General features: G+C 46.2%; 3 protein-coding genes across 5 annotated transcripts in view; 1 reads left to right on the forward strand and 2 right to left on the reverse strand.

Moving 5' to 3' along the window:
* Nucleotides 1-17,110: 17,110 nt before the first annotated feature.
* LOC120689058 lies at nt 17,111-35,274 on the reverse strand. Its single transcript, XM_039971404.1, has 5 exons — nt 35,137-35,274; nt 34,231-34,328; nt 24,817-26,603; nt 24,666-24,784; nt 17,111-17,233 (listed from the first exon to the last, which is right to left on the reverse strand). The coding sequence occupies exons 1-5, from the start codon at nt 35,272-35,274 to the stop codon at nt 17,111-17,113; spliced, it is 2,265 nt and encodes a 754-aa protein (XP_039827338.1).
* Nucleotides 35,275-52,451: 17,177 nt separating this feature from the next.
* Nucleotides 52,452-57,895, reverse strand: LOC120690529 (disease resistance protein RGA2-like). The gene is made up of 2 exons (XM_039973210.1): nt 57,445-57,895; nt 52,452-57,048 (listed from the first exon to the last, which is right to left on the reverse strand). Exons 1-2 carry the CDS (start codon nt 57,713-57,715, stop codon nt 52,730-52,732), a joined length of 4,590 nt encoding a protein of 1,529 aa, XP_039829144.1. The 5' UTR covers nt 57,716-57,895; the 3' UTR covers nt 52,452-52,729.
* Nucleotides 57,896-67,601: 9,706 nt separating this feature from the next.
* The window catches only part of LOC120692363 (zinc finger BED domain-containing protein RICESLEEPER 2-like), a 4,756-nt gene continuing 268 nt past the window's right edge, over nt 67,602-72,089 (forward strand). Inside the window, exons 1-5 of one of the 3 annotated variants that reach the window (XM_039975636.1) lie at nt 67,602-67,771; nt 68,766-68,836; nt 68,927-70,933; nt 71,146-71,202; nt 71,861-72,089. The exon at nt 71,861-72,089 is cut by the window's right edge and continues 268 nt beyond it. In XM_039975636.1, coding sequence (XP_039831570.1) covers nt 67,644-67,771; nt 68,766-68,836; nt 68,927-70,932 — 2,205 coding nt within the window. In that variant the 5' untranslated portion in view covers nt 67,602-67,643 and the 3' untranslated portion in view covers nt 70,933; nt 71,146-71,202; nt 71,861-72,089. Of the gene's footprint in view, nt 67,772-68,765; nt 68,837-68,926; nt 70,934-71,145; nt 71,203-71,825 lie in introns of those variants that run through there. The other 2 variants (XM_039975635.1, XM_039975637.1) reach the window with 2 other exon arrangements.

Genomic DNA, 72,089 nt, shown 5'->3' on the forward strand with positions numbered 1-72,089 from the left:
ACGCTTTACTTATTGCGTTTTGGGAACCTTCCGGGCCCTCGAGGGCTCGGATGCGCACGAACACTGAGGTACGCCCGGCTTTACCCTCGGCAAAGCCGAGCCTCCCTCGGGGGCTACTACGGGCGGAACCCCCGAACGTCCCCAAAAAATCGCCAATGTTTTTCGAAATATTTCCGTCTCGATCCTAAGCTTCTCGTATCCTTGGAAAAATGGGCGCGAGGCGTAAGCAGCTACGGTACGGGGCCGGCCGAGTCGTGGGGCCGCCTACGCCTTCGGGATACGGCACCCCCCTCACCACCCTACGCCTACGTTGCTTATGAATGCGAAACCCCTCGCAGACGTTCGTCCAAGTCGCATACAAGAACACGGTAATCAAGTAAAGAAACACAGGCTCGAACACACGAGGCCTCGACGGGCCACACATTCAAATTACGAAATAAAATCTCTTATATTTATAGGATGCGATTACAAAGCGCGACTATGATATAAACACTAATCCATTTACATGGGCTTCGAGGCCCAGTTTTCCTACAGGCTACCATCCCCCCCTTGCGGGCCCTCAGGGGCGTCGAACTCGGCGATGGGAGGGATGTCCGCGTCGAGCTTCTCGGCGAGGACGGTGGCGAACTCCTCCGCGGCTGCGTCGGCTTCATCCATGATGCCGATGCGGCGTCCGCGTCAGCATCATCAGGAACGACGTACCCCGACGACACCCTCTGGAGAACCATGAGGTAATGCATCGAGGCTACGGCGAGAGCCCGCAGGACACCAAGGCGAAAGGTGCTCTTGGCGTGCTCGGCAACCCGTCCGCCTAGCGCGCGCAGGCGGCTGATCACCGAGCTACCCCAGACGGCACCCTCCCCCTCGAGTTCTCGACACACGCTCACGGCGGTCTGCTCCAGCTCAGCAAACTCCATCTGTGCCGCCGTGAGCACGGTGTGGACCGCTTCCTTCGTCATGGTCTCGTCCGCCACCTTCTGCCTCAGCTCTGAGGAAAGGAAATCAACATGAGCTACGAAAAGAAACAAATCAACGAAAAATCGAAGGTACTCACCCGTGATGTTCTTCTGCGCTTCCTCCCTCTGGGTCCGGGCGGCCTCTTCGAGCGAGGACAGGGAGGCTTCCTTCTCTCTAAGGGCGGCCCCCATGTTCTGAAGGGCCACCTCCTTCCCCTCAAGAGACTCGCCCTTTTCCCGGAGGGTTCCAGTGAGCGCAACCACGGCCACCTCTTTATGGAGGAGCTCGGCCTTCTCCTGCTCAAGCGTTGTGCTGAGACGCTGCAGCTCAGCGCTCTGCACCTCCGCCTCGCGAGCTCTCTCCTCGAGCGCCGTCCGAAGGCACTGTAGCTCGGCAGCTTGCGCCTCGGTCTCCCGGGCCTTCTGCTTTGCTGCCACCCTCTGCACGTCCCGCTCACCAGCAACCCGCGCCAGCTCCTCCTCCAGCGCCTGCTGACGCGCCACCAGATCGGCCATTTTTGTGTTGGCGTCGATATTTTTGAGCACCAGCTCGGCATTGTGTTGCCCGAGTTGGCTCATCTGGGAGTACAGCCGATTCATCTCGGCGCTCTTTTCGCGCGAGATTTCCCTCAGCTGCTGCAAAGGGGGAGGATGTGGGTGAAGACGCGTAAAAAACTAAAACCGAATCTGAGCAATTCTCGGGGGGGGGGGGCAGTACTTACCTGGCTGACCTGGTAATCCGCATTTTGGTGGAGTCGGAAGGCGCGGTCGAGGGCTTGCAAAATCTCCCGACCCACGCCCATCTGTTTGTTCTAGGCCTCCTCCTCCTCCTGCTCCTTGCGAAGGAACTCCGAGGGGACCCCGGACGGGACAATCGCCCCGAGGTGGCTCCCCTCGGACGTCCCCGCCTCGAGCATGCCCGCGCCGGCCGACGCGAACTCGGCGATGTGCGCGGCGGCGCTTGCCGCAGCAGTGGGCTCGATGTCCATCGAGTCCCCATACTCCTCGCTGCTGTCCGGCAGCTCCACCACCGCCGTCGCACCCTCCTGCGCCGTTGGAACGGGCACTACCGCAGCAGTACCCTCGTCCCGGGCCTCGGTGGGCTTCGAGATGGGGGCTCCTTCCACCTCCGGCGCCCCTTGCACTGCCGCCTTCTCCGCAACGCCCTCGCCCTCGGCCCTTGGGGGCTCGAAGAAGAGGGTATCCTCCTCTGCTTGGCCGGCAGGGCGCTCCTGCGCGCCCCCGCCAGTTTCTCCTTCCATAGCCGATCGGGCGGCGCTAGCCACGTCGCCCTGACCGGCCTCAGCTTCAATAGCCGCCTGGGCGGCGTCACCGGCCCCGCCCCGGCCGGTCTCCTCGGCGTCATCGGCCTGAGCGGCCGCTTCGGCACGGCCCTGGCCGGCGTCGCCCTCCTGTGCCCGAGCCTGCTGTGCTGCCCGGGCCCCTCGAGCCAGGGCGTCCCGTAGCCTTGCGGCCGCCGCCTCGAGATCCATGGCAGGCTGGGGCTGCGGCGCCGGGTGCGGCGTGCAGCGTGCCCCGGTCTTGAGAGCCTTAGCCGGGGCAAGCTGCCCCACATCTTTGGGAACGGCCCCGGGACTGGAAATCAAGAGACACGAGTTGAGGACAACGGGATCGAGAAACCCACCAAACACATAGCAAAAATGAAATTCAGAATACTTACCCAGATCGAGCACTCATGCTCCGCTTCCTCGTAGCACTTCTTTGGGCCTGGGGCATTGTGCCGTCCCTCGAAGACTGCCCCGAGGGTGGCCCCCTCATGTCGGCCCGGTGGCTCGAGGCTGCCAGCACGGACGACTCCTCTCCCGCCGCAGCCTCGTCGCCATGGATCAGCACTTGGGGCGCGGGCGTCTCCTCGCCGGCCGCCGGCGGGGATGACTCCCGCTCTACGCCCTCGAGGGAGGGATTCGCCGATGACCCCGCCACGACCCTCGGCTCTTCTGGCGCCACGGGCGCTCCCTCTTCTTCGTCCCACAGATAGAATGGTGGGGGGCTCGCGCCCGCACCTTCCCCGTCGCTCCTCAGAGCGTGGTCCTCGGCATCCGAGGCCTCCTCCTTGTCCTCCTCCGAGGACTCAGGTGTGGCGGGCTGCGGCTTCCCCTCCGCGCGAGCGAGCTTGCACGCCTTGTCGTGCCTCGCTTTCCTTTTCCTTTTCCTCTCGACTTTCGCCTCTGCCGCGTCCTTCCGCCTCTTCATCTTCTCCGCGTGGAGGCGATTGATTAGGCGCTGTTCCGGGACCGGGGGCCTCAAGGAGCTGCACCTCAACCCCTGTAAAACACGCCCGAGATGGAGTCAGGAAAAGGGGACCATACGACGCACGACGAGTTCGAAACCAAAACTTACCAGAGAAATGTACCCCGGCTCGGGGCGCATCTTGATCCTCCAGAGATCCTCGGGATTTTGAGGGAACTCCGCCACCGTGTACTTTGCCCTCCGGGCGGCGTTGGCATGGGAGAGAAGCTTGCTTGACGTCCTCGAGCCTTTAACCCGGCTCCCGGGGGTGAGCTGGTAAATCGGCAGGGCCCTCTCCACGAGAGGGATCACCCTCTGCCGGAGAAAGTTCATGATGATGGCCGCCGCTGTCAACCCCTTCCTCGCCAAACGCGTCAGCGCGTCGGTGAGGCCCTCGAGCTTGGCTTGTTGCGCCGGGGGCGACACCTCCCAGTCCCACTTCGCCGGACGCTCCCGAAGAACTTTGTTAGTAAACGCCGGGAGCGCGCCACTGAAGTTTCGAAGGTAGAACCACCCTCGACTCCACCCGGCATTGTTCGTCGTCATCTTGCTTGAGATGTAAAAATTCTTCCGGGTCGGGCGGACATGGAGCGTCAGGCCACCGGCGCGCACGAACCGCCTCGGCTGGTTCCGCGCGTTCTCGACGAAGAGCTCGCCGCGGAACAGGTGGATCTAGAGATCCCAGTGGACGTCGATGCCGAGGTACCCCTCGCAGACAGCGACGAAGACCGCCGCCTGCGAGATGGAGTTGGGGCCCCTCCGTAGTACTCGCACAGGGCCCTCATGAATTTGCTGACGGGGACGCCGAAGCCTCGTTCGTGGAGGCGCACGAAGCTCACGACGTAGCCCTGCGGGGGCTTCGGCTCGGTCTCGTCCGGGTGCGGGGAAATCCATGCCGGCGCCCCCGCGTCGGAGTTCCGCGGCAGCAGCTGGTCGGCGACCAGCTGCTCTAGAACCGCGACGGTGGCGGAGGACTTCCCCCACGGCAAGGGCTCCTGGATGTCTGACATCTCTGCGAGTCGAGCGGGGATGCAGGGATGGAGGCTCCGAAATGGCTAAGTCTCTCTCTCTCTCTCTCTCTCTCCTTCTTCCACCTCCTTCTCGCTCTTGGCTACGGGCTCAGGATGCAACAGAGGCAGAGAAGGCGAAGCAGGATGGAGGCAAATGGCCAGGTAAACCCAAAACATCCCCTTTCTCTCGGTCTTTATTTACCACCGGGGGCGCACCCGCAGCCACGGCCCAAATCTACCGCATTCAATGAGGTAGATTTTGCTATCGCTGACGGGTGGGCCCCACGACCGTGGAGTTTCCCACGCGCGCACGCGGCAATAAATACGGCACGGTAACCGGCGGGCGCGACGCGACTGTTGTGTTATCCCATCCGTCAGCCGCCGCCCACGCCGCTTCGTCTGCCCGAGGCTGACGCCTGAAAAGGCGCGCCCACACAGCACCGCACGAATCGGGCCACGTCACCCACCAGCAGCGGAAGACCCGCGCGCATGACTCGCGACTCTGCGTCGTTTCAAACCAAGACGGAATATTCCTTCAGGGGTCCCTTTACCCTCAAAGGAATCACATTCCGAGGCCTTACTGATCAGGGGTTCAAAGCCTGGCCCTTCAGGGGGTTCGACAGGCGCCTCAGATCGCCAGAGTCAGGAACCCATCGAGGGAGAGCATCGAGCCCTCGAACCCTACCGAATGGGTTCGAGCACCGGCTAGCGAACCCTCGCGAGCGCTTTATGAGACGTGTCCATGGACCACGAGCCGACCCCTATCGAACGGGGCACGGACGTCCGCTTGAACAATCCGCTAATAGCTCACTGAAGCAGCCATAGCTCGCGGCCCGGGCATGGGTAGCATGGTGCAGCTTCTCCCCTCCTCCCTGCGGAAGGGCGACGAGGGTCGTAATCGAAGTCGAGGGTTCCCCTGAACGCCTTCATACGGGCCTGGGCTCGGGGGGCTCCTCGCACACCACGGTTCAAACCGCACCCTCGAATAAGACGACAACCATCAATTGTGAAGCTTCACGTGTCTAACCAAACCCTCCGTTATTAATGAGCGCTCTCCTGATGGTTATGCGAAATGCCGGGCCGTTGAACCAGCACTAAAAATGCCGAGGGCGGCTGAAAGAGTGCCGATGCCGGCTGAAAAAGGTGCTGGGCAGCCGCCCCAGCGAAGCTACCCAGTGGGACAACGTTTATAGCCCTTGGACGAGCACAAACTCTCCTCCAAGGCCTCGGGGGCTACACCCGCGGGTGCGCTGACGCGCCCCCACGAAGGAGACTTCACACATATTCGAGGGTCGTAACTCTCTGTTCTCCCCTATACCCTCGATCAGCCTCCCCATAGAGGGGAAAGGGGACTTTATTGCTCAACTACAAATAAAGATTACAAACGGTTACCGGCGCAAAGCCATCAAAAGATACAAACACGTTGCCACCTACGTGGCAATTTTCCCTGTCTTGGGGAGAAGCTAGCAGCGAAGAAAGGCACCGAGCCCCTAGCTGACACAACAGCGAGGCTGCTAGGGATGCGAGGAGCAGTCCCCAGACCACACGGGTCCCGCGAGATGCTTTCCTCGCAAGCCTTCTTCTAGCGTCTTCTCCACCGAAGACCACGCGGGGGGTCGAGCTGGCGGACAGCGCCCTCCGCACCGTCTCCCCGAGAGCAACCTTGTCGCCGGGGGGGACGATGCGAAAAACGGCCGCCGGACCTGGCGCCAGCGCCACGGTCAGACGTCTTCGCCCCCCTTCAGGCTAGGGGACATCACAGGAGCAGGACCCCACGGGCCCAATGCTCTTCTGCTGATCCCACCTGACCTGAGGGATGGAGCGCACGCCCACTCCGGTCTTCCCCTACTGCTCGCAAGCATTCTTCTAGCGCCAAAAAGCCTAAAAAAGCCAGGCCACCCCATCTGGGGGCCGGCCACCAAAAAACAGAAAACATTCCAAGAGTTGGGCAATGCTGGAAGAAAGAGCTGGGGGTTTGGAGAGGAAAGGGAAACTCACGACCTCTATTTATAGCTGTGCCGGGCGCCAAGCTTCAAGCTTGTCGGAAAGCGGAGGCTTGTGTCGCCCGTGACGACACGGCACTCCACGGGCAAAAGATACCCTCGGTTACCACGCCGAAACACGACCGAACGAAATAAAGCAAACCTGAGCCCCTGGACGCTAAGCAACACAGCATCGGCTCAGGCCAGCCGCCCTCGAACGGCGCGCCACAAAGCAACCAGGGAAGCCAGGGTCAAGGCCCTGAAGCGCGGGACAGCGCGACAAAAGCACCAGCTGCCGAGCAGCAGGCGCCATCGTCGCCCTGGCCCCCCTCAGCGCGCGGACACGTCTTGTCCTTTAAACAAACAAACAAAAGGGTACGCGCCTCGAAGTACCCTCCTCGCAGGTGCACTACTCCGACCGACGAGTTGTCACACCCGCCGGGCCCGCACTCAGACGCGCCAGCAGGCGCACGACTTTGACTAAACACGTCAAGGGAGAAATCGCCGAATTACCCTTTGGCCGAATCCCATGACTCGACCAAAGCCTCGGGGGATACTGTCGGGTACCACAATTAGGGACACCCTAATTGGGGTACTAAGACCGCTTTTAAAAAAACACAAACACCTGATAAGACGGCTAAAGCCCACGAAGGCCCACGGCCTGTTTCTCATTCAGAGGAAAGGAAAGGACTCAAAGAAGCCCAGCATGCGGCCCATTCACATCCCCCTCGAACCCGCGGAACGATCTCCGCCTCGCTCGAGGGTCCCTCTCAGGCCCGCTGGGCGATCTCCGCCTCGCTCGAGGGTAACGGATCTACCCTCGAGCAGATGACCGATCTCCGCCTCGCTCGAGGGTAATGGATCTACCCTCGAGCAGGTGACTCATCTCCGCCTCGCTCGAGGCCACCCCTCGGCGCAAGGGACAAACAGCCCCGCCACCCAGCCGCTCGCCGTACGAAGGCATTGAAAGCCAGCCACTCCACCACGGCTCAAAGGACGGGCGGTGTCAGGCCGCCACTCCCACAGTAGATGTGACCGGGGTCCCATCCGCTGACTGTGGTCACCGTTCCGCCATCCCGGACGCTGTAGCAGCGCCTTGGGACCTGCGATGCGGGACAAGCTCAGTACTGCTCCCGCCGACCATCCGGACCCGTCTCCCACTGGGGAAAGGGTCCGGCGACGTCACGTGCCCGACCAGGAGGGGCGCTCAGATCACACGGACGGAGTCCCGGACCTCCCCCCTTTAGGAGTCCGGGTCCTCCACGTATCCCCCGGACCTTCTGGCGTGCACACCCGCACTCCGACCAGGGGGTCCGGGGCCGTCGCTCGCTACCACTACCACGGGCACCCGCAGGGACCTAATCCATAGGGCCCACCAAATGCCACCGCGCCAAGTACCATGCACCGACAATAACTACGCCGCCTGCGGAGGCTGGCAGGACGACCGCCGCAATCTCCACAGGACCAAGGACGATATCTAGGATGACTGCGACGCGCGCCACCTTCCCACAGTGTACTTCCTACAGTGTCCGACCACTGTACCACCGCGATTCAAGGGAAAACGACGACTTCCATGCTCCCACTCGTGTACATCGCACCTCCTTATAACTATAAAAGGAGGAGGTGGGCTTCCTTTAGCGGGGGCTGGCTGGTCTCTCTGGTCTCGCTGCTCTCCCTCACTCTCTGGTTTCTTTCTTCCAAGGGGACGTTCAGGGATTACTGAGCACTCACCCCAACCGACTAGACTTCTAGCAGAGACTTGGGAGCTTTCCTCCCTCTCTCACCTCGCTTGTAACCCCTACTGCAAGCACTCCGGGTGCAAGATAATACAGTGCCCTCGCACACCCCCTTTGCTGGACGTACGGCTCCGCGGCCGGAACCAGGATAAACTGTTCATTACTGTGTTGCCTCTTGCATCATCATCTGGGACGAGGAAACACGCAGCATTTACTAGTTGGGATCCGGACCCCCGGGTCGGGACACCGACACTATACACCGGTTAAACCGACGATGTTTGAAATGAGACGTCGGTGCAATTGACCAGTGAGTTGGTTTTTCCAGGGATTTCTGAAGTTGTTCTCACCGGTTAAACCGACGATGGTTTTGAGTTAACGTCGGTGCAGTTGTCCTGAGGCTTTGTTTTTCAGTTGATCAGTGGACAACTACACTCACCGGTTAAACCGATGATACGTCGGTTAATCCGCCCAAGTTGTAACGGCTAGTTTTCAGAATGGGCAGTTTACATTCATCGGTTAAACCGACGCTGACTATTGGAGGTACATCGGATTAACCGGCACTACGCAGTTTTCTGGTAGTTTTTCTCCAACGGCTCTATTCGTGTGAGCTGCCTATATATACCCCTCCAATGGGTCATTTTGCACACTCTTAACACCAGGCTACATTCATACACTCATACATTGTTGAGAGCCACCTTGAGCTTCATCTTTCATATACTTGTTCATTCAATCAATCAAGAAGCAAGACTAAGGACTTGAGTAGAGAGAAGCTTGTGTGCATCCGTTCTTGGTGATCGGTTCTTGCTCAAGTGAAGGCCCTAGCTTGTTACTCTTGGTGATTGGCAGCACCTAGGCGATCTTGGTGATTGAAGGTGTTTCTTCCGGAGCTTGCCAACGATTGTGGGAGCCCGAAGAAGTTTGTGCGTGGCTTGAGCTCCACCACGCCAGGATGGTGAACGGAGACTCTTAGTGAGCGCCCTCATCTCGGTGACTTGGGAGGTGACAAGACTCTTAGTGAGTGTCACAACGTGGATTAGGGGTGTGTGCCAACACATCGACACCACGGGAAAAAAATCCGGTTGTCTCTTGCCCACTCTTTACTTTCAAGCACTTACTTTCATGTAATTATTCATGTGCTTGACCTTAGAGATCATAGCTTAGCTCTACCTTGCTTAGTTTGGTATCTAGTTGTATCTTTGTAAGCTTGTGTAGTTTGCTTAGCTAGCCGGTTGGTGAATTGAGCCTTACTAGTTTTGCATAGGTTAAGGTTGCTTTACCTTGTTTTAGAATTTTGAAAAAGGCTCAATTCACCCCCCTCTTGGTCCATCGATCCTTACAATCATGAGAAACATTCTCTTAGAGTGTTAACTCCACGTGAGACTACAAAAGATAAGCTAGCAAACATGTTAGTCTCAAAATCACAAGTCATAGAGTGAACTCCCTCTAAATGTGTGCATTTAGTGTTTGAATCACCAAGCAAATGTATGCACATAGATTTTGACACAATTGGGAAGTTTACCCTATAGGTTGTGTTCATGGTACACATATGAAGAACATACCTTATAAAGTCCATGTACCATGAAGGGTAACCTTGTGTAGCTTTCTACACATTTGTCAAACCATATAGGTTGCTCATGGGTTAGAATCATGACACAAGCAACCCACCATATATAACACTAGGAGATGCAATGCAACTATCCTAGCAAAAAGCAATGGAGCTATATGATGCTTGAATTGAAATTGAGCTACCAATACCTTATGGGGGACTTGGGCAACAAATGTCCAAGTTGTGAGCTTAGCTTCCTTGGTTTGAACCTTCACTTCAACTTGTGAGCTAAGCCTCCAAATCCCCCGAAGCCATTTTTGGGCTTCAAGTCTCCTTTGGAACCCACACCATTTGAGGCCCCTTCATATTGATGATGACATCCTTGGGCACCCAAATGGGGCAGTTCCAACTCTTTTCTTGCTTCCCAACCTTGTGAGCAACCACCTTGCCATTTGTTTTCTTCTTGATCACATAGGAGGTGCTATTGCTTTTGTTCCTCCGGTTGGGCTTGGTGTAGATGAGAGAACTCTTGATTGTAAGTTTCTTCTTGTTCTTCTCATCCGAAAGCTTCTTCCTTCATTGAGGACACTTGTTGGACTTATGGCCTTCTTTGTGGCACTTAGAGCAAGTCACGGTGGACCCCTTCTCAAGCTTCTTCACTATGTTCTCACGATTAGCTTGAGAAAGTTGGACATTGCTCTCCATGCCTTTGCCCTTCAATCTATACAAGTCCTTCATGAGCCTTTCCACTTCTTGCTTGAGCTCATCATTCTCCTTGGCAATGAGATCATCCCATGATTCTACAACAACATTCTCATTGCATCTTTCATTGCAAGGGTTAGAGCAAGAATCATCAATTAAATCAATGCAAGAAGTTGAAGCATCTACCCTAGAGATAGGAATTGCACAAGGGATAGTTTGCTTCATTTTCAAAGAGTCATTAGTACCATTAATGCTCTCAAATTTTAATTTGAGCTCTTCATGCTCCTTGCTAAGCAAATTGAATTTGCACATCAAATCTTCAAAGTATGTAGCAAGAGAAGCATTTAGATCTTTGAGAGCACTAAGGTTTTTAATTTCTTTTGATTGTTTCTTAATGACTTTTTGGTGCTCATGAACAAGGTCAAGAAGTTCATCAATTGAAGGAGAATCGGAGTCATCATCACTTACATCACTATTCATACCTTTGGCCATAAGGCAAGTGTTCGATGATGATCCGAAGTTGGTGCGGGTGGTGAATCTCTTGCTTGATTCATCGCTTGAGCTAGCACTTGACTCTTCACCACCACTAACCCATTCACCAAATATGGCAAATGATTCATGCTTGGGCTTCTTCTCCTTCTTTTACTTGTTTTTCTTGAACTTCTTTTCAACCTTCATAAGTTGATGGTGAGGCACATCTTTGAGGAAGACCATATACCCCATTGAGTTGATTTCCTTTAAGCACTTGTTCATCTTCTTTAATTGCTTGTAGAGGTTGGGGTGCATTGGCTCTTGATCATCACTTGAGGAGCTTCTTACATCCTCTTCTTCCTCATCACTCGAGCTACCTTTGATGGCCATCTTCTTCAACTTTTTGACTTGCTTGCATGCAAGTGCGCTTTGTGTTGGTGAAGAAAGTGGCACTCTTGTCTTGATATCATGACGTAGCTCATGGGCAATCACCTTGTTTAGGACTTTGTTTGGTGTCATTGTGTTGAGATCTTTCTCATAAAGAATTGTTGTCACCAAATCATAGTCCGGCCTTCTAAGTGAGTGAAGGATCTTGCGAATGAGTTCCAAATCTTCAATTTTCTTCACATCTAAAGAATTAATCTCATTCACAAGAATATTCAACCGTGAGTACATAGTTTCGGTATTTTCATGATCAAGTTGCTTGAAACTATTAAGTTTATCAATGAGAATATGATATTTTTCATGGTTCTCACTAATAGTTTTCCATAAAACATTTGCATTTTCGCAAGCAAACACACGGTTGAACACATTTTCACCAAGAGAGTTTAAAATAGCACACTTGGCTATAGCATCGTATTGCCTCTCTTGTTGATTATTGCTTTTAGTTCCTTCACTCGTAACTCTCCAAACATTTAAGCCCTTTGCTTGGAGGTGTGATTGCATTAGAATCTTCCATCGTTGGAAGCCCGTGCCATCGAAACGTGGAGGAGGTCCTAGAGAATCCATCCCTTCCCCTAAAAGAGCTAACTCACTAGGCGGTGAAGCCTACCGATCTAATGAGCCGGTAAACACAAATTTGCCAATAGAATTGGCTTTGTTTGTGAGACAAGTGAGTCCCGGCTCTGATACCAATTGAAAGTGATCGGGTGCTCTAGCCTAAGAGGGGAAGGGGGTGAATTAGGCACTAATAAAAACTTAGACCTATGGCTCCAACTAGTTTGCACAAAACTTAAACTAAAACATGCTATCTAGATGTGCAACTAGGTTGTTCTAGTGTGAAACCCCTATCCCAAAAGAGTTTAGCAACTTATGGCCTTTCCTATCAAGAAACTATTCTATGAAAGTAAAGGCACACAAATTGCTAGTATGTAATGCGGAAGCTTAAAGAGCGGGATAGGAGATAGCAAACTCTTGACGCGGGTGTTTATCCCGTGGTTCGGTTAGCCACAAAGGCACACGTACATCCACGTTGTTGTAGCACTCACTAAGAGTATTGCTACTCGGTCACCAAGTCTCTTCCGTGAACACAATCACGGTCACCTTGGCCTCGGGTTCCACTAAGGAGCTTCTCCACAAAGGATGGGGGTCTCCACGTCCCCCGCACAAAGATGTCGTCGCCGCTCCACACCAAGTCGGAGGGTCGATGACGTTGCCGGCGAGTTTCACGCTCCAAGGTGCCGGCGCACCAAGCTCTTGTTTTGGTTCGCTAATGAACCATAGCACAAAGGCTTGAAGCCTTGCAATCTCACTCACTAAGAGCTAATCCTTTACACAACACTCTCAAAGTGTGCTAAGGGCTAAGGATATGATCTTGATGATTTTGTATGGCTTGGAGATGTTCTTGGGTGTGTGTGGGATGTCCAGCAACTCCAGCAATCTTCAAATGGCCGGAGTGAGGCATATATATAGGCCACCAAGTCTTGTAGCCGTTGCTCCAACGGTCAGCAGAAAATCTGCGTATCACCGGAAGAACCGATGCCTCTGGCGGGGGTAGCGTCGGTTCATCCGGTCACTCATAACCCGAAGTAGCCGTTGAACTCCTGACAGCTAACACAGTGACCACCGGTTGAACCGATGCTTAGCCGTCGGTTAAACCGGTCACTCACAGCACTCAACTCTTCTGCTGACGTCATTACACCGATGGTATGCACCGATGTTTCACCGGTTCAACCGGTGCTGAAGACTTGGCTCTTGCGCGACTTGCATCGTCTCCGGAACACAGTACGCCCAATGCACTGATGCCCCTTTTTGACCCATCGGTTCAACTGGTGCCTATAAGCTGACTTGACTTCGATTCCCTTCTGCACCAAAATACCATGGCGTCGGTTCTTACGACAACCATCGGATGCACCGATGCTCATGCGTCGGTTCTTCCGGTGCTACTGACGGAAGAGCTTCCGTAGGGGGCGGCCCTTCGGGCCTTAATACGCCTATCTTCTCTTTCTCTTTGTCATCACTTGAACCTAAAAGCCTGAGAATGGTCATCTTAACAATCATATTAGTCCAAGTGTTGTGTTGTCATTCGATCACCAAAATCACTCGAAATGGCATAAAATGTGCCATGTTCGTTTCAAAGCATCTGCATTTTGCATCGGCCGCTGCATCCAGCGCATCCAGACTCGGTCGAGATGGCGAACCGGGGTACCACGGCTCGGTCCACAAGCACAGAAGAAGGCAAGAACTAACTGTCGGACCTGTTGGAAAGATGAGTGAGGAAACCACACCCCACGAATGAAAACTTGAAATATGTACCGACAGAGATTCTTTGGCCCAACAAACTAGCCCACCATGTCGGCCGCTGGATCCAGCGCATCTGGACTCGGTTGAGATGGCGAATCGAGGTACCACGCGGCTCGGTCCACAAGCACGGAAGAAGGCAAGAACTAAATTTTTGTCCTAACCTGTAAATTCCCATGTGCTAGCAAGGGGAAATCCTTGAACATGACCCTTCTCCATGCTGGCAGGCCAATGGATGACCCCTGAGCTAAGGCAGTTTCAGGTTTGTTCAGTATTTTGATCATAGTTTCTTCCACGGGACTCGGAATCGAGCGCTGTTGGACCCATTAGAAACATGAGTGAGGAAACCACACCCCACGAATGAAACTTAAAATATGTACTAGTAGAGATTCTTTGGCCCAACAAATTAGCCCACCACGTCGGTCGCTGGATCCAGCGCATCCGGGCTCGGTCGAGATGCCGAACCGTGGTACCATGGCTCAGTCCACAAGCATGGAAGAAGGTTAGAACTATTTTTTCCTAATTTGTACATTCCCACGCACTCGTAAGGGAAATCCTTGAACATGACCCTTCTCCATGCTAGCAGGCCAATGGATGACCCCTGAGCTAAGGTAGTTTCGGGTCTGTTTAGTATTTTGAATGTAGTTTCTTCCACGGGACTCGGAATCGAGCGATGTCGGACCCATTGGAAAGATGAGTTAGGAAACCACAACCCACGAACACAAACTCAAAATATGCACTAACAGAGATTTTTGGACCAACAAACTAGCCCACCACGTTGGCCGCCGAACTCGGTCGAGGTGGCGAACCGGGGTACCATGGCTTGGTCCACAAGCATGGAATAAGGCAAGAACTTAATTTTTTCCTAATCCATAACTCCCACATGCTCGCAAGGGGAAAGCCTTGAATATGACCCTTCCCCAGGCTGGCAGGCCAATGGATGACCCCTGAGCTAAGGCAGTTTCGGGTCCGTTTAGTATTTTCAACGTAGTTTCTTCCATAGGACTCAGAATCGAGGGCTGTCGGACCTGTTGGAAAGATGAGGGAGGAAACCACACCCCACGAATGAAAACTTAAAATATGTACCAACAAATATTCTTTAGCCCAACAAACTAGCCCACCATGTCGGCTACTGGATCCAGCGTGTAGGATCCCCTTTTTTCAAAATTTCAAAATTTTCAAGAAAATATTTTTTTCTTAAATTAATAAGTGTTTCTGCTTTTTTGCTTTTATTTGTAAAATAAAAGAATTTCTAAGTGAACAAATTAAAACTTTGTTTAAGAGAACATGTTTGTTGCATTTCATGCTGGAGCATTGTTTTATTGTGTGTTGAATAAGGATTTAAATTCAAACTTTGTTTGAATTATTTAGTGTGCTAATAAAAACCCTAAGGAAGTTAGGTAGGACAAAGTTCGATGAAAAGAAAAGGCCAAAGTCTTCTTTCTGCCTAGTCCTCTTCTTCTTTCTCTCTTTCCGCTGACCTCCCTCTCTTTTTCCTCTTGGGCCGGTCAAGCCGCAGTGGCCCAGCTGAACCTGAGCCAGCAAAGCCCACACTCACCTTTCCCTCCCTCTAACCAATGGCCCCAGTTTTCCTCAACCACCGATAGGCCAGACCCCGGTGGTCAGCCTCGTCCGTTCCCTCTCGCCACCAACTCCCACCAGCTTTCCATCCTTGCCACGCCATGCTGGTGTCATGACCGAGTCGTCTTTGCGCCCAAGTAAAATCTTCCAAAATGCTTTTATTCATCAAAACATCATCCTGAGAATTTCCCTTTTCCCTAGAGCAAGCTCCATTTGTTGGAGGCTCTTATCAATCTTTTCATGAGTTCTAAATATTTTTATTTAGATTCATTAGGTCCCAAAATGTTTCTATGATTTTTCCTAGAATTTTTGAGACCCTCTGGGTATTTTTCAGACCTTAAATACGAATTCAGACTTTTCTAGAATTATTTTCGAATTTATTTGGGCTTTGTCGTTACGTCCCGTCGGTTTAATGGGCTGCGTGTGATCGTGGAGATCGTGTGGTGCAGAACCCGAAGGGGCACCGGTTGTGTTACTCAGGCGTCCCTTGGCTTTGCCCCTCGCTGTACTTTATGTCCCTGCATGGGTAAATGTTGCCTGAGTTCCTGCCGTTTCTCCCTTCTCCTTCCAAGACGGCATCTTTGATGGAGACCAACGGATGAAATAATATATCCATGTACACGCAGACCGACGTGCGGATGACCATGCGCCGCCAGCTGGAAAGCATCTTGCCACAAGTGTGATCAAGCCTAACCTCCGAGAGATACGGGAGTTTACACTCTTGGTGAGTGTAAAATAGGGTGTGCCAAGCCATACCGGCTTAGCCAGTATCTAACACCAACTAAGCCGGTGTTGCAGGCCAGCTGGCAACCAGCCTACTCAAACAGGCAACACTGTCTTGTCCGGTGTGGCCAGTTTGAACCTAACAGCTAGTTAGGCTACACTGGCTTGTCCGTTGTTGATCATCGGCTTATCCGGTGATGTTTGTCTGACTTAGTAACAACTAGTTTCTTGGAGGTTGATAATTTATACTCTCCCAACCTCTCATACTTCTTATTAGAGCATAGCAAAACACACTCCAACCATCTCTTTGTGAGATTGAGCCAAATTTGTGAAAAATCTTGAGTTGGGTGTGAGATTCCAAATCGTGTGAGCAACAAAGAGCACATCCTTGCTTTGAGTCTCAAGTTGGCAAAGTTTGTTCCGGTTGACGCGTTTGTTACTCTTGGAGCGTACAACCTCCTAGACGGCTAGGCATCTCCCGAAGGCCGCTCGGCAGATTGTGGGCAGCACAAGGAAAAGTTTGTATCACCCACCCGCAAAGGGCATTTTAGTGTGTGACGTCATCGTACGTTGGTGGTTGGTGAGGGGAGGAAAAGGATTGAAAGAAATCCGGCTCTTGGTGGACGCCTCAACGAGGAAGTAGGGTCTCCTTGGTGGAGTGACCGAACCTCGGGATAAAATTCTTGTCTTGTGTGCTCCGCCTGCATTCTAGCACTTTACATTTCGCATTTACTTGCAAGTTACTTGTGCTTCCGCTTTACAAATCTTGTGTGCAAGCCTTGTATGTGTAGGTTCCACGTGCTAATGTGCTCAACATCACCAAAGGAACCACCTCAGCACAGCTCAACACCTCGACGAGCAACACGGGCTCTTGTTGAGCATTTGGGGAGCTCTCTGTACACTGTCGGCTTAGCCGCTGTGCACCGCCGGCTTAGCCGGTGTGAGGTTGAAAATATGTTTTAAGCTGTTTTTCAGGTTTAAGCCTATTCAACCCCCTCCTCTCTAGGTGACATCTAGGTCATGTTAGCCTTATGGCGCTAAGATTTCGTCCCTTGTTTAAAGTTTTGAGTCGATTTTGTTAAACTGATTAAAGGTGAGTTTGTAACGATTGCAGTCTGATTCTCTCAAACGAGAGAGATGAAGCCGGAAATGCTGTTATCCATTATCTAAAAAGCTACTCATATTGCAATTGAACTTGCTGGTATTACTCAATGTCAAACAATCATAAAAAAATACATCGCGGCACCCGCGCGCATGGGTGACAATAATATTTATTGAGGTTACAGGAAAGAACAAATGCCTTTCATATTTATTAGGCCTTCTACCATTTCTCAGATGATAATAAAATTCATATAGAACTGATGTCTCATGTATCACGGCCCCACGCGCGCGGCCTTAGTTATATTACTACAGCTCACAGAGAATTCCTAAGAAAAGGCAATCGTATAATGAAGAGGAGCATCTTGACTTGCGTGAGGAACTCTCCACCGGTGGCGAGATGATTGGCATGGAACGCAGCTCCACTGTTAAGTGCCATGTGTTAGATTTAATTAATCATAAACATGATCTTAGCTTAGTCTAATCATGATCACTAATTACTTAATACAGAATTAATTAGATTAAACTGACCAGAGCTTCTTGAATCCATGAACGCCTCTGAAATTGTAGAAGTAGGGCTGATGACTGATGTAGATGAAATAGACTTGATCTTCACTATTGGAGAGATTTAGATCTCTCTGTTGATGAAGTTCTTGACGAGCAGCAACTCCTCCTTGTGCATGCCACGAAGTAGATGAGGAAAAGCAACTCCTTGTGCCTGCCACGAAGTAGATGAGGAAGTCGCGCTTCCAGCCCCTCCGGCGCTCTAATTGATTGGTGTTTCACTAATCGCGAGATTAACTGATTAGGGTTACAGAGGGTACCCCTCCGTCTCATATTTATAGACAGCACTGTGGCACCGGTGCCGACTTATAGATGGAAATGTTAGGTGTACCTGCCAATCACGGTACATGACTTATTTGGTATGTTATCTTTAATTTGTGGAAATTATTGCCATATAGATCTAGGTTGTTATCCTGAGATCATAAATTTCCAACATTCTCCCACTTGATCGAACGGTTAACAACTTAGGTTCGCTTTAAACTTATGTTCACACTCAGTACAACAGTAAGACCGGACCAATGCGTCGTCAGTAGTATTTAATTCACTACCGGGACCCCATTACCCACAGTTCATTGCAATACCTCGATAGAATGCTTATTACTTATTTGGGAACGATCATGTATCCAGAATTATGTCCAAGACCGTTCACAAATCCCATACTTAATTTCGCGAAAATTTAAATGGAATTAGTGACAAGTCTTTAATAAGATTTGCTAGCATTAACTCAAACTTATTTCTTCAACTTTAATAACTTGATCATGGGACCTTTCTTTCACAATATAATACTTAATCATCATTAGTCTTGACATCATCAACAATTATGTTGTTACTCGAATAAATACCGCAATCATAGCAGTACAAATTTGCTGTTCACAAACTTTATACCGAAATATAATTCTTAAGCTTGATAAGTTAAAACATGACTTATACAATCTCAGCTTTCATTATACCAAGTTTGTTTAGAGCTATCAATATTTTTGCTCTTTTCTGCAAGAGTGAAGGATATAATCTAATGTGCACTTTTACATCCATACACTCATACAGAACTATTAACTGAATAGTTTATAATAAACAATCATGTTTAAGTGTCTTGTACATATCCAGTGGACCTCTCTTTGATAATACTAAAGACATAAAGTTTTCCGGCTCACAAATGCAAAGTCAATCACTTAGAGACTCATGCATAAGTTTCATATATCTGAAGCATAAGGAACGTCTTCCTTTTTCTTTATCTTAACTTTATTCTTAGGATATTAGACATAATTTGCATCACTATGCAAAATAGAATAGCGTATCTTAACATTATTCACATTTACCACTTTAGACAGCTTATGTCTCTAGTGGTAATCCCAATACTTTTTTGGTCCAATCTTAGTGTACATTAGTGCCCACAACATAAGAGGCTTTCACCAAGATTAATTTAAATCTAATTGAAGGATAAAAATGCTCTCAACCTTAGTGGAATATTCTAATCGCCATTTTACTTAGTAGAGCATCATCCACTTAAGTATTAGGATACTAAGTTTTCCACCTTAATCTCAGTACATGCCTTTATCCATGAACATTTAGAATCATGGTAAACTATAAGCTTAGTATTTTAATTCTCTTTCGGAATAACACTCATGGCAAAGTACTTATTTGATTCCATCAGAAATTTATACTGAAGCTCATAGACTCAACTTATGGCCTCCTTAATAGTGACCTTCAAGACAAATGAGGTTCTTTATTTTATGCCAACATCAATTGTTACCACATCTTGATGTTGGGATTAATCAACTTATGAGAATACTCAACAAAATATATGGTAGCTTAAGATGGAGGTTTACTTAACTGACGGCATGAATTAAACATCATGAGAATCTCTTATTTGAATCATCGATGCGGAAAACTCTCTTCAAATCATCTCTTCCTCCTTTGTGAGCTCCCACTGACTCCCACTAATCTCTACATTCTTTTAAGAACACAACAATTGAAATAACTAATCTTTGCATTTCCCACTAATCTCTGCATTCTTTTAAGAACACAACAATTGAAACAACTAATCTTTGCATTCCTTTAGAAACACAGAAACACAATAGTTGAGACAACTATAGTGGTAGAAATATAATGGTACCCCTCAGACTTATTAGGATATCCATAAATGGTGGCTCATCATGACATAAGTTCTTTATCTTTAGTATACCATTGATCAACTTCCATTACGGATCAAGCCCACACCAGCGATGGCTAGAAATGAATAAGAGCAGCAAAACTTATGGTCAAATATTTACCAAACAGCGATGGCCAGAAATGATAAATATAAGCCATACTTCAAAAGTCTCGAGCTTCATTGAACTAGTCAAATAGCAATGGCTAAAATGAACTAGAGCAATAAAACTTTGTGAAGATGTATCCATTAATCAGCGATGGCCAGAATAACGAATAAAGTTACACTTAACTTTATTTGAGACGATTGGCAATTATGGAGTAATTCTCCTGTCACAATGGTTTTTAGAGCGTTCTCCATCATATTCACCCTTTATATGAGCCGATTTTCAAATTCGGCCTTTTGAATATCAATTTTTATGGGCAAATAAAATATGGTGATAAGTTATAGCTATTTTATTGTCTTACATCTAATGACTGGAGTATCTCTCATTCTTATGAGAAACTAATTACTGGAGTATCTCTTATACTTGATGAGACATTTCAATTCTCCCCTTCGAAATGTGATTTAACTAATAATATCACAATTTCGGCAAGGTCTCATCAACAACTTTATTGAAGCATTACACAATATGCAAGAAATATATAAAATAATTCTTGACAAGATAGCAAAATCAACAATGATGATGTACTTATTATCTCAAAACTTAACAAAATGTTCAGAATCACTTATTACTGAAACAAATATGCCTTTACTTAATCCAAAAAATATATCATCAAAAACAAAGACTAGAGCCAAGTTAATAGCTACGAACTAATGCGAAGCTTCTAATGTCTTTGCCTTTCCATCATCACTTGTTGGATTTTCTCCCCTTGTCTCCCCTTATCTTATGGTTCAGACTTAATGACCTGCAGGGGAGCACATCTCAATCAATCCACCAAAAACTTATGGGGAGATTTAACTTAAGAGAACTTATGAGACAACTTTATTACCCTTATTTTCAATCCATTCCATAAACTCAGGGAATTGATTCATTATGTGATCAGGTGACTTGCAAAACTTGCAATGAACTTTTCGAGCTTTCAACTCAGCAGACATATCATACATGCTACCATTTTGCCCATTATAATGTGAGGTACACGACTTATTTATGAAGAAATTGGCATAATCAACTTCATAATTTTCCTCAATGGAGTTTAGAAACTCCTTAGCACTTAGTTCCCCATCATTCTTTATACAGAGAAGTACTCCTCTTATGGCAACTGAGATTGATTGGTTGATAATCATTTTTCCAAGCTTATTGGAATGTTTCCATTTCTCCAAGTTGGAGTTAAACTTTCGTATTTGCTCATCATAACTCTCAGTATTTGCCGCAGGAGCAATTGGTTCATCCTCACATAATGCGTAATCAAGGTCCAGAACCTTGAGAACAGCATGCACCTTTTTATTCCACTTGGGAAAATTGGTGCCATCAAAAGGCTCAATGGTGCTTAGCAAGCCCTCATAATTCACTGAAAAATCATAAAATTGAAGTCTCAATAATCTTATACAATAAGATGCACATAAAGACACAAGATTAACCCTACAATGGTCTGATTAAAATCATGTCATAAGTTTCAATTTGCATCACCGATGGGGAAAACAAACAAAACTTATCATTAACTCATAATTAAAACAACGATGGTCATAATTAATTACAAGTGTACTCTAATCAAACTTCTCGATGGTTCCATTTGATTAGAGAGCATCTTAATTGTACATGGTGGAAAACATATAATTTTTCAGCTTAAATAGTGCGAACTAATGCATTGTTTATCAATAAAGCATAATGAAAACATTAAGACAAATACACTTATTCTGGAATTTTAAACTCAAATTTAAACAGTGAAAATAACACATAAATCATGAAGAGATAAAATTTCACTGTAAATATAAGTCTTATAAAACCTTAAACTTTGCATTATATAATCAGTGCATAAAATATTATTAAACTTAATTGCACTAAAAATTTAAACTTTATTGCACTTACAAAGATAAGACTCATCAATCTTTAGATTCTTTCTCATTTAACAAGCACATCAAACTTTATAAAATTAATTGTGCTTGAAATAACAAGACTCATTAATAGCCCAAAATAAACTCATTATCAATGATGATTTTCCATAATTATTTTTAAATTGACCTTATAACATCAAAATTATGGAAAATATCACTATTCATAATTGAAAAATATCTATCATAGATAAATTAAGCAATAAACTTATTTGCGAAATTATAAACAATAGATATCTCAAATATGAAATAAATACTCATGGACATTAAATAAATATAATGCTGGTAATTATAAGTGCAACAGAAAATAATTAAAGCCTTAAACATAAACATCAATTAAATTAAACTTAAATCATAAGAAACAGTAATGGAAAAGGCTTTAACACTTAAACTGGGCTAAAACTCGTGAAAACAGGCCCAACAATCTCCTTGCGCGCGGCCCATTAAGCTGTTGCTCGGCCCAGTCCGGCCCATCCCGCGAAACCCTAATGCGGAGCAATCTTGGCCGTTCGTTTCGATCGGATGGCTGGAAACTAATTCCACCCGGTATAAAAAACCGGAGCCGGTCCAAAAACTCGCTCTTTTCCCTTCTTACTTCCTCAGACAGCAGCCCGTTCGCCGCTACAGCATGCGCCGGCGCTACTGGGGTCCGACCGACCGCTGCTCAGGACACTAGCCCGCAGCATGCGCCGCCTGGCTGTAGCCCATGCGCGGGAACAGCGCCGCCTCCTCCTCATGGTCTGCACCAAGCGGTCACCGGCCACATCGGGCCTGCGCCAGCCGCGTGGGGCAGCAGCGCCGTTGCAGGGCCGCGTAGCGCTGGCCGCCGACTTCTGATGCGCAGGTGCTGCGTGTGCCACGCGTGCTCCTGCCTCATGCGCGCAGGCCGGGCCTCAGCCACGAGCGCCGCGCATTCGACCGAGGACTGCACCGGCCACCGCTGCAGCCTGATGCTGCTCGTGTCCGCCCAGGGAGCTGCGCCAGCGGCCGCCGCTGCCTGATGCAGCGCGCGCCACGCGTCCGCCCTGGGGGGGCGCGCAGGGTGGCACCGTGTGCTGCCTCGCGCGAGTCCTGAGGGCTCCACCTCCTAATCAGGGTTCACCAAACCGGTAGGAACCGGTCCGGTTTGACCGGTTACCGGTCAAATCGGTCCGGCCCGGTTCCAGTTTGGACCGGTACCAAACCGGCCCAAATTCAAAATTCAAATTTAAATTCAAAAAAAGGAAAAATTCTCAAAAAATTCCTAAAAATACTTCAAGGTGCGACGAATCTAATGGTGTCAAATTTTCTCAAAAATTCGTTCATTTAGTATAGTTTGCGGGGATTTGAAGTTAAACAAAAAAAGTGTGCATACAAAAGTATACAAATACAATGTAAAAGTAGTACAAAAAAGAATTGGAGGGTTCATTTAGACTAAAATATGTTATACAAACATTCATTTAGTATACTTTGCGGGCATTTGAATTTAAACCAAAAAAGAAAAAAATTTGAATTTGGCCGGTTACCAGGTAAACCGATCAAACCGACCGGTATACCGGTACGAACCGTTTGCACTGCGAATTTTAAATTCAAATTTGACTTCGACCGGTACCGACCGGTTTCCGGCCAAACCGGTCCGGTATACCGGTACCGGACCCGGCCGGTTTGGCCGGACCGGTCGGTAAGAGAAACCCTGCTCCTGATGCGCTGCCTGACGCCCTTTCGGACCCTCTCGCCGGGGTGCCGTGCGACCGAGTCGCGTGGCTCCCCGTCGAGGGGCTTCGTTGGGGTGTCCTTAGCCTAATCTCATGGCTCAGATACACCCTTCAGGTAAGAACTCCTTCAATCTTAGGGTTAGGGTTAGGAAAAATTGGGACTTTGCTTAATTCATCATTATTTGCCCAATCTTCTCCTTCTTACTTGCTTTCTGATGCATCATTTTCATGGATCTAACTTCAATTTGCGGAATATACATGATCAGGGGTTTAATCATGGGGAAAACTTAGTAGCAATTGTAAACCCTAACCTTAATTACTTAACTTAATCATGAAATAAACTTAATTTGCCTCAGACTAATCATGAATTAGCATTAAACATAATGGTTTGCATCTAATCTGAGACTTTTTATACTTAAACAGATCAAGATTTCAACTTAGACTTGACCTAACCGAACCAATTAGATCTAATTGCATGATTATGACTTAATTAAATACACAAATTAGATCTAATTGCATGATTATGACTTAATTAAATACACGAATTAGATCTAATTGCATTCAATTAACATATAAAACTTTTCTGCAGTAACTGATTGCATCTTAATGGTAGAAGCAGATGAAGTTGCACATTAGGATCTAATTTGTGCAACACCTTAAACCAATCTAATCATGTAGCTGTGCACAAACAGATCTAATTTGCACATAGCACTTAAATGATTAGATCCATATCAGAATTAATTACCCATGATTAAGCACGAAACAGATCTAAATTGACATTAATCAGAGGCTAAGAACTTGATGGCTCTGGATTAGGATCATGACAGATCTAAGAAGGCTATTGATACCGATTGTTAGATTTAATTAATCATAAATAGGATCTTAGCTTAGTCTAATCATGATCACTAATTACTTAATGCGGAATTAATTAGATTAAACTGACCAGAGCTTCTTGAATCCATGAACGCCTCTGAAATTGTAGTAGTAGGGCTGATGACTGATGTAGATGAAATAGACTTGATCTTCACCATTGGAGAGGTTTAGATCTCTCTGTTAATGAAGTTCTTGACGAGCAGCAACTCCTCCTTGTGCATGCCACGAAGTAGATGAGGAACAACAACTCCTTGTGCCTGCCACGAAGTAGATGAGGAAGTCGCGCTTCCAGCCCTTCCAGCGCTCTAATTGATTGGTGTTTCGCTAATCGCGAGATTAACTGATTAGGGTTACAGAGGGTACCCCTCCGTCTTATATTTATAGACAACACTGTGAGACCAGTGCCGACTTATAGATGGAAACGTTAGGTGTACCTGCCAATCACGGTACATGACTTATTTGGTATGTTATCTCTAATTTGTGAAAATTATTGACATGTAGATCTAGGTTGTTATCCTGAGATCATAAATTTCCAACACCATGTAGCAAAGAATCTCCGTCCACACCGCAGCAATGATGTCCCATCGATCTCTTGCTTGTGGGATGTGGAGCAGCATCACACAGACACGGCGAGCTCTGGTAGAATTATAATAGGTCCAGCCTGAGTAGCGATAGTCCATTAGTCCTTGTCGCCTTCACGGAGTTTGGAGATGAAACCTTCTGGCTGGTGAAGCTCAGCGTGCAAAGACGACCTCATCTCCGGATCTCTTAGGATTCGAGCAATCACGACGTGCCCATTGCTATCAACCATGACGCTGCACTTAGCCACAAGGTACATGATGTAGTTGGACAGCTCCTTGCAAGGGTTTGTGAGCTCGGCAGGGCTGTCGCCGTCCAGCAAGCATATGCTAGTAACCAAGTGCCAAACAACCACACTAGGCACAAAACCTAGCTCTTTAATGCCGCTAGCGTTAAGTGACTTGTAAGCTGGGCGGTATGCTGGACGGTCATAATCGTCGTCATCACGATTAACGACAAGCGTCGTATGCTCTGCACCTAATTCGACTCTGTCGGCCACCCACTGAGCCCACTGGCCTTGGAACCTACTGAAGTCCCAGTTGTGGGAGCGCAGATAGGTCGCTATGCCAAGCACATTGTCTAGAAGCAGCTTCATTACCTCAGGAGATACGGCGACGTCAGGTGTTGTCGTCGTCTTGATTGATGCGAGCATCCAGCTGATTGCCGCCCTTACTGCTGCTGCTGCTTGTGGTCTGTCCTCGTCCTCGTCCTCGTCCTCCATGAGGCTTGCATCATCAAACATGTACTGTGCCATCTTCCCCGACCAGTCCCTAGCATGGAGATGGAGACGGTTGGCTACACCACCGGTGCCTGCCCAGTATGATGAGACGAGTGCAATGAAGATGGAGGATATCTCTATGACAACGGCGCCCACGAGCAGTATGAAAGAGATGACAACATCAGATCGCCGGCCATACCCATCGCTGGCCATAGCGAACAACACAAGAGCCACAGAGGTTAGGCCAAGAGAGCCAAGCCATTGGAGCGCGGCCCCCATGGTAGGATGCCACGATGATCTTGGGGCTTGGAATCGAACCGCGCCGAACTTGGTGTACAGGTAGTCATGGATCAAGGAGACCTGTACCTCAGCCATCTTGTATACCATCCCATCCCTGTTCTTTGAAGACTTGAGGTCCATCAGATAACTTTGAATGTTGTCATAAGCATTTGTGAAGCCGCTCACATCTGAAGGGGTTACGTCCATGAAAAAATCCAAGCTTGCCGGTAGCTCCGCGAAGGCCGCCTCCATGACGCGCTCGAATACACTGTCTCCTGAGCTAATAGAAACCAGGCGCTCATAATACATGGAAAGAACTGCGTGCCGATAATCCGATTCCCGGCCTCCTTCATCGTAGGCGAGATCGGCAAGGCTTGCCATGGAGCTACTCCCGGGTGCCCTCACGGCGGCTGCCCTCAGCGCCCATATTCTCTCGCTGTACTTGACGGCTCCGCAGACGAACATGAGCGCCATGGGAGCCACCAGCTGACTGTACTCTCGCCACTGCTTGCCCACCACGTACACGGCCATCGTCACCTGGGAGGCCAGGTCCAGCAGCCGCCGCTTCCACAGCGTGTTGTCCTCCATGGAGAAGGCCGTGATCGTCTCCTGTCCGCCGAGGTGGAGCAGCAGGAACGGCGTCCAGAACAGCGCCATTTCCTGCCGCCGTGTGCCGTTGTTGCCGGCTACGGCCACAAGGAGTGTCAGGCGGCCAAGGAGATAGGTCGCGACGTAGTCGGCCATCAAGTACGCGACCCATAGCGAGCCATTCAGCACTCTAGACCTGTGGCGCTTGCGGAAGGGCGCCGACAAGAGGAGGAACACCTGCAGGGAGAAGCTTGCCATCACCAGGAGTTGGATCTCCCACTCGTTCCAGGCCTCTCCGGCACGAGCAGCCAATGAGCTGGTGAACAACACAGCAGGTTTCAATTAGCTAACAATAATTTACACAATTTCTTGTGTCATTGTTGCAATATTAATATAATTGGAATCACGAACTGTTGGCACCATTGGTATGAGATCCGCTAATGGAACATTTTATGATTCCTTGATTCAGAACTCTCACTCAAGAACCATTCGCAGTGCGGCCGCTATCTATTCCATATATAGGATATATACATTTATTGTTTTAATAATGTATTTGCACATATATATAATTTCAAATATATTACAATATTGATTGTATTTATTAATTGGAGATGGTAGTTGATCGTAAGATATGGTAGTTGGAGAGGTCTTATAAAATATTGGATAGTTGGATATAGAGCAAATATATAGAGAAATATGGATGCGGATGATTGTGATATAGAGAAAAGAATCTCGCTGACTAGGCTAGTATATTCTTTTTGGAAGGGAAATATGGAGTAACAGCACCGTGAATAGCCATAGTATTTTCATATCATTCCATGTGTATGCACATCTTTATCTTTACCTAATAACTAGTAAAAATGCACGTGCGTCCCGCACGTGGCTCAAATAGAATTTCACTTCACATTAGTAGTTGCGAAATATTAACTAAATCCTTTTCGCCTTTTCTCTTTATCACACTTTATTAGTATAGATTAATTGTCTATTGAATCAAAAACAAAGGTTGCATACTGTTCTTAGAATGAAACAAGAGGAGCTCAATGCAAGCTGAATCATTATGAAATCGAAAAAAAAGAAGTTACAGTGCAACCCAACCTGAGTTGGGCCACAGCCGGCCCAACCCATCTCACCCGTCGCATTTGCCCAAGCGGACTAGGAGAAGAGCCAGCCAACGCCCTAGCCACACAACACACCCTCCCTTTTCTAAAACAACACAACTCACCCTTCCTCGCTCTCTCCACCCACTTGGCCTCCTCCTATGCCACCGCCGGGCCCCTCGTCGGCTCGCGCGGCCGTCGAGCGGCCTAGAGCCTAGCGGCAGCGCCCCTGGTGGCACGCGTCCTCCATCAGACTGGATTCGGCCCCGCCGCGCCCCTCTCCTCCTGGCCTCACGTCGGCCTGCTCGGCTACCAGCTTGCGGAGGCCTCCTCCCTCCCCGGCGTGGCCAAATCCGCAGCCGGGCTGCCTTCCTCCCGTCCCATCGTCCGCAGCGGAGGTGAGCGAATTTCTATTGTCTGTTCTTTTGCATGTGGTTCCTTGACGAGAACGAGAACACGGGTAATGATTATGACCATGTTTGTCCAGGAAACAAAATTAAGTTGTACCTTTGTCACTGTATGTATGTATGGGACTGGTTTATTCGACTTTTGTTGGGCTGTGACAGGATCTAAATGGTCCGAATCTTCACGCTATTAGCGTGATGACGGGCGAGATCTGGGCACATGTGTCGGGTATGCATCCAAACTGGTGAAAAAATTATGGAGAAAAACCGGGCGCCCGACGATTTGCACGACAGAATGCGGCAGGAACTCGCGTTCTGCCACGTGTAACCCGTTTTTGGTGCTTTTTGTGGGCCTTATTTGATTTGTTGTGGGGACACGGTTGATCTATGAGTCTAGGTAGGTATAAATCCATTAGGTGAAAATTGGTTTTGATTAAACTCACTCTTTATAAGGACAGATAAACTAAATAAGCTTTTCCGACTCCGTTCATCACAAAATCGAATCGAACAGAGATACAAATACTGAGTAAAGGTAGGGGGAAAATCCACCACAGCCTAGCCCATTAATCCTAATCGGTAACAGCCCAACTCATCAACCGAGAAGAAATAAATACCATATCACCATGACACTTTAGATTTTCTGCTCATAAATATACGTAAAATCGACCCGTCGGTCCGTAGATGGTTGCTGAAAGAAAAATCTCATGGGGGAAGCAAAATCAAATCAGATCTCCAAACGGCAAATAAGGCCTGCGGTGCTGCTGAACCCAGTGCAATCCCCACGTTCTCGGCGTTACTCACCGCCAGGGTGTGGCTGGGCGCGCTTCATGGTGTTGGTTGTAGGCTGCAGCCGAGCATGAGCTCAGCTTGCTGCTCCACAGCACAGAGGTTCACTAAGGCTGAAACCAGCGGCAACTGCAAAAGGCGACTGCGAAATTAAATGTGGTACTGTTACGACACTGTAGACAGAGAGAGGGGTAGTTGGAATAGGGATGGAGGGGCTGCTGGTTTTAGCCTAATATTGCTTTGCTTGAAGCTGAAGGGGGGAAGGAAGAGAAGACAATGGGGAAAAGGAAGCTAGATTCCTGGCTCGCCCTCCACCTCTGGCCATATTCCATGATTCAGAGTCGACGTGCCTCCTCCTACATGGGCGTGGCGTCAGCCTGTGGTTGACGAGCTAAAGGTGCGGCGAACGGCTTCCGCAATTGGCCTAGACAAGCCCACAGCATTGACAAGGGGCCGATTGTTGGATTGGTTCCCTCGTGGTCTCGTCCCCCAAGAAACGGTAGGGCTCCCTTTGGCACTTGCTTTTTTTTTACGGGGAACATAAAAAACATGGATAAAGAAGCGGATCGTGTGGCGTAGCAACACAGATGCATCGATAAAATTGTATATAGAAGGTAACATTAGGAGGAAATTGATTCATGTTTTGATTTCTCGTGTCAGTTTATTACATACAAGTGTGGAGAGACGAGTGCAAAAAGAGGCTAGCTCACGACGTTGTTTATTATATTATGCCCGTAGCAATGCATTGTCTGTCAATATTTAAGATCTTTAGTTAATGATTGACGTTATCTAATAATAACAAAAAGAGGTTCTAGGCACACAAAAAAGTTGGTCAGCTCTAAGTATTATTATTATTTTCTATCATTACAATACGGTTATATCATTCATCAGTAAAATACGTTTAAGGACGCACACCATACGATAGATACAAATTATATTTAGAACACGAGTCTTTACCTAATCATATTAAATAAATACAAATTATATTAAGGCGTGAATCCCTAAATTCTATTAGAACATAACTTGTTAACTATATTAGTGATACGTACCCATAACATACGGTCTAAGAGCAAGAGTGGGCTACTACACGACGAAGAAACTAAGGCCCTATTCTTTACGACTACTTTCAGATTCTTTCAGCTTCTTTGCAGTCATAAACAATATTTTTCTCTTACAATCTTGCAGCTAGAATAGTATTTACAGCCGAAACAGCCGCAGCTGCAGAGAACAGGGCCTAAGGCCCAACAATTATCGCGGATTTGTCGGTCACTCGAGGCCGCTGGGCGCAAAGCAGAGGATGCACCGACCGATGCGCTTTTTTCATTTTTATATTAAAAAAAACAAAATTTCAAAAATATATGCCGAATAGGGAAATTTTCAAAAATGGGTGCCTGTCGCCCCCCTAATAGGCGACAGGGTGCCTGTCGCCCATCCAGTTGGCGACAGAACCTAAATATAAAAAAATTACATTTAGGTCCTGGCACCCAGGGCGCATTAAATAGTGAACTTGTAAAATCGATATAAAATTGTAAAAAAATCCGAAAAATACAAACTCAACTGTTCTGGATTCTATGAAACAAGATCTACAACTTTTGTTACATAAAGTTTTTCATTTGATCAATGTATCTTGCTCTATTTTAAATACCAGTTTAATGCATTTTTATTTAAATATCAAGATCCATCCTTTGGATGTATGTCATCTTTGGCCAGAGTGTAGCATAGGCTTGTACAAAATTGGTAGGCCCAGAAAATATTTCTAGAATAAGTTTTTAAATTAGATCTTGCAATATATCTAGTTTAAATGAGTTATTTATCCATGCTGCTATACTGAGTATTAGAAGCCATAACTTTTACAGTACCATTTTTTGTATTTCCTAAGAGCTATGAAAAAAGTTTGAAATTTTAGATAAGCACAACTAGACCAAATGAATTATTTCAGATTTTTCTAGGTATAAGAACTATTTTTCTTGATTTAAATACATTGATCAAATGAAAAACTTTATGTAACAAAAGTTGTAGATTTTATTTCATAGAATCCAGTACAGTTGAGTTTGTATTTTTTCAATTTTTCTACAATTTTGTATCGATTTTATAAGTTCACTGTTTAATGCGCTCTGGGCGCCATGATCTAAATGTAAATTTTTTTTTACATTTAGATCATGTCGCCAATTGGATGGGCGACAGGCACCCTACGGAGGTGACAGCCACCCAATTTTGGAAATTTCCCTATAGACATATATTTTTGAAATTTTGTTTTTTTTATATAAAAATGAAAAAAAGGCCCGACCGATGGACATCGTTACGGAGAGAATCTTGGACGAGCCACCGAGGCGTCCCGTCCCAGGCTAGCCCAGCAGAACCGTGACAGGAGAACGAGGCGGGACACGGCAACACTCCTGCAAATCAAAACCTATCCGTTATGTATTTTTTTTATTCTCTCCCTCTCTTGTAGAGAACAGCCCCCCTTGGACTATCCGTTATGGATCTTCACTGGTCGGAGGCGGGGGCGCCGGATCCACGTCAGCGGAGGAGAGCCCCGCAAGGAAAGGCTCTAGAGACAGCCAAAAAGGACTGCAGGAGGCGCCGCTCAGGGAAAGGAGCAGCATTGGAGGATGCGACGGTCGGAGTTGGATGCGGGGTGGAGTGGCGGCGATCTCTTCCCGTGCCGACTTCACGCCTCCTTCGCCACCGCCGTGTCCCTCCCCTCCCCTGCGCGTCCGCGGCGCTGTCCCCGGTCGTGCCGGCCGCACGCCGCCGCCCCCTTCACACCCCTCCCTTGCTCGTCCACGCCGGTCGCACGCCTCCGCCACCATCGCTCACCTCCCCTGTTTGTCAGCGGTGCCATCCCCGGTCGCCTTCACCTGCACTCCGCCTCTGCCTCCGCCGACCTTCTCCTTCGTCGAGCAGGACGCACTGGGCGCCTCCTCCTCCAAGCTGCGCGCTGGGCCGGGTCCACCTCCACCTCGCGCTCCACCTGCCCCTCCGCGCCAGCTCGGCACCTCCTCCTCCTCCCTGGCGGCTGGCGTGGCGCACCCTTCCTCTCCCGCCAGCATCTCCCCTCCCTCCTCTCCCGTCAACAGCCACGGAGGCAGGTCTGGAGACGCCCCGTGCGGGCGAGTACAGAGGCGGAGGATGCTGGTGCCCGATGCGCAGGGGATGTGAGGGGTGTGGGGAGGCGGCGGCGTCTAGCTGACGCCTAGTGAAGGGGAGAGACGGAGAGGATAGGGGAGTCAGAGTCACCGTGTCCATGTCACATCTTAGGTGGAAAAAAAAAATAACAATACCACTGACACATCATGCCTAAAGCCACTCAAACACGTCCAGGTGCCAAAGTTGATTCGTGTTGTGAGTCGAGGTGTCCGATTTGAACAAAATAATAGTTGAAAGATAAAGTTAGACAATCATGATAATTGAGGGATCAAATATGAACTTATTCCTTTTCTAAAACATCATTTTAAAAATGTTCTATATTAAAAACCACTCGACCAGTGGAGAAAGAATCGTCCCCTCGGCTTTGCATTAAGAAGAAACAACATCACTTAATCAATCGAGAAAACCCCCGAACTCCGGTTTTTCTGACGAGAAGAAATTTTTTCAACAACCCTATTTAAATTCGGTCTCTTACAGAAAATTTCGCTTGCCCTGAGCCTCCAACCCAGGACCTCACAATCCAAAGGAGTGGAACTAAATCTTTATTATGAAAAATACTCTAACGTCACACCTAAACCTACATCTAAATTACCCCCCTCTACAATATGAAAATTAACCTAAAGTAACCTCCTAATAGCCTTAATCTAAATTACAGACTTATGACATCATCAAATTAATCTAAGATTATACATAAATGTGCATATAAATTACCCATCTCAGGCAATATTAGACTAGCTCTTCGGTTTTGTCAAGCCTGAAATGGTAGTTAAGGAGCACACCCACCACTAGATTAGTATAACAAATTAAAGTATAGTCGGTGATTCAACATGTCACAAGAAAGTTTATAAAATTTAATTATTTTTGGATAGGACGAAAAAAACAACTGCATCATACATTACAAACCGAAGGGAGTAGCAGTATGATGAAATAATTGTTTGAATTACCTATATTGCGCTGCGTGAAAGTAAGTCTGCATGACGGCACCATCTTGATAAGTTCTCAGCGCCCTCATGCCGATGGCTCCCTGGGGCCTGGAGCACAAAACTGCGTGGTAGAGAATGGCTTCAATAGATATATGTGTAACGATGTGGTTTGATATAGCATCGGTTGTTGATAATTTATAGATGAGTGAGTGACCATGCATTCTACGTGTACCTACCGTAAAGTCTCTTTTTTTTTCCCCTTCGACACGCTGTAGGGTTCTTTGCGTGTTGGCTCTCATTGCAAGAGATGCCTGATTCCTCTTCAATCAAGTCTTGCCTGACGTGAGATGAAGCCTTTGCGTTCCACCACCAATGTGCGTGGTGCAGGCTAGATATAACAAAATTTATTCTGGCTCTTCAGCTGCTGTCCTTCTCCTTGGAGAAGTTAAAACTGGTGACGTAGAAAGGAACTTTTTGAGATCTTCAAATACTTGGTTTGTCTCTGCCGTCCATGCAAACTTCTCTGCTTTTTTCAAGAGTTTGAAAAAAGCATCCCCTCTCGCCAAGGCGGGATATAAACCGACTAAGCACTGCAATACACCCTGCTAACTTCTGTACATCTTTAACCGCTCGGGTGGCTCCATACAGGTTATAGCAACGACCTTTTCCAAATGAGCTTCAATGCCTCTGTTGCTAACAATAAATCCTAACAATTTCCCTGACGGTACTCCGAACACACATTTCTCGGGATTCAACTTCCACCTAAACAACCGTAGATTCTTGAATGTTTCCTCTAGATCTTGAATGAAGTCCTCAGATTTCCTTGTCTTAATTACCACATCATCGAAGTAAGCTTCCACATTCCTCCCCCATTGAGAAGCAAAACACTTTTGTATTGCTCGTTGATATGTGTAACAATATGCTCCGTATGGTGTGATGAAAGACGTTTTCTCTTGATCTTCCTTGGCGAGGCCAATCTGGTGGTAGCCTGAATAACAATCCAAGAAACATAACAATGCACATCCTGCTGTGGAATCCACTACTTGATCTATACGAGGTAATCCAAACGGATCTTTTGGGCAATGCTTATTTAAATCAGTGTAATCCACACACATGCACCAATCCTTGTGTTTTCTTTTGAACTAAGACTGGGTTAGCCACCCAGTCGGGATGATATACTTCTCTCATGAAACCTGCGGCTAACAACCGAGTTACTTCTTTCCGAATGGCTTCTATTTTTTCATAACTAAAACGTCATAGCTTTTGCTTGACCGGCCGCGCGCCGGGATTAACTTTCAACCTGTGCTCAGCCAATTCCCTAGGGACTCCAGGCATATCTGATGGTTTCCAAGCAAAAACATCTCAATTGTCCCGAAGGAACTAGACGAGCGAGCCTTCCTATTTCTCATTAAGACCATACCCGATCAATACTGTTTTGGTTAGATCGGCCAACTCCAGACTGACCCTTCGAGTTTTCTCTGCTGGTTCAATGCCCTCAACTTCTGACATTGAACAAGGTATTTCAACTGTCTCTTTTGTTCATTGATTCCGCCTCAGTTACTACTTGGTGCTGTCTAGCATGCCTTTCTACCTCTTCAGCTAATGACAGAGCTTCTATGTTACAATCATGCGAAACTTTGAGGTTGCCTCTCACAGTCAATACCCCTCCTAGTGCTGTCATCTTCATAATCAAATAAGTATGATGTAGAACAGCCATAAACTTCGTCAAAGATGTCGGCCCAATATAGAGTGATATGATGTTTCAAACTCTACCACCTCAAACAGTAAGTACTCCAAATGGCAGTTGTCTAGGGAGCCGAAGGTTACTGGTAAAAAATGTTCCCGAGCGATATCGACCCTCTGCCAGGTACTATTCCGTAGAAAGCAGTATCTGAAGGCTCCAGACTTTCCCGAGCAATTCCCATCTTTTCTAACGTCTTTGCGAACAAAATATTAAGGCCACCCCCCATCTACTAATGCTTTCTTGACTCGAATACTGCCAATCATTGGATCCAAAACTAGCGGTAACTTACTTGGGCACTCAAAGTTAAACCACTAATCCGCCCGACAGATTGAAATTGGCACCTCTGACCACCGATAATATGTCATGGTTGCCGGCTCAGCGGCAAAAACCTATTGGCTGATAAGTTTCTGTTGACGCTTTGTTTCATGCGAATCGTTCCCTTCAATTATAATGTTCACCTCCCTGTTAACTTGGGGAAAACCATCCTTCTTCCCTTTTGGTTGCTAATCACCATTATCCTTTTTCTTGCCTTTATCATCCCTCTTCTTGTCCTCAGTCTTGCCAAATCTAACTTACTTGGGCACTCAAAGTTAAACCACTAATCTGCCCGACAGATTGAAATTGGCACCTCTGACCACCGATAATATGTCATGGTTGCCGGCTCAGCGGCAAAAACCTATTGGCTGATAAGTTTCTGTTGACGCTTTGTTTCGTGCGAATCGTTCCCTTCAATTATAATGTTCACCTCCCTGTTAACTTGGGGAAAACCATCCTTCTTCCCTTTTGGTTGCTGATCACCATTATCCTTTTTCTTGCCTTTATCATCCCTCTTCTTGTCCTCAGTCTTGCCAAATCTATCCATTAGATCAAAACAATCTTTCATCGCATGGCGTCCATTGGGATGAAAAGAATATGTTGCCATCATTAACTTGTCAAACTCCTGCTTGCGATATCATCGGCTAGACTCCAAGGCTGCTACTGTTTCATCGATCTTGTGTTTACGATTGTCATTCCAACGATTATCCGGTCGGTTTCCTCGATTGTCCCATCGCCTTTGTGCGTAATCTTGACCTTCCCTCCTGTCCTCCCAATGCTGAGGCTACTGCCTTTCCGCTACCAGTCGGGTTGGACCGAATACATCCTTCACGGCCGCGCTAGTATGTCGGTTTACTTTGTCAAACATTGCTTCTACAGATATAGGAGGTTTCTTCTGTAAACTTTTGAAAAGCTCCTGATGCTCACATTATGCACAAAGTGATACATGACAGTGGCATCATCAATTCCTGGTATTCTGTTATGCATCTATGTAAATCTTTGAATGAAATCTCGCATGCTTTCGTTATGCGCTTGAACTACCCCACACAGATCCCATTGAGTAGCTGGTCGTCGGAACGAAGCTTGAAAATTGCTGATAAGCCTCTCACACAACTGCTCTCACGTGTCGATTGAATTAGGTGGTTGATTTTGAAGCCAGGTCAAGGCTGACTCGCCAAGCATTATTTGTAAGTACGCTGCCAGGATGTCTCGACACCCACCACCCGCTCGGACAGCCGTGGAATAAATTTGTAACCAACTTTTTGGGTCAACCTTAGGCTCGTACTTGTCCACATTAACGATCTTGAAGGTTGGTGGCCACTCCGCTCGTAGACGATTTGTAAATGCTATGAATCCGTCAAATACCATCTCCTTCGCCGCAGGCGGTGGATTCACCCTTCCTCTGACCTGCTGTGGTTGTTGCGGTTGATTACCTCCATCCCTGACTGTTTGTGGCTGTTGTGGTGGCTGATTGCCTTCGTTACAGTTCCCTACCGAAGAGACCACCATGGACCTTGCTGGACCAGCCTGCTGTCCTGGTACACCATGTTGTTCAATATACTAACGGCGTCGCAGCAATTCAGCCCTATCTCTTCACGCACGTCGATTTTCAATGAAGTGGCACGCATCATTTGCGGCAGGAACATGATCCCGTGGATTCTCCTGACCTTGCTGTCGGTTCGAGCTCGTACCCTGAGACGCTGTTGGTGCTGCAAAAAAATGATTGACATTGACTGCAGCATTTTGAGCTATCACTTTGAGGCGCTCTGTTTGTGTTGAAGGCGGGAGATCTCGTGCTATTGCATTAATAGCTGCCATGTAGGGCAGGGGTATCGAATACTTCCCTATTCTAGACTCATTCAAATTCCTCATCAAGATTCCTTTGCAAATTGGCATTAATCCTCCTTTGAGCCTGCCTGGTGAAATTTTTCCTTATACGAGTCTCCCTTTCCTCCAGCATTTCTCTATCCCTTGAGGCTTCATCTTCGGAAACTACTCGGATTCCTCTTGCCACCCAGCGAATGCCGCGATCATGATTGCGTTCTTCACGGCGTTGCAAAGCACGAGCTAACTCCCTAGGCCTCGGCAGTTCATTATCTGATACGTCTAGATCCTCTAATTCTCCATTAATAACAAGAACTTCAAAGGTAAAAAACCTCCTATACCGCTACTAACTGACTTTGGTGACGTTGAGTATATGGCAATACATGCTCTTCACCACCCTCTTTAGATTCTTCATTAGCTTCTCCCATCCAAAGGTGAACATGCTTGCCAACCAATGCCGCTAAACTGTCAATTTCGAGCGGGAAACCACTCGGATGAGGAGATGCCAAACCCCTGAGTGCCCCTCGGAGTCTTCTTGCCATAACTCAGATACTTGACGAAGTTCCACCTCAGATTCTGCCACAAAACTCATGGAGCCGAATTTGAAAATTTCTCCAGGAACGAAACCGAACTTGACAAAAAAAAACTTGACTGACATCAAACTTTCCTCAGATATCGGACGCCAGACCCCTACTTGGCGTGCCAACTGTCGGTGTTATGCGCTAGCAGTCCAACCGGAGTATGTTACTGGCCGAGTTTATCGTACGGGGTGGTTGCCGGTAGGTGTTTGATGGTATACAGAACACAGAGAACACACAGTTTAGACAGATTCGGGCCGCTAAATCGCGTAATACCTTACGTCATATATGGTGGTTTGCGTATATTGATCACGGAACATCTACCGAGAGCATCTCTCTAGATTCACGTACCCAGCATATACAAGTTTCTTCTAAAGATTCGATGATCTATGGGGGTCCCTACCAACCAGTTATACAACCCTGGGCAGCAGGATTACCAGCCGACCGGCTCCGAGTCGGTTCAGGTCCTATTCCTATTAGAACTCCCCGACCCCAGCTGCCGACGGTTCTTTACTCGACCAGGCGCACCCTGGTTGGATTACAACTCGACTCCTATTTCCGACCGCTTGTCAAACGCCCGCTTCTCCACCACTCGGGGTACCCTGTAGGCCTATCCCCCACACTTTTCTAATCTCTTGTGAGTATGGTGATGATCCCTTTATGAGCACTTACGACTCATTCAAAAATCAATTAAATCCCATCAACCTTATTAAACCACATCATCCATGGACTATGTATACGGATAGCAAATGAACAATGCTACTAATTGAAAAGTAGTCATAGATCACGGTAGCAGTGCAACTTGTAAATGGTATACTTACATGTGACAAGGAGCCACGCTTGCGCTTTTGACTAGCCTCAGACACGCATGCTTTGGAACCCTGCATGTGGTGACGACATATACTCTCAGAAGAAATATCTTTTATAAAGGAATTCAGCAGACGCACTTGAGTACCTTAAATCAAGGCTAGATTAATAAAAGAAATCAAAAGGAAAAAAACTAAAGTATAAGGTTCATCAAGAGTACATGACAGTTCAGAAAAAATGCAAAATAGAACAAAGACATCAAGGGGTTGCACATGTCCATGATAGATCTCAAACACTAACACTCGTTATGTTCTGTTGCAAATCAGAAAAGTAGTTCCAACAAGCTACTTGAAAGTCCTTTTATGAAGGCAGTCAGAACTAAGAGAACGCTAAGTTTTGATCAATTTGTTTTGTATCCCATATTTACAGCAACATTTGCTCCATGCAGATGCACAAAATCATTGTTTCAAGGCGTCGCCTAGGCGTCCAAATTTTCTAGGCGGCGGCCTCGCCTAGACGATATCACGTGCCGCGTCCGCCTTGCCGAGTTATGCATCCGCCTTGGCGAGTTTGGCGTCAGGGCGTCTCCAAGTTTGGTTTGGCGGCCGCCTTCCGGTGAAAACCGGCGCGCGCGGCGCAATGAAACCACATGCGCGGGAAGGAAATCGCTCCCGCGCGGAACTCCCGCCTTCTGCCGCCCCGCGCGAGATATAAAGGAAGAGAGAGATGGATAGATAGACCTTCCGCCGCCGCCGCCAAGCTTGTGCTCTGTGCCTCTGCTTCCCTGAGATTTCCCACCGGCCAGTCCCTGCCGGCCAGATCTGCTCCAGTGTGCACGACTCCGGCGAGGCGCGAGCTCGAGTGCGGGCGGCTCCTGAGCGGCGCGAGCTCGAGTGCGGGTGGCTCCTGCGCGGCGCGAGCTCGAGTGCGGACGGCTCCTGTGCTGCGCAGCGCGGCGTCAGGCACGCACACCCCGCGGCCCTGAGGTGCGGCTCCGACTTGCCTTCCCCACCAGACGCGCGGTTGCCTCTCTTCTCCACCAGGCGCGCAGTTGCCTCTCTTCCCCACCACGACAAGGAGCAACCAGAACCAGCAAGGTATGTGTCTCTCTTCCTCTCGCTTTGTCCCCTTCCTTTGTCTCTGTTTTTAAGAGCCCGTTTAGTTACCAAAAATTTTCACCTCCCCTTTGAACACATGTATGAAGCACTAAATGTAATTAAATAACAAAACTAATTACACAGTTTGGATGTACACGACGAGACGAATCTTTTGAGCCTAATTAGTGCATGATTAGCCATAAGTGCTACAGTAACCCACATGTGCTAATGATGCGGTCAAAGGCCTCAAAAGATTCGTCTCGCGGTTTCCAAGTGAGTTCTGAAATTAGTTTTTTAATTAGTGCTCGAAAAATCCTCCCGACATCTGGTCAAACATTGACGTGACACCCAAAAATTTTCACGTTTGGGAACTAAACACCCCCTAAGTTATCCTTTGCTAGAGATTGCCGCCAGCTGTCCCTCTTGTTTGTATGAAAAACAGAGCACATGATGCACAAGTGCACATCACATGGGTAGGTCCTGCTTGTTTATATGCTAATTGCTTTGGTAATCTGGCACGTGAATATATTACATGTCAAATGCTCTGCTTTCGATGCTAATTGCTCTGCTTTCGATGCTAATTGCCCTGCTAGTCTCGTACTCTGTTGGGTAGCATACTATAGTAGTTTTGTTTTAATGGTGGTTGCTACCCTACTGCTGTAACAGCACATGAACTATTTTCTGTTGTTTTCCTAACAGACCAATGGCAAGCCCAGTGTCTGCTGCTGCTGACTATGATCCAAAGACCGATCCAGCTAGGAAGGCAAAATCAAATGATCCTGGGTGGAAGTATGGTTACTGGCCAGACCTTCAGAACAAAGATAAGGTGGCCTGCATCTTATGTGGGAAGGAGTTCAGTGGAGGAATAAAAAGATTCAAACAACATTTGGCAGGTGGATTTGGAGATGCAAAGTTATGTGAGCATTGGTCAGAAATGAGGTGAGAGTTTGCAGCTTATTTGAAGGGAAATAAGAGAAAAAGAGCAAAATACGTTCATGATGATGATGACGACGACGGTGATGATGATGGAGAAGAGGAAACTGAAGTGGTGGAGGTGGCAGCAAATGAGGGCTCTGTTGCAGGTTGGCTTCCCAAGCTTCTAAGGTGCAGCCCAAGCCTCCCAAGCCTAAACCAAGTTCATGTTGTCATCAAGAAGGTCAGATCTTTGACAACATTTCACTGACAGTAGCTGTATAATAAAAGTTACACGGCCTGCAAGACCAAAAAGACAAATAGATTAAGCCACAACTAAACAAAATTTACAGTATACTAGTCCATCAACCCGTGCTCTCGCACGGGTTAGAGTTTTAAAAGATATAGATTTAATCCATAATAATATTAGAGCTGACTGTCTTAATTCATCTTTTGTAATGTCATTGTGGGCAACGTATATGCAAATTTAGAAATTATTTTGTTTATATTTTATGATAGAATATTAGGTAATTTATATGTAGATTTAAGGCTTATTTTAATCCATTTTTTATAATGGCATGTTGAGTAATTTATATGCAAATTTAAGTAGTTATTTCAATTCATATTTCATAATGGCATGATGGGTAATTTTATGCAAATTTAAGAGGTTATTTAATTCATATTTCATAATGGAATGATGGGCAATTTTTATACAAATCTAGGGGATTGTTTTATTTCATCTTTCATAATGTCATGGTGGATAATTTTTTAGAAACTATAATAGATCTAATGACTACTATTATTAGAGCTATATGATGGATGATTGGATGTTTCTCATTTTTGTGAGAATTTTTAGAATTTATTTTTTTCTAGAAAGCAGATCTATTATTAGAGCTATATGATGGATGACGGAATGTTAGTTGTATATAAAACAGATCTAATGGCTATTCATATTTCAATATGCAATCGATGATAGGATAGAATTTTTATAATTTTATCTTTTATTTAGCGCATTTTGTAAGGATTAATAAGGAGTCTCCAATTAGTAATAGCAAGATTAGGCACAAAATATCTATTTTATAGAAAGGTTTCTAACATCTTTATGAAAAAAGTTATGAGATCACACACCACCTGAAAATAGAGAAGTGATAAAATAGAAACAAGAAAGTGAAGAACTCAAGCAAGTGACAAAAAGCTCAGAAAGGCAAGAATAATCACTTACTCAAGCACATATCAATTCCCTAAGACAAGGGCAACGGCTCGACGCAATCGATCAAAAGCCAAAACATGACTCCTCAAAGACAGAGGTAACGCTCGACGCAGTCATGCTGGAAGTGGAGGGAAAACGAGGAAAACCAGTAGCCAAAAACAAAGCAGACACTCCCCAAGAAAAGCTTTTCCCTCTCACAAGTGCAACGCTCACAAAATGATGCACTCTCAAAGCCCTGTTGACAACAAGTTCAAAAATCAAACACCCCTTTGTTCGATCACTTCTCTCCCCAAAACCTTCTCCCCCTTGTTGGCACATGCACACATCAAGCTCCCCCTGAAGCTGTGACTCCCCCTGAACAGATGCTATGTAATGAATGCAATGCAGGAGGTGTAAGTGAAAGCATTCAGGGATACAAGGATATGAGCAACATCTAGTCACAAGCACGTGTGCATCCATAAACAAGACCTGCATCTAGCTCAACAGGGTATATCAAATCAGTCTAGAGCTAGGCAAGTTCAGTTTAGGAGAAATAAAAGCATCACCCATGATCTAGCACTAACAAGTAGGGAAAGGAAAGCAGTGCTAATCATACTCATGCAGGTGAGCCAAAACAGCCAAAGCATGTTGCAAATATTCATTTTTCAATCAAATTATATCAAGCAATTCTTAATGCCAGGGGTTGAAAGCTTGTCATGCTTTACTTAGCAACGAGGCCAAGCCTATGCCAAAGACAATCAGAAGCTTAAGACACTCGTTTCAGTCATGCACAGCCTTGCTCGGGTTCTCACGAGTGCAAAGTGAGCCGTCCCGAAAGCTCGATCAGTGCGACAAGCAATCCCACCTGGATCTTTTCAATCCATTTCAAGAACAGTTCAAGCAATTTTATCAAATTTAGATCATTTCAAGTATGAATTGCTGAACGAAAGGCTACACTAGCAAGAATAAGATAGCAAAACATATCAACACGCCCTAACATTCTAGTAGCCAAGACAGGGTGATCATGTTTTTAGATTTTCAAATCAAAATAGCTTAACTCAGATGATGTCATATACACAGTGGAGCAAGCTATACATGATCAAATTTATCAACTCACACTAGCAGGCACTAGAAGATCATAGCAATATATACAAGAATGCTAGTGCAAGTGAGACAATGCAAAATGCAAACATGTACCATGCATATGCACAGTGCAACTACCAAACCTAGAAAACTAAGAGAAGAACAAACAAGACCTACAAAGCTAACCAAAGTAAAGTCAGCGATCAAAATGGGTAACAAACCCCAAGCTCCCCTCGCAAGCGAACAAAAGTGTCCTGCTCTAGCGGTTTAGTGAGGATATCTATGGTTTGCCTCTCTGAAGGGACATGGATCAGGTCTATGTGTCCTCTCTCATGATTATCTCGCAGGAAATGGAATCTGATATCTATGTGCTTGGTTCTGGAGTGTAGGACAAGGTTCTTTGCAATGCTAATGGCTGACATGTTGTCTACAAAGATGGGAACCCTACCGAAACTCAAACCATAATCCTGCAAGGTTTGTTTCATCCAAAGTATCTGGGAGCAGCAGCTAGCAGCGGCAACATACTCAGCTTATGTGGAAGAAAGCTCTACGCTAGCCTGCTTGTGAGAGGACCAGGACACCAAAGATGTACCGAGAAATTGACAAGTGCCGGATGTTGACTTGCGATCCAACCGACACCCACCGAAATCGGCATCAGAAAAGCCCACCAAAACCAGAGAGGAATCCGCGGAGTACCAAAGACCAAATTCAGGGGTGAATTTCAGATACCTGAAGATGCGTTTCACCACCTGCCTATGGGAGGTGCGCGGAGAAGCCTGGTACCGCGCACAGAGGCCGACGCCGAACTGAATGTCTGGCCGCGTCGCCGTCAGGTACAGGAGGGAGCCGATCATGCTCCTGTACTCCTTCTGGTCCACCGCCTCACCGTCCAAGTCTTCATCATGCGCCGTCGAAGTGCTGATCGGAGTCGGATGAGGTGACAAGTCACTCATGTCGAACTTCCGCAGCAAGTCCCTGGTGTACTTGGCTTGATGGACGAACATGCCCTGAGGAGTTTGCTTGATTTGCAGCCCGAGGAAGAACTGCAACTCACCCATCATGCTCATCTCGAACTCCCTGGACATCTGCTCAGAAAACTTGGAAACAAGAGCGTGAGAAGAGCCACCAAAGATAATATCATCCACGTATATCTGAACTAATAGAAAATCAGTGCCAGACCGCATGAGAAACAAAGTTTTATCCACACATCCCGTTTTAAAACCCTGAGCCAGCAAAAATGTTTTCAGTCTATCATACCAAGCTCTAGGTGCCTGTTTCAAACCATAAAGTGCTTTCTGAAGTTTATAAACACGGTTTGGAAACTTGAGATGTTCGAAACTAGGGGGTTGTTTCACATAAACATCTTCTTCGATAAAACCATTTAAGAAGGCAGATTTAACGTCCATTTGGAAAACTTTAAAACCCTTGGAAGCAGCAAATGCAAGAAAGATCCGAATAGCTTCCAAACGAGCAACTGGGGCAAAAGTTTCCTCAAAATCAATCCCTTCTTTTTGGCAAAACCCCTGGGCAACAAGACGAGCCTTGTTTCGAACAACCAACCCATCCTCACACTGCTTGTTTTTGAAAACCCACTTCGTTCCGATAGGATTACAAGCAGGTGGAGGCTCGACTAAAACCCAAACTTGGTTTCTTTCAAAATTTTCGAGTTCCTCATGCATGGCATTGACCCAATTAGAATCAGAAAGAATGTGTCCAATATCCTTGGGCTCAAAAGAGGCAACAAACGCTGAATGAGCGAAGCCAGCGATACTTGTTACCTTGGACCGTGTGACTCGCTCATTGAGGTCACCTAGCATCTGTTGAGGTGGATGACGACGCTGAATGTGTCGCGGTGCTTCCCTTGTCGAAGTCGCCTCCTCCTCAACCAAATCTGGTGTCTCCTCAGGTGCAGCTGGTGAAGCCTGAGTCACCTGCTCGATTGGCCCCCGTGAAGTAGACGTAGTCGGATCGGGGCCGTCATCATCGTGGTAGCCTCAGCCTCATCCTCCGCAGCTTCTTCCTCCTCATCTTCAAAGATGGAGGTGCCGAGCTCATCATCTCCTACAACTTCAAAGACAAAAGCATTGCACGGTGCAGTCTCGTCGAAAGTGACTTCACAAGTCTCTCTGACGATGTTAGTATCAATAATCAGCACACGGTAAGCTCTGGAGTGAGAAGCATAATCGAGAAAAATGTCGTCAGACGAGCGAGACTCAAACTTATCAAGATTTCCTTCTTTCAGCACAAAGCACCGACAACCGAAAACTCTGAGATGGTCAACACGGGGCTAGCGTCTAAATCGCAACTCATAAGAGGTCCTGTGCATGAAAGCTCGGAAGAAAATACGATTGGACACGTAACAAGCGGTGTTAACCGCCTCAGCCCAGTATTTGCGAGGAGTCCTATACTCATCGAGCATCGTCCTCGCCATCTCAACCAGCGTCCGATTCTTCCGCTCTACAACTCCATTCTACTGTGGAGTGTAGGGAGAAGAATACTGGTGTTCAAGCCCTTGATCATTGTAAAAGGCGTCAAAACGAGCATTTTTGAATTCTATGCCATTATCACTGCGAATCGCTCGCATGGCTTGGGGAAGCTCATTTTTCAACCTCAAGATCAAGTCTCGAACAAACTCGAAAGCCTCATCCTTGGTTCTCATGAAAAAGACCCAAGAATAGCGAGAAAAATCGTCCATGATCACAAGAACATACCACTTCCCACCAACTGACATCACCCGAGAAGGACCTACTGTGTCCATGTGTAGCAACTCTCCAGGGTGAGCGGTCATCACCTGATTAACAGGCGGATGAGAAGCGGCAATCATCTTCCCGTGGCGACACGGATGGCAAACAAGATCCTTTTCAAACTTTAATTTGGGCAATCCTCGGATTAGGCCAAGTGAGCTAAGTCTCGACAACAGATCAAAGCTCAAATGTCCAAGTCTCCTATGCCACTTCCACAAATTAGAAGAAGGACCAGCCAACAAGCAACGAGAAGGGCCAAGAGGAGTTCCAGAGAAGTCAACCAAGAAAACCCGATTGCGAGGTGTAATCTGGAAAACCAAATCTCCTCTGGAATCCAAAACACGCGAACAGCCCTCCTTGAAGCGAACCTCAAACCCCTCATCAAGAAGTTGCGAAGCAGAGAGCAAATTGAACCCAAGGTTCGAAACCAAAGCAACCTCTCTCAGGGTAAAGTGATCAGAAACTGGAACAGCGCCAAGTCCACGTACCTTTCCTCTTCCATTATCCCCGAACACAATGTACTCCTTTGAGCGCATCGGGGTGAGGCTGGTGAACCATTTGTCATTTCTGGTCATGTGGCGTGAACAACTGGAGTCCATGATCTACCTGTTCTCCAAGCCTCCAACCTGCACATCAGTAGTGAGACAAAGGGTGAGCAAATGTCTCAACACTAGGGTTAGCAAAGTGAGAAGCAAACCAGTGTCGAGCCATTTGCTCTACAGAAGGGTTAGCAAGATCAAAAGCGTGTCCCTCGTCCCGTCTACCCCGTGACTGACGAACACCACCACGAGGAAAGCGTGGTGCTTCGAAACCTCCTCCAAAGCCTCGGTCCCGTGGTCCATAGCCATACTGAAAACGACCAGGAGCACGACCGGTATAGCGACCACCCGCTGGAGCACGGTAAGCACCACCGTCTCCCTGACCTCCACCTACACGGCGCGCCCTAGCATCTTGCCTACCATCACGCCGAGGAGGACCATGCACCCGAGCAGAGTACATGTCCGTGTTCCGTCTCTCCTGCTCACGCCTCACAGCTCGCTTCCTTCTGAAGCAAAACTCCTCCAGGTGACCTTCTCTGTCACAGAACTCGCAGTGGTACCTCACCTCTCTCTTGGGAGGTGGAGGCCTAGCCTGCGGATGGGGAGGAGCAGCCCTCTTCTTCTAGGCAACCTGAGCTACGGCAGCAGGGAGCGTGTCGAGGGGATTCCTTAGCTCATTGGGCTTTGGAACCCAAACCTGCTTCTGTGGAGGTGCTTTTGGTGGTTCTTTCAGCAGACCATCCACGGGGTCAACAAGCCAAGGTTGCGTGCTCGTACTGGCAGTGTTTAGAGCACTAGAACCTCCAACAGCCTTGCCGATCTTATCATAAAACCTGTCAAAGTCTGACTTCGTGTAGGTGTTACCGACCCCAAAGCCATCACCATGCTTGAACTGCTTAATTATCATGCCCAACTGCGGCTCACTAGCAGAAACCCAACTAAGAATCGCCCTAAGATAGTTATTCTCATTCTCCAAGTTGGCTTTCTCTACCGCAAGATTATCCAAATCAGAGATCAAACCAGGGCAAACAGAGCAGTCAATAGGTGGGCTAGACTCCACGACCTTAGTCTTCCCCAAAGACTTAATTAAGGCGTTCTTCTCATCTAGCTCCGACCTAAGCGTGGGACAAAGCTTACAAGCACCAAGCAAAACTGGCCTAGACTTCATCTCCTCTAGCTCGCACACAACAGTAGCAAACTTAGACTGCAACAAAGCTAGATCGGACTTAAAGATAGGACACTCATCACATTCAAGCACATCGCTAACAATTGGAGCGTCCTTAACCAGTTCTAGTTCATGCTTGGCCTTAGCGAGCTCATGAGACACATCAGAAAGTGAAGTCTTAGCAACATCTAAGTTCGCAATGTTCTCATCATGCTTGGCACGGAGAGCAACAAGATCGTTCATGTGAGATATGCAGCCAACGCACTCATCCTCACTAGATTTTTCCCTAGCACAAGCCAGCTCAGCCCTAAGCTTTCTACGCTCTCTAGCTGCTTCCTTAAGCAGCCTCTTCTAGTTGTCGAGAGTGGCATATAACTCCCTAACCGCCATATCAAGCAGGTCGATTGTGGAGTTTACCTCTGAATCGCTCTCGGATCCAGGAGAATAGTCGACGTGCGTCGGTGTAGCATGTCCACCCGAAGACACATGAGCACCATCGGCTTCGCCGGCCATGGTGCAGAAACCCTTGCGCCGACCGGCCGCCAAGCACAGGCCGATGAAGCCGGTGGCTTCCTTGTCCCGCTTCTTCTTCTTCTTGTCGTCGTCGTCAGAGGTCGGTGAAGAAGAGCGGTCGGTGTCGGAGCTCTTGTCGAGGTCGCTGAGCTGCGCCAGAAAGGCCTTCTCCCGCTTCTTGGCCTTGTACTGGAAGCGCTTCTTGAGCGACTCCTTGTCGAAACGTCCTCCCCGGTCACGACTGCGGTGCTTGTAGCGCCGACGCTCCTTGTTGGAGCCTCCCTCGTCGCGGTCGCGGTGGCGGTAGTAGTCGAAGTGGTTGTTCTGGCCACCGCCGGACTTCTTGGGGCAATCGGCAATGAAGTGGTTCAAATCACCGCAGTTGTAGTACCCGGGGTTTTTCTTCCTCTTCCTGTTGTGGTAGATGCGCTGGAACTTGCTGATGAGGAGGCACAAGTCGTCGTAGCCCAGCGTCTCCAGCTGCTCATCTGTAACAGAAGGCAAAGAGGCAAGAGAAAAGCCAAGAGCAGAGTTAGCGTTAGAGCTCGATCCACCTGGGCCAGTCACAAGAGCGATGCTCTTGGAAGGAGGGGCACCATTGAGCTTGGCTCGTGTCTGGTTATCCACCTCTGTGGCCTTGAGCTTGCTGAAAAGCTCATTCACGGTCAGAGTCTCATAGCCAGCAGACTCAATGATCGTTTTCACCTTGAGATCCCACACAGAGCGGTCAAGTGCGTAAAGCAGCTTGAGGGCCTTCTCATGCTCTGTGTACTCAAGGGCATCAGCAGATCTGTTCGTATTGACTTTGTTCACAATCGATTGAAACCGACTGAACATATCGCCAATGCTCTCACCCGGCCCCTGTGTGAAGTTCTCGTATTCACGCCGGTGAGTCTCGAACAGTTTGGCCTTCACCTGAGGTGTGCCCTCGTGGTAGTTCTCAAGACACGTCCAAACTTTGTGGGCTTCCTGGAAACCCTAGACGCGTGAGAACTCCGCACGAGAAACGCCAGCGAACAAGGCATTGACAGCCTTGGCGTTAGCCTCGTGCTCGGACACCTGAAGAGGTGTGGTCCGAACGGCAAGCACCTCGTAAGCCTGGTTCCTGGTAATATCCCAGACCTCGGCTCCCATGCTTTGCAAGAAGGCTCTCATGCGAACCTTCCAGTAGGCATAGTCCTCGCCGGAAAACACCGGGATCTTCCCAAGACTCGCCATGGTCGCCAAGTGGTTTTTTGAACTGGTTAAGGTACTAAAAACCTCAACCAAGCTCTGATACCAATTGAGGGACCGAAACTGGCGACCAGAGGGGGGGTGAATGGGAGCCGATCAAAATTTCTTCCGAAATCGATCCGTCGGCCTATATCCCAAAATCACCACAAGCTCTCAAGAGTTCTAGGTGAAGTTTGGAATAGCTATGGAAGAGCTAAACCAACACAAACAAGCCCTAGAAGAGCGAACGAAAACTCGAAAGCAAACGTGAAAATCAGCAGACCTGGCAGACACAGAGCGGTCAGACCGCCTACTCAGACCAGTCAGACCGGTCGGGCTGGAAATGAAAACCCAGACCGGTCAGACCGGTTACCCAGACCGGTCAGATCGGTCGCTCCCAGACAGCCCGCAACCAAAGCTTTAAATGGCAAATCTCGAGCAAACGAAGTCTAAATACAACGAAACTTGGAGGATACCTTCACACTTGTCCCGTGAACATATCCCCAAGAGTTCTCTCCCAAAAGATTAAAGGATCTTGAGAATTCGGGGGAAGATCAAAGTGGATTAGGGTTTTCTCAAGAACACAAAAACTCCAATTCGTGAGAACTCGCGATTCCAGGGGGTTTGGCACTAGGCTAGATGCATCGGAATCGTAACAAATAGTTCAACAAAGCACGAATTCAAAGGGTTGTCTCCTCCAAACACAAAACACACCAAAAGAGGAAAATTTGAACCCAAAACGCAAGAGAGGAGGGAGAAGACAAGAACTCAGCACACAAAGGTGAATCTCAAACGAATTTCATTCATTAATCTCAGAGAAATTCACCTATACAAAGGCTAGAGCCTACCACACCATCATCCACCCTCTAGATTGGAGAGATTAGCTATAATCTAATCTTCCTTTGCATTGGAGACCTTGGCCCTAACCTGGAGCAGGGGGAAGGGGAAGGAAAAACCGAAAAGGACTCAAGAGACTCAAAAGACTCGAAGCCCACGACCAGGCGAAGGGGCGACTTAAATACTCGGCTGCCGCGGCCAGACCGGTCGGGTCAGCAGCAGCCCGCTGTACAGACTCAATCGACGACGGAGTTTCTTTCTTCGACTCGAAGTCTTTGCTGCGATGCCGCCACGTCGACGAAGTTCCGGTCTGCGGTTTTGGAGGGTCCGCGAAACCCGGGTAGGTGGCCGGTTTTGAGAAAACTGCCAAAACTTCACGCGCGGGAAGATTCCCGCCTCCACGCCGTGGCCCTAGATGCCGTTCCCGCCTCGGCCTTCTGACGGCCCTAGACGCCGCCCGACGCCCGTCACCTCCTCGCCCGCAGCGAGGCCCTAGACGCCGTCGACGCCCGTCGCCTCCGTCAGTCCCGAGACCGACGCCCGTGCCTCCACGACTTGGCGTCTTCCACCGCCGTCCGCCTCCTTGGTTTTGTGGCGCAAACCAAGAAACCCGTCTTCTGTCGCCGCTTGCGCCCTCGATCCAGGAGTGGACGCCACAGCTGCCGCCCGGCCCGAGCTCCTCCACAGCCACTCTCCGTTGACACTCGACGCCCGTGTACCTGCAATCCAAAGACCGAGCGCACGATCACACCGCACGGTTGACAATTCGCTCATCACAAGCATGATAGAGTACTCTCATTCCTCAATTGGAGACAATGGCTTTATAGCTACTTGCCTTGTTTGGATGGCCAAATTTGTCAAAGTTTTATTTTTAAGTTTGGTATCTTGCATTGACATTTTCAAAATGGTTCTATATGTGTGTGTGCATATGTTATAATTACGGATTTATTCTCTCTTTCCAAAGAGAGATGAAGCCAGAATCTCATTTTCTATTATCTGAAAGATTGTGTTGGCAGATTAATAGAATCCCTTATCTTACTATTACTAAACTGAAACCGGAGGCTGCAAAGGAGGCTCCACATTAATATATCCTTACGAGATGAACTAGGAAAAATGATAATTTCTAAAAATTCTCACAAAAATCAGAAATATGACCATCCATCGAATAACCTCAAAACATAATAGTCATGGATCTATTTTATTCTTTTATAAAGTTACCCATAGTGCCATTATTAAAGATAATTAAAATAATCACTAAAAGTGCATATAAATGACCCAATATGCCATTATAAATATATGTTAAAATAACAATAATAATTTTCTACATAAATTACCTATTATGCCATTATAAAATATAATTTCAAGTAGTTCATTTAATTATATGTTAATTACCCACCATTGCTATTACGATAGATAATCTAAAATAGCATATCAAATTTATTAGCTGAATTATATATGGTTTGCTGTTATGAAAGATAAACAAATAACCATACCTATATCTAAATTGCCGACATATGTTGTTATAAGAAAAATTAAATAATAAAATAGACCTACATAATCTTACTATTACTAATTAGAGGCTCCTTTTGAAGCCTCCACGTTGGTCATCACAGAAAAAATAATCTTAAAAATTCTCAAAAAATCAGAAACATCTAACTATCAATTGGCCAATTAGAATATTAATAGCCATTAGATTTGTTTTCTAAGTAATTACCCACCTCTGGTGTTATGAAAGGTTTTGAGTTTAACTCTCAACGAAAACAAATTTCTTCTTTTTTTCAGTTTTTTCCATTTTCAATTTATTTTGAAAGTAAATACCCACCTCTGCCATTATGAAAGGTTTTGAGTTCAACTCTCACGAAAGTAAATTTTTTCTTTTTTGGCAGTTTTTTCCATTTTCAATTTTCCATTTACAAATTTACACTACTAAATGATTCCGTAACTTTTTTTATAAAAATGCTAGAAACCTTTCAGTGAAACAAATATTTTGCACCTAATCTTGCTATTACTAATTGAAGACTCTTTTTGGAGCCTCCGTATTAATCCTCACAAGATGCGCTAAATAAAAGATAAAATCATAGAAATTCTCACAATAATCAGAAACATACTATCATCGATTGTAGATTGAAATCTTAATAGCTGTTAGATCGGTTTTCTATGTAATTAACATCCCGTCATCTATCATGTAGCTCTAATAATAGATCTGTTTTCTACGAAAAAGATAAATTCTAAAAATTCTCACAAAAATCGAAAACATCCTGTCATCCATTATGTAGCTCTAATAATAGTAGTCATTAGATCTATTATAGTTTCTAAAAAATTACCCACCATGACATTATGAAATATGAAATAAAATAATACCCTAAATTTGTATAAAAATTGCCCGTCATGCCATTATGAAATATGAATTAAATAACCCCTTGAATTTGTATAAATATACCCACATGCCAATATGAAATACAAATTAAAATAACCACTTAAATTTTCATATAAATTACTCAACATGCCATTGTAAAAGATGAATTAAAATAAGCTCTAAATCTGCATATAAATTACTCAATATTCCATCATAAAATCAAAATTAAAATAATTTCTAAATTTGCATATACATTACCCAATATGCCATCATAAAATATAAATTAAAATAATTTCTAAATTTGCATATACCTTACCCAATATACCATCATAAAATATAAATTAAAATAATTTCTAAATTTGCATATACATTACCCACAATGACATTGCAAATGATGAATTAAAACAATCCGCTCTAATAATATTATGGATTAAATCTATATCCTACAAAACTCTAACCCGTGCGAGAGCATGAGTTGATGGACTAGTTCTTCAAAATTATTAATTTATATCATTATTAAATTACCTATCAATGTTAAACACGTGATCTGACCGTAGTGCACATAATGCATTTTTTGATGCAGATGAGACTTTTTCGAATCTTTAAATTACTGCCTCCAAGCTAAATCCTCGAATGTGACAAGTATACTTTAATTTGTTTTCTGTTCAAGCTTATTTGAAAGATCAAAATTCTCATTCAGTGTGAGCATGATCCACTACCTCGAGTGGCTTCTGCTGGCACTCTCGCTCCGCGAGAAGAAAGAGAGCTTGGCATTCGTGAGTGGGTCGAAAGAGAGTTAGCTGCGGGCAAATAATCTTGCCTTGGATTATTCTCTCAATATAGAAAGACAGAACAGCAATAGGTGCATAGGGCATACCTATTAGATGGATTTTGGGTGGAATGCTAGCCCTTATCTTGGGTACCAGCGGATGCATCATGTTGATTAAATAACGATAACAATGCTGCAAGTTACGTACATATTTATACTGATAGGAGATGTGATCGGCCAGGCTTATCTAGGGTACAACAAACTCGAGATATGATACAACAACCTACAGCCTGGCCGAGATACACTCTTTTCAGTTTGTTACATGACTTGTACATGGCTCATCTTCTAACATTACCTGCAGAGTCACCCTGACTCGAATTGCAGCAATCAGTAACTCATTACACATATTCTCCATCAATAGAAACCTTGAACTTGTCTTTCCCTGCCATTATGCACTGCTCATTTAACCCTTGGCTGCATCCAACTGCCGACAGAAGTGTTAGAGATGGTGGAAGGCCCTTTTCTGGTAGCTTTGAGATCGCTGGACAGTTGATGATATATATAATCCCAAGGCAGGGAAGGCTATGAATGTCCGCAGGCAGATGTAAGAGATTTGGGCAGTTCTCAAGTTGGAGCATATTGAGGGAGGCGAGGCACTGAAGTGCTCTGTCCTGTTCCACCGTTAGGCCCACCATTCTCTGAATATGGTTGTTCCTATTCCCAAAACAATGAAACCAAGAGCCTACCGTCAACATATTGAGGGAGGTGAGGCGTTTGCAGATAGGTACTGTGAGGATAGAACAGTCATCAATCGTAAGATCATACAGTTGAGAACACAGGTCTTGGCACCATGGTTGTTGTAACATAAGCTCCAAATGTGGAACTAAGTCTGGGCAATCCAACACTGTCAACTCCCTGAGTTTTTTAATGTGATGCAAACCCTCTAGTGAAGATAGAGATCCACAGTTTACAACCGTCAGACATTCCAATGATGTGCATGATCCTAGGTGCAGAGACGTCAAATTTGGACTGTCATGGACCCACATCCTCTTAAGGCAAGGAAGGAAGGACGGCAGGCAGGGTTGAATCTTGTCTGTGAGACCGTAGACACTGATGTTGCCGAGCGAAGGGGGCAGTAGAAAGCTGGTTTGCCCGCTGTCTTCCAATTTGCGATCCCATGAGGGACTAACTGAAATCTCTAGGATGTCCAATTTGAGAAATTCCAATCCCCCCAGCACAGCCAGCTGATCACAATTTCTTATTACTAGGTACTGCAGTGCTGTGCAAGACGAATGCAATTGCAAAGACTTCAGCCGTGGACTGTTCCATATTTCCAAATCCTTGAGGGACCTCATATTCTCTCCAAGTCGGACTTCCGCTGGAAGATGGTCCATATAGAGACTCTCAAGTGACAGTGGAAAGGGGTTTCCATTCTCCCGGAACATGGACGCCACTAGACTGGGGCACCCACTAATTTCTAGCACTTTCAGGGATTTGAATGCTGCAAAGCCACCCTTTCCTGCACCAAGGACCAGGTCTCGGCAATTGGAAATTTTCAAGTTTCCCAGAGATGAACAGACCTGCGTTGGAATCTGAAGCACAAAATCATCTGGTGTCGTTACAGCAGCAGCTGGGCATTCTGATAATGGAGTCAAATTGTTGTCATCTTCCTTTTCCAAGGGACAAACGACCTGTAATAGCTTTACATTCGGACAGTCTGTTAAAAGCACCATAAAGATAGACTGAGCATGTGACAACATTTGAGATATCCACCTTCCTACGATACCGCACCTCACTATTTTGAGAGACTTTAGATACGGGAGGAAAAAACACACTGTGGTCAAATCCCCCTCATGGTTGGCATTCGCATCTGATGTAACATGTGGTGAAAGAAAACCAGGGCAGTCTTCTATTGTCACTTCTGACAATGCAAGGGGTATCAGATTTGGACACTCCCTCATGTGTGCGCTTCTTCTCTTCTGATGTCCAAATGGCAATATCTTGTCATCCAGCATCCACTTCTGATTTCCAAATGTCAAAATCTTGTCATCGGTCATCCACTTCTGAATCCCCAATGGTAGAATCTTTTCATCTTGCATCCTCAACTCGTCTGAAACAAGAGCAGGACCAATAGCATTTTTGTATATTTCTTGAGGTTTTGAAGATCCATCGATGTCTGCATAACAAGTATTATGAAGAGTGGCAGCATGACATGAAACCATTACATGAGGACAGTCACGGATGGTTAGTCTGTGGAGATTACGAAAACAATGATCCATCTCCTCATCAGAAATTTTTTGCAGAGGTAGACACGTAGTTAGTTTTCTGCATTTCTCTAGATGAAGTGTTCTTAAACAAGAGGGTAATTGTTGCTCCTCTGGACAAAATAATGATTCCAACTTTGACATCTCGATCAAGACCAACTCATCCAAAGAAGGAATAAGAATTTCTTTGAAAGCATGCATTCGGATTAAAGTCAACTTCTTGAGAAGTTGCATCTTTCCAAGCGGTGGGGGGGTGAGCCATTCCTTGCAGTTCTCCAAATGAATTGTTTGCAAAGAGGTAACTGAGAGATTAGCAGCAAGCCAGCTTGGGGACATAACACCCATGTAGCCAGTTATCTGGAGATGCTTGAGGTTTGGATGTGGTTCAAGAGCCTCAAGCACACATTGTGCTGATGCCGGGGAAGAAAGTCCAGAAATTACACCACTCTCATGCCAAGACAGGCTTAATGTGTTGAGGTGGATTTTATCTGCTAGTCTTGCCCGCAAAGCCTCTGTTTCAGATTCAATATTCTCAAGGTGGGAAACTCGGAGTAGTACAAGCTCATTCAGCCGTTCAAGTTGTCCAATATCAAATCCAGCAGTGTTCTGAACCTTGAATTTTTCTAATTCCTGAAGGCAAGTCATTTTGCCTACATAAGGAATGCTTGCGTGAGCCCACTGATTCCTACCAAGATGCCTCAAGTTGACAATATTACAGAGATTTTTGCAAACGACCTCGTAGGAACCATCTAGTACCTGAAGACTGTAAAATTTGCTCATATCTTGAGGCTGAGATCGACGCTGAGGTCGATTTAATTGGGCAATATCTAGATTCAAAAATCGAAGATGGCAAGGATGTAAAATATCAGAAACTGAATAATCAAGATCACTACATGATCTATTACCATAGCAGAGAAATCTTCCCGTTAAAAATACCAAACGAAGTCTTTTTGCTTCTCTGAAAATGGTTTGAAAGAGCCTTAGAAACCAACATTGACATACTCCAATCAACAGTAGGGTCCTCAGCTTTCCCACTGCCCTTTGTTTGTACAGTTGTTTCTCAATCCTTTCAAGCAGTAACTCGTAGTCAGAACTATGTGGAGAACATAAGATAGACAAATGAAGTATTCCTGGTAATATTTGCTTGGATCCTGAGCCATCTAATGTAACACATTCGTTTGCTGAAACTAAACAAGCCAAATCATGCATAAGGTCATGCATGACAAAGTAAGGGTTCGAATCACACATCCTGTTTCTTTCATATTGGAGAAAACCAAAATTGACTAAGTCGGCAATATATTGAGAACCTATCTCGTCCAACCTCTTGCTTGGTTGTTTGTTACACACAAATCCTTGTGAAATCCACATCTCGACAAGTTCAATTTCATGGAACCTATGATCCTTAGGGAACAATGCACACCAATAGAAGCACTGTTGTAGATAGCAGGGTAGATGGCTATAGCTGAGCCTAAGTGCAGGCATAATACCATCAGTACGCTCTAAGGATTTCCAATCTTCATTGTCTAGAATATTCATCCAGTGCTCAGTACTAAGTGTCTTTCTCAGTAGTGCACCAACAGTTTTTGCTGCTAATGGGTTGCCTTTCAACTTGTTAGCAATCTGGCGGCCAATGGCCTTTAGCTTTCGAGGCATATGGTATTTCTCATTACCACATGCATTTGATTTAAATAGCAACCAAAAATCATTCTCTTCCAAAGGGTCCAAGTTAAATGAGCCCACTGTACTTACCAAACGTGAGATGGATTGACTTCGTGTTGTCACTATAATAAAGCTGCGCGCTGCTTGATTATGCTTCAGTGGCTCCAACAGCAGCTCCCACTTATCTTCAGTGTCCCAGACATCATCTAGAACAAGTAGGAACCTCCTTCCTTGTGTATTTGTCCTGAGCATTTTCTGAAGCTGGTTGAAGTCTTTTACGCTTGTGTGTTCTTCTTCAGTGACATAATCTAGCATCTCATTAGTCAGCCTCACAAGATCAAATTTATTTGACACACAAATCCAAAGCTTCAACCCGAAATGGTTTTCCACCCTTGCATCATTGTATATAAGCTGTACGAGAGTTGTCTTTCCCACTCCTCCATTGCCTACTATGGGCAGGACTGCCAAACCACCACCAGGGATTTCACTTGTTATTAGCTCTATGATCTGTTCTCTCTCTTTAACCCTTCCGTACACTTTTACTTCTTCAACATACGATCCTGTTAGACGCGCGCTTGAGATTTCACTCTGGCTTTGGTCAAGCATAGCAGTGGAACACAGTCTATCCAACTTGAGCGCCTGATACACAGGAACAGTGATCTCACATGACTGTCTAACGATTTCCTTTATGGTGTAAGCCATACCCTGCCTTCTCTCACTTGGCACACAGAGCACATCAGCTATACTAACAATACTATTGTGCATTATTAACTCATCTCTGCCACTGGGATCACCTGCAGAGGTAGATATACTGCTTGTTACTACAGAGTAATGGTTTCAAAACTAAATGATCGGAGACAATTTCATTGCAAGGACTAAATGATAAAGCTTTCTTATCCAAAAAAATCAGGAGTATTTTTGCTATTAAGTTTAATATGTCCTAAAGTGCTCAATTATATTTGTGGATGGAGGAAGAACGTTCACCAATTATGTGTATAAATCTACAAAAGAAAGAAAATACATGGGAGAAGCTTTTGGACACTTCCCATTTAGATCTCACTAGTCCATCAAGCCGTGCTCTCGCATGGATTAGAATTTTGAAGGTACATGATAGATATCTTTTATCTTTAATAGTAAAGGAGACCACGGATGGTATCAATTACTAAAAAGGAGTGGATCGGAGTTACCACCTCTTTCGACCAGCTGCTGAAGGCGGTAGTGGTTGAGCTCATCCAGCACATCCTCGCCCTCGCAGTGCAGCTGTTTCAGCTCCTGGAGAGCCGAAGGAAGTTGCTCGTTGCTGATCTCTCCGGTCTGAGAATCCCGAAGCAGCAGCTCCATCCTTGCCATCTCGCTCTCCAGCTCCTTCACAGCATCGCCGAGGTCAACGGCCTCAAAAGCTGCCAGCTCCCCAGAGATGGCGTTTCGCTTTGCTGCTGGCACCATGGCCATGGTCTCCATGCTCGATCGGCGACGCAACGCGCTGGCTTCCAGTGAGTTCTTGGGCTTAGGAATGGGGATTGGGGGAAAGTGCACTGACACGATGGAGAAGAAACATAAGTCATGTAGGAGGAAGGGAACAGTGGTTGTGATTTTATAATGTGAGCGCAAAGCAAAGCTGTCATTGCGCTGTGTACGAGGATGGTATATTCTCCAATGCGCTAGCAGGACGAGGCAGGTTAGCAGCGACCAAATTGTTTATTTATTGGGTAAAAGAAACATATACTTTTGGCAAATTGAGCGTCTATTGTCCATACTGCCCTCCCTTTAGATAGGTGCCAAACAAGCATCTGTTAAGTCCAATCACGGACACGAAGCGTTAGATATAATACGGGCTTGGGCCATATTTTATTTAATAAATCAAACTATATAGATGATAAGTTCATATTAAATGCTATGCTACATTAATGCTTTGCGTCACATCGGTTATTTTCTGTACGTTATTTCAACTTAAATAGGTGGACTATTGGTGCATCTGCTGTGAAGTTGACAGAGGCTAAAGGTGTGCCACGCATGCCGCCGCCGAGCCGATGCCGAGGTGTGGCGAGTCGAGTGTAGTGGGTGCGGTCAGGAGCCAGAGTTTGATTCCGTCAGTTCCCTTACGGAGAAACCGAAGAGACCGAAGAAACCCGATGTACTCCGTCTTCTCAGATCGTGTTGCTTGCGCTCACTTCTTTCCCCGTCCCGAACCTCTGTTGCGCATGGAGATTTGGGAGAGTAGGCCTCCGGAACCGCTGTCCGCTCGAGACATTTGCGAGACATCTGCCGGGTGCGCGGGAGATCAGGTTTTTTGGAGAGCGTCGCCGCGACTGCTCGTTTCTTGGTGCTTCCACTCCGTCGTCGTCTCACTCCATCATCTTTTGTGTCTTCTCCTGTTCGAGGGATCACTGCTGATCTTTGGACCCATTTTTAAAATAAATTTCATCTGAGGTCTATCTGTGAAAAAAGTTTTAAAAAAGGTTAATTTGTGTGTGTTGGGGGGTGAGGGAGTGATAAAGCAGTGAGAGAAGAACGGCAACTCGGCTGGCCACGGCTAGTTTGGTTCACATGACCTGGGCCGCTATCCAGTCCTGGCGCAAGTTGCCATGCACGTAGAATTACAAATTTAGAGCGAAACCCACGAATTTAGCTTAAATTCGTGTTCAACCCCATAAATTTATCTGATGAATTTATTTCCATGAAACTAACACATTTAAATCCGCGGGCCTCCTCCAAGGCCACGAAATTATCCACATCTAGACATTAAATTAATGGCCTATGGAATCTACGAATTTAACTGTTAAGTGGCAGTTGAATTCGTGGGTTTCTTGCCCATGAATTTAACTGAAACGTGTTTTTTTACATTTTTCAGTTTCTATATTCATACATATTTAAACGAATAGACGAGTTCATCGCATGCACGAGGCATATGTACACATACTTCATCACCAGCAAATATATTCATCACAAACATAATCCATCCATCATAGTCTAACTATGTACGTCATATAACTCAACTAAGTTCATCACAATCTAACACATGGAGGTGCAGAGGCGGCGCTTGCTGCAGGTGCGCCCCGCGGAGAGGGTTGATGGTGGCAGCCGCGGCAGAGTGCGCTCGCGCCAGCAGCGCTTGCTGTGGAGGAGCCAGCAGTAGAGGCAGGTGTGCCCGCGGCGGAGGGATCGGTGAGGGCGGCCGCGCTGGAGATGGTGGCGGTGCCCGCGTTAGATGCAGTAGTGATGGGGCGGAGGCGAGTGATGGGGCGGAGGCGAGTGGAAGGGATTGGGTGGTGGCGCCCGGGATGGATGGGTGGCCGGGGTAGGGTTTACGGAGTCAGGTGGGTGGGCCTACATTTGCGGATTTTGCCGACGTCTTACATTTATAAACCCATCACCCATCCCACGGATTTAAGGATGTTAAATTCATCAGAAAAGCTAGGGGCAGGACGTTCAGAGCTTCGGACGCTCCTCACTAATGTTTTTCCCATTGACATGTTAAACATAAAAACTTTCAACTATATTCATATGGTTACAAAAAAATGTTTCATTCTCAATCTTGTCCACCCGTCATGCCTGACCTTAAAATGTTGTAATAGTTATTTTTGGATGTTGCATGAAGTCACTATAGATGTTTTGTCTAGTGACTTTTGATGTTGTGCGATGATTATTTGAAGTTTGTTTTTTCGGTGTTGAAGATATCCATTTATAACGTTGCACCAAATGTTGCAGTAGTTTATTTTAAATTCGGATGAACGTGATGAATTTTTTATTTGATTTATGGATGTTGCGATAGTTGAATTCGAGTGTTGCATACACTATTTTTCGATGTTGAAGATATGCATTTCCAATGTTGTGTGGATCTCGTCATTGTTTGTTGATGTTGTGTGAAACATGTATCGATGTTGTGATGGGATTATTTCCCTTGAACCAGATGGATGCAGTAATTTTTTTATCCGAATATTTAATGTTTCAAAAGTTGATTTTCAATGTTATTTGTGCTATTTTTTGATGTTGAAGATACATTTTTTCCGTTGTTGCAGACACCATCCGACCGCTGGTGCCCGGACTAGCAGGGCCGTAAATTCGTGGGCTCCAAGAGGCTGGCTTCGGCTCATCTCTACTAGAAGGAAGGAAGCATCGTGGTGGATTCCTAGGGACCGCAGTCCACAAACCAGTTGTCAGGTTGGCGCGCGGCCCGCTGAAGCTGAATCATGTCTCCCTCGCTCGATCGGCGCGTCAGCTAGCTAGCTGTGCCAATAGACGGCTCCCAAGCGTCTCCATTTAATTTGCCACCCATGAGGGCCGGCCTCCTTCGTCCTTTCAATATGGTGATCCTTTGACAACAGGACCACAGGGTTTCGAAGTGCACCTTCTCGGCTTCAGCAGGATATACTTGCTTGATCTTGATACTTTGGTTGGATTGTTCACTTGCAGTCCCCGACTTCCCATCACTGCCGAACAACTCAACAACAGATCGAATAACACAGCTGAACGCGCGATTAATAAACACAAGGTGAGTTCTGATCCGACAATGGAAGGCACAGTGGGGCAGAGAAAAGGATTACATTATATATGATCCGCTCCCCCACATGCATTTTTTTATGTAATACATAAATTTTCTGAGATTTTAATTTTAATAGACCATGTTCCTAGACGGCTAGCGATTCATGAATAAATGTAGGGCGCCCACCTAAGAAAAATTGCTCAGATTTGTTCTCTCCAATTTTTTTTTGTATTTTAATAAATTACTCATGTATGCCTTTATATCTCTCTGGATGTCAGACATACTAATTACTCTGCAAACTATTGTATCCCTGTTTATGGTTTTGCCCTTTGCATCCTACTATCTCTACATGCGTTTGTCGTGTATGAAGATAATGCAATTTGAAATGAATCGTTAATGTCACTGATCCATGATTCATTATGGAAACATTCCCCATACTTTTTTTTGCGAGAAAGAGATGCATATTATATTAAAACAGCACAACAAGCACAATACATCTCGATCTTACAGTAAAGACCCTGAGTAAAACTGAAATTACATCAAAGCCCCTACTGTTTATCTTCTTCCTCGGGTGGAGGAGTCGCCGCGACTTCTGAGCTCGGTCGCTGGCACCCAGGAGCTCCAAACCTCCCATCTCACCAAAACAAATCGACGGATGGACACCAAGCAATGGTAAACCGCAAGAAATACTCGAGGGGAGGGCATCGGCCGTCGGCCCCGACGATTTGTCCCCGCATCCGCCATCTTCCGCCATGGATGTGAACCATCCAGCGCCCAAAGCTCCAGAGCACCACACCAGCAAGCACAGAAAGGAGACCAGCAGCACCCCCAAAGAGGAAACCCTAGGCCAAGAGACCCGTCCGCAAGCAGGCAGACAGACCCAAACCATCCTCCAAGAACCCATGGGCAAGTAGCGAACTCACCCGACACATCCTTGAGGAACAAAATCCACCCTGCCTCGCCGCCGTCAACGGCAACCGACAGGAGGAACCAAAGCCGCAAAAGAAGGAGAACCACCTCTTCAAGCTGACAACGAGCCGAATTGACGACCTCCATCCTCCGGCAAACCCTAGCCTCGCCGAACAAAGACGCCGACGAGGAAGACCTAGGCCTAGATAGACTAGTATCTACCCTATCTACAGCCGCACGACGTTTCCGCGGCCCACCCCTCCCTCCGACGCCAGGCTGGCCGCCGGAGGGAGGAGGGGCCGGCGGAAGCGCTGCCGGCAGCTTCTCCGCCTCGGTTTCGCCCCTTTCGCCCCTGTGCACTGTAGAGGAGGATAAGAACGAGTCGAGCGGTTAAACATTCCCCATACTTGATAGCCGCATGAGGCGTGCGCATGTTGCTCATACTTTGCATACATACTCTTGGTCAAATCTCTAGTGTTTATTATGTATTTTGTTCAAAACTCACTTTGTATGTATAATTAGAAATATGGATTCTGCATTGCGTTCTTAATTCAACAACAGTATAAATAATCGTTTTAGCCAGCACTGCGTTGAATTTTCTCTATCAGAAACATAGTTGCAGTACTGTGATTGCATTCTATGTTTTTAATTTTCACGATAATTTTAAGATTTATCTATTTTTTTCTAGCATGACTTGTGAGGGTTCACGCGGACATTTCCTTTGAGCTTCAAATTAGTAGTAGCAAGATTGGTTAGTAGAATGGTCACATGTGTCTCTTGTACTGATCTTCTGCTCCTTGTATGGAAACAGAACAGGAAGACGAAGCTATAAACCATGAAGGCTATACTGAAACTGGACGGTTTCTGCTGGTGCTCATGGCTTGCATCGTGCATGCTGTCACCTGCAGCACCTCTCTTGGAGATCAAACAGATCGGCTGTCACTGCTTGAATTCAAGAAGGCGATCAGTTTTGATCAACAGCAAACATTGGCTTCTTGGAATGACAGCACTCACGTCTGCAGTTGGGAAGGTGTCATGTGCGGGAATAGGGGACATCGTGTCACAATCTTGATCTTGGGAATCGAGGCTTAGTTGGACACATATCTCCTTCGCTTGGAAACCTAACATTCCTGAAACACGTCCCTAGGCACAAACAGATTCAGTGGACAAATCCCAGCATCCCTTGGCCAATTGCATCGCCTCCAATCACTCTTGTTGAGTAACAACACGTTGCATGGAGTTATTCCAACTTTTCAGAACTGTTCCAGATTGGAGGCACTATTCCTGAATCATAACAATCTCATTGGAGAAATCCCAGATTTGCCTCTTGGACTTGAAAAGCTGGAGGTCCGAGATAATAATCTTTCTGGAACCATTCCCTCTTCTCTTGCCAATGTCACAACTCTGGTAGGATTCGACTGCAATGACAATAATATTGAGGGAAACATCCCAAATGCGTTTGCAAAGTTGTCGGAGCTACAGATTCTGCTTGCTAGTGGCAACAATTTGGCTGGTAGCTTTCCACGAGCCATCCTAAATCTTTCAACTCTTGTTGGCCTTTTCCTTGCAGGGAATCATTTAAGCGGCGAAGTGCCACCGGATCTCGGTAAATCTCTTCGCAACCTCCAAGCTCTTGCAATAGACGACAACTTTTTTCATGGCCACATCCCTTCCTCATTGGCCAATGCATCGGATCTGGAACAAATAGATTTGTCGAACAACAGTTTCACTGGGGTGGTGCCTACATCAATTGGCAAACTACGCAAACTCCACCTTCTGAACCTTGAGTTAAATAAACTTGAAGCTCGTAACAAGCAAGACTGGGAGTTTGTTTACAGCTTAGGCAACTGCAGCAAGTTGCAAATATTGTCCGTAGGTGTGAATCAGCTACAAGGCCATGTACCAACTTCATTAGGTAACCTTTCTGTCGAACTGCAGGCATTGTTACTGGGACATAATCAATTATCAGGTGGTTTTCCTTCTGGCCTCGCAAACCTTCACAACCTGATGGAGTTAATACTAATTGGGAATCAATTTACAGGCGAAGTTCCAGAATGGCTTGGAACTCTAAACAGTTTGCAAATGATGGCTTTACATAGCAACAGTTTCACAGGGTTTATTCCATCATCCATTTCGAATTTGTCTCGGTTATCATATCTCTATCTTGACTCCAACAAATTCGAAGGGCATTTACCTGCAAGGATAGGAAATCTTCAAAATCTTCAAACATGCAATTTTTCAAACAATCTTCTTCATGGTAGTGTTCCCAAAGAGATGTTCGGAATTCCAACCATTACTGAAATGGATTTATCTGTAAACAACCTGAGTGGGCAACTTCCTTATGAAGTAGGCAATGCCAAGGCACTCATATATTTGAGTCTTTCGTCGAATAAGTTGTTTGGAGACATTCCGAACACAATAGGTAGTTGTGAACTCTTGCAATACCTTGGGTTGGAACAGAATAGTTTCGGAGGCAGCATCCCTATCACACTAGGCAACATAAGCAGTCTACAAGTTCTAAACTTGTCTCATAATAATCTGACTGGGTCAATACCAATTTCCCTTAGCAACCTCCAATACCTTGAGGAACTAGATTTGTCATTCAACAGCATCAGTGGTGAGGTGCCAACGAAAGGGATATTCAGTAATGTAACAGCCATACGGATTGACGGAAATCCAGGGCTTTGTGGTGGCCGCGGCCCATCCAATGGCGCGCTACGGTAGGTTGCACCGGGTGCAGGGCGTCTGCACCTAGGCGCCTCCTTAATTTGCACGCCTCCCTCCGTGCATTCTGGCGTTGAAGTGGCACGGCACCATAATCCATAAAAATACTTGTTGCCTGGTCTTTTTTTTTTTTGAAGGAGGCTTGTTGCCTGATCTTGGGTGTCGATCGGATCGGACTACTCTTGTCTAGGAGTACCTTGGTGGTGGTCTGGTGGATGCATAGGCTTGTACTATTCGATTGCATCGCAAGTATGAACTCATTTTTTTATTTTTGTTTTAAAAGAGAGAACGCTCTCTATTTCTTATAGGAACCTATAACGGGCGTCTGTTCCTATTCTTGATCCATTCTAAACACAATGAACAATCGATTTCGAGATAAGCACCTATAGTAGAACAATATCAATTTTTTATAGCTAGTACATCAATCTTGTGCTTTCTGCTAGACATTATTGTTAACAAATGCTGAAAACATCTGGGTTGAAAAACAAATTATCCTATGCAGGCACATGATCAAACAATCTGAAACACCCGCTATATATTCAATGGTGACTGGTATTTTGCATTCAAACCCACCCACTTATAATCTCTCGTTCCCTTGAAATTTACTTAAAAACTCTCTGTAACCCTTGCCATTAGATTTTGGTTGGATGCTTCATGTCGATTGATTGAACATTTGCATGTATTAAATGATTGTACAATGTCCTCAAATTTTATACTCATAACAAATCAAAGTTGCTACTCTGTATCCGTATACAACAAGCTCTAGTTAGCATGTACTCCTTTGAGTAAGCATTTAATTGGATGTTTTTCCTATTTGAAGGAAAAAACCACATTTAACATTTTATTGCCTGATCTTTTTTCTCCTTTTGAAGGTACATGTGCATAATTGGATTCTGTTGGGAATAGGTAGAGTATAATCATAAGAAAGGGAGATGTGCATAATTGGATTCTGTTGGGAATAGGTACGTGTTCAGCCTCATGTTCCCAGTCATGGTTCAGGAAAAAGATGTTCGAAATTGCCTCCCATTTCATGGATATGGCCTCAGATTGGACTCAATAACATGAATATGATTTTTCGATGGATTTTACTCCATTATTCAAATCATTTGCAGTTCAAATTAGACTTAATTCCAACAAATGTGTTTAATGAAATTAAATGATTAAATATAGCAAAGTGACTAAAAAAATACCAGATGTTAACATAAAGTACCATGTACAATACTTGTATACCGGAAAAAGTTGGGAGTGTGTGGAATCAATTTTTCTTGAAAAACTTTGCTGTGTGCTAGAGCTTATGCACACGATAAACACAAAAAGCACACAGCAAATTTACTAATTTGCCAAGTTCTTGAACTAGCACACGGCAAAGACAATGGTTGGCTCAAACGGCATCAGTTACGGCAGCTTTGCCTTGTGCCGAAGGCACACGGCAAACGGCACTGTTTGTCGTGTGCTTTGTTTTCGCCGTGTGTGTTTTTGTTGGGCGCACGGCAAAGTATCTGTTTGCCGTGGGTCAGTATTTTGTCGTGTGGTTCTCTAGCAGCACACGGCAAAAAGGGTCTTTGTCGTGTGCCCGATTTTGAGCACACGGCAAAGTTGCTGCACACGACAACTATGTTGTTTCCAGTAGTGTACCATATATAGTTGCTTTCACACTGGTGATGCGAATCAACTATGCCATTTCCGGTAGTGTGCCATATATAGTTGCTTTCACGATTCTATATGTGAATCGGAATTTGAGATCCACATAGATGTATTTAGTTCTAAATGAAGCAATTTCACTAGTCCAGTTGTTGCAAATTTGCAAGGTTGTAATAAGCACCAGTAAATGTACAACCACCTTGCATAATATTCCTGCTCTCCTCTCTCTAGCAAGGGTCATCCAACCTGTGAACTTGTTGCTAGTGCTAGCTGAATAGCTGATTCACACTATCTCCATGGAGACTCCACTGCTGTAACTTTGTTCTATGTACAACCCAGCAGCCTCTCTACTGCGCCAAGGGTAGCATCCATCAACTCTCTCGCCTTTCTCTCCCTCCTCCGTCAGTCTAGAACTCTAGATCTCCATTATTCTTGACACCATGAGGTCTAACAACAAGGTAGTTCGGGTGTTGGAAGTCCTCAATGCCAGAGCCACTGCCCGGCAGGCGTACCAGGTTGTCCTCGCAAGGCCGACCGATCGACCTGGAGGTTCCCAAGAACGTGGCCTGCCTCCTCCTCTGGCTGGAGATGATCATGGGCGTCCAAGTCCTCGACAACGTGGCGGCCATGGCTCCGGCCAACGACGCCTCGCTCACGCTGCTTGTCACGGAGGCAAGCGCCCTGTCCACGGCCACCCGCTGCCGGCGCCTCTCGAGGGCATCCCCACCATCGTGGCCCTCTGCGGCGTGGGCCGGCTGGTCGACCTCAGGTTCTTCAAGTTCCATAAGGACCTGGTCACTCGGGGCCTCACCGTGATCCGGGACAACCTCGGGGCGCTCGTGTTCGACGACAGCCCCACGCCATGCTGCGCCGGTTCGAGGAGGATGCCAACTTGTCCCTGACACCCACCGCTGCCAGCTCCGGAGCTCATGGTTCAGTCTGCCAACGGTCCGGGTCGACCCACTTGTGAAGTCGATCCTCACCTCATTTTAGCCCATGGGCCGAAGCGGTTCGACCCTAACCAGAAGAGGGACGGTAGGGTTGAGATCCGATCGATCCCAATCGACCCTAGGGTCGACCCGACGGCGCCCTCCTCCCGCGACAGCGCCGCCCCTCCTCCTCCCTCACGAGTCACGACAACAGCGCTCCGCCGGCCGTCACAGGGGGCGGCGGCACGGCCTGAAGGCGGCCCGCGGCGGGGGCGCCAGGGGGCAGCGCGCGTAGGGCGCAGCTGCCACGCGGAGGCGGCCACGCGTGCAGGGTCCCGCAGCGCGGCGAGCTCCGCCCTGAGATCCCGAGGCGGGTGTGTGCAGAGTCCCGCGGTCGGGTGAGAGGAGGGGAGGGGGCCGTGCGTGCCCCTGCCTTGTGGATCCACCAGTAGTCGCGAGCGGCTCGAGATCCTCGACGACGAGCGTCGTGTGCTCAGCTTCCGCGTCGTCGGGGGAGAGCACTGCCTCGCCAACTACCGATCATCGGTCACCACCGTGCACGAGGCCGCCCCCGGGCACACCCTGGTGGGCACCAAAACGGAGAGGCGGAGAGCCACTGTCAAGAGATACCTCCACGATGGAGCTGCCTCTTGATCTCGGATCCCATCGTCGGCAAGAGCGAAGCTTCCCTGCAGCGGTCTCGATGGCCGGAACTTCATCACCATTGGTATTGCCTCCGGACCATTCGGCCCTGACTCCATCACCTCGCCGCCACAACGAGAATCCTCAAAGCTTGGATCCCACCCCTCTGCCATCGCAAGATGATCCATGGTGAGATATCCTTTGATTCGTATGCTCTTTCTTTTCCTATAGCCATCTTCTGCTCGTTGTTCTTTTCCTATAGCCATCTTCTGCTCGTTGTTCTTTTCCTATAGCCATTTCTGAAGCTCCTCAGTGAATGTTGTGAAGTGGGCTGACCTTGTTTTGCTGCGTGCTATATACTGAAACGTTTGGGTAAAAAGGGTTCATGTTTTTGTACGATGTCTGCAACTGTTATATCTAGTGGTATATTTTTGTGGTAAAGGCCCGTCCGAAACTGCCGTCCAAATTACTAAGGAATGCCGAACTGAAGCTGTAATTTACTCAACTTCGTCGCATATTCTTTATTGGTTTCATTGGTTTTGTACCAGACAAGTTATAGCCTTACAGAAATTTGCATTAGTGGATGTTCTGGTTCCCATTGTGTGGCAGTATGCGCAATGAACTGGATATAGTACTATTCTCTGATCGGTGTCTTGGCTTGGGGCAAGTATTGTGCCCACTATCCACCAACTGATAAGGCACTGAAAGCCGGTGCTTTCCCTCCTATTGGCTACTTTCCAAGTAGTTGATTCCAGGTAGAAGCTGACAGTGCGACTCCACTTTTGGAATCCATTGATGCTGGTGTGGAAGGATGAATCCCAGGTGACGCCGACCTCAAGCTCCACGTTCCTATAGAATCGTTGACAGCTGTATCTTCCAATCGATTTGCCGGAGTAGATTAACAAAATGTTCCAGCCACTACACCCCATGATGTATAAAACTGATTGTAATGGGGCCTATATTAGCTCAATGACCTGTTTGGGCATTCAGTCGTACTGTACTTTCTTGTAATAGCTGGATTATGCATGGAGCTTCCTATTTATGCCCATTTATATGCCTCCAGTGCCATTTTTTGTGCTGAAATTGCTCCCTGATTTTAGTACTGCAATTGTATATTTTTCCCATTTTTTGTGCTGCTCTTTTTTTATTGCACTAACGATGTTTTATTGCTACTATCCCACAGCGAAATCCCTACTCTTGCGACCGAATATCGTGTGGTCGACAGAAGCCCAACTGGCACAAGCACTAATGATGGTGAGTACTATGTGCTTAAATATAAACTGCTTGCACAACGGGCTTGTGAATTTGTGATAGACATGAACATGTTGTGTCTTTTATTGATAGGTTTCGATGAACATATTGACATGTGTGATGTTGAGGCTGACAATAGCCATGGCCAGTCTGAGGGGATCAATCCATCAATCCAAGCAGCAATTGATAGGGCAACCAAAAATTTCAGATCCGCTTGCTGGAAAGAATTTGAACCAATAATTGAAGATGGGGTGGTTGTGCAAGGCAGGTGCAAACATTGTGATATTCTGATGGCTGCCAAACGTGGTGCAGGCACAAGTTCTCTTCTAACCCACTTGAGAAGATGTAAGAAACGGAGCAGGGCTCTCAGAATAGTGCAGGACTTGAGTTCTACATTGAGGTCTCCTTGTGGCACTAGTTTGAAGGATTGGAGCTATGACCCAGATGTATCACGGAGTTTGCTTATGCGGATGATATCATTACATGAGATTCCCTTCCTCTTTACAGAATATGATGGATTTAGAAGCTTTGTGGCAAGTCTCAACCCATTGTTCAAAGTGCCATGCAGAACTACAGTTAGGAATGGTTGCATTAAAGCCTTTCATGAGAAGAAGGTTGCACTCAAAGAAACATTGAAGAATGCAGGATGTAGGTTCTCGTTGACTACGGATATGTGGACAAGCAACCAAACACTTGGGTACATTGTTGTAACTTGTCACTTCATTGATATGGACTGGAGGTTGCAAAAAAGGATAATCAAGTTTATCGATGTGAAAACACCCCACACTGGAAATGAGCTTCTGAACAATATTCAAAACTGCATTCAAGATTGGTCAATAGAAGATAAATTATTTGCAATAACACTTGACAATGCTGCAGCAAATGGTACAATGATGGACTTGTTGAAGCATAATCTGGTGGACAAGAAATTGATACCAGCAGAAGGGAAGTTGCTTCACCACCGGTGTGCGGGGCATGTCATCAATCTCATTGTCAAGGATGGGCTCAAAGTTGTGGAATCTGTTGTTGAAAACATTCGTGAAAGTGTAAAGTATATTCGTTCTTCACAATCACGTAAACAAATGTTCAACGAAATAATTGCAGCAGAAGGGATTACATGCAAGAAGAAGCCTGGTCTTGACATTACCACAAGATGGAACTCAACGCTGTTGATGCTGAAAACAGCTCTGAAGTACAAAGTTGCTTTTGAGAAGTTAAAAAGTGAGGATCAAAAGTACACATATGCTCCATCCGAAGAGGAATGGGAGAAGGCTGAGATTCTCTGTAGGCTGCTGAAGGTCTTTAAGGATGCAACAGATGTCATATCTGGTACCAAATATCCCACCTCCAATCTCTATTTCCATCTGATGTGGAAGATCAAGTTAGCTTTGCAACAAGAGTACTCAGGTAAAATTGCTGAAATTGTCACAGTGTTAGAAGCAATGAGGTCAAAATTCAACAAATACTGGAATAAGTCATATATAGTGCTATGTGTACCTGTTGTGTTTGATCCTAGGTTTAAGCTAAAATTCATTGACTTCCTTTTCAAGGAATCATTTCCAAAGAAAGCCAAGCAAAGATTTGAAAGGGTTGAGAGTCTAGTCCGTCAGTTGTTTCAATCATATTCTTCTCAAGGAAAGGAGTCCAATGCAGCTGAACAAGGTGCTGCGCAAAGTGCTGAGCAGGCAGTGCCTTCCATGAAGAATGATCCATGGGCTGTTTGGGATCGACAGCTTAGTAGTGATCTTCAATCCCAGATGACCACGGAGCTTGATAGGTATTTGGAGGAGAACCCAATACCACGTTCTCAAGAATTTGACATTTTAAAGTGGTGGATGGGTAATGCAACCAAGTATCCAATTCTAGCCTGCATAGCAAGGGATCTGCTAGCCATCCCAGCTTCTTCTGTAGCTGCGGAATCTGCTTTTAGCACTAGTGAACGAATAATCAGTGACTTCCGTAGCAGCTTGACGCCTGAGGCTGTTGAAGCACTGATTTGCACCCAGGACTGGTACCGGGCAGAAGGTAAATCAACAGAGTTTTCTATGGCGTCCATCAATGACTTCATAATGGGCGAGATGGTAACTGAACTGCAATAAGGTAAGCTGTGCATTGCTTTAGAGTGGGAGAGATCCACTTCAAAATTATTTATATCATGAACGTGGCAGCACACCTTGACGAAAGATTAATTGTAAACTCTTTCAGATCAACTCTTAATTGCTAGTATTTGAAACTGTTGTCTTTAGTGCTTTGTCTTCATATTTCTGAATTTGAATGAGCATACTCAGTGAATGATTCCTTGTGTTAAACAGGGTAGGAGATTGACAAGGTCACTGCAGGGCAGCGGTTGGATCTGAACCTTGAAGAGGGTAAGATCACTTGTCTCTATTCAGTTCTTTTCCTATTAGCTGCCTACAGTTGTGCTGAGCACTGAAACATTAGAATCTATATTTTGGAGGGTATATGATACTCCTATATGGACAGACTTACTCCTCAGACCAACAAAGCTTGACCTCAGACCCTTTATTCATTTGATGATGGCTTTATCTCTGAATTTGTGCCCAAACATTGTCTAAACTGTGTACTTTTCAACTCTCAATTATTAAAACCATTAAGTTTTCGACGTTGGAAATAATGTATTAGATTGTTCGTTCATCTCAAGAGCATGAGCAGTGCAAGTAATCTGATTACAGTTAGGATGTTCTGTAGATCAAAATAAAGGCAACCTGCAATTGTATTTTGGTTATGCTTCTGTTGGGGATGGCTGTTGATTGCAGAGTTTCAGATTACCATTGCTACCATTCCTGCTGATAAACCTGCTTTTACCATTGCTACCATTGCATAGCTTCAGATTACAATTGTATTTGCTTTTTTACTAACAGCAAATAAACCTGCTAGAGAGTGTCATTTTATTCATTGCTACCATTCCTGCTGATAGGAAATTTTCATGTTCTAAACTCAAAGTAACACATGTTATACTGCTCTTTTCCAGGACTCCTTATGGTGTTTATGGTATCTTCTTTTCAGAGTACCGGGCCTCGTGTTCTGCATTCAAGAAACACTGTATAAATTGATAGTTTTATATTTATGATCCCATCTGGTTAAAGGTGTTATGTATGTTTGTAGCCGATGATGCTTCTATGGTGCACGAAGTGATTCAAGCTCGTTAGTTCTAAAGCTGGCAGGACATCCTCATTTATTTAGCTTAGTTTCGAGATGCTCTCTGATGAAGTTCAGAACTGACCGGGTCAGAAGG

Source organism: Panicum virgatum, chromosome 9N (genome assembly GCF_016808335.1).
Source record: "Panicum virgatum strain AP13 chromosome 9N, P.virgatum_v5, whole genome shotgun sequence".
In the NCBI taxonomy this organism is placed as follows: Eukaryota; Viridiplantae; Streptophyta; class Magnoliopsida; order Poales; family Poaceae; genus Panicum; species Panicum virgatum.

What these genes read in the sequence shown, in the direction of transcription:
- LOC120690529 (XM_039973210.1), bottom strand. Translation starts at nt 57,715, where the DNA reads ATGGAGACCATGGCCATGGTGCCAGCAGCAAAGCGAAACGCCATCTCT. An exon ending in TCAGCAGCTGGTCGAAAGAG is followed by an intron (nt 57,049 to 57,444) that starts GTGGTAACTCCG and finishes CTACCTCTGCAG; the next exon opens with GTGATCCCAGTGGCAGAGAT.
- LOC120689058 (XM_039971404.1), bottom strand. Translation starts at nt 35,274, where the DNA reads ATGAAAGATTGTTTTGATCTAATGGATAGATTTGGCAAGACTGAGGAC. An exon ending in TTCCCCAAGTTAACAGGGAG is followed by an intron (nt 34,329 to 35,136) that starts GTGAACATTATA and finishes TTGATTATGAAG; the next exon opens with ATGACAGCACTAGGAGGGGT. An exon ending in GGACGGAGATTCTTTGCTAC is followed by an intron (nt 17,234 to 24,665) that starts ATGGTGTTGGAA and finishes TAAATCTAACAC; the next exon opens with ATGGCACTTAACAGTGGAGC.